The 51,681-nt window shown below is 36.2% G+C and overlaps 2 protein-coding genes across 2 annotated transcripts; both read left to right on the forward strand.

The window, feature by feature from the left end:
- Window positions 1-17,292: 17,292 nt before the first annotated feature.
- On the forward strand, window positions 17,293-31,022 carry LOC124305101 (protein hunchback). The gene is made up of 4 exons (XM_046764141.1): window positions 17,293-17,693; window positions 23,983-24,126; window positions 27,071-27,465; window positions 29,462-31,022. The coding sequence occupies exons 2-4, from the start codon at window positions 24,004-24,006 to the stop codon at window positions 30,858-30,860; spliced, it is 1,917 nt and encodes a 638-aa protein (XP_046620097.1). The 5' UTR covers window positions 17,293-17,693; window positions 23,983-24,003; the 3' UTR covers window positions 30,861-31,022.
- Window positions 31,023-34,319: 3,297 nt separating this feature from the next.
- Window positions 34,320-47,209, forward strand: LOC124305583 (adenylate cyclase type 10-like). Its single transcript, XM_046765162.1, has 17 exons — window positions 34,320-34,326; window positions 34,478-34,590; window positions 36,045-36,183; window positions 36,688-36,825; window positions 37,677-37,888; window positions 38,748-38,901; window positions 38,995-39,080; window positions 39,191-39,327; window positions 40,596-40,792; window positions 42,274-42,403; window positions 43,240-43,375; window positions 43,952-44,095; window positions 44,590-44,796; window positions 45,235-45,506; window positions 46,477-46,760; window positions 46,903-46,957; window positions 47,110-47,209. The coding sequence occupies exons 1-17, from the start codon at window positions 34,320-34,322 to the stop codon at window positions 47,207-47,209; spliced, it is 2,511 nt and encodes an 836-aa protein (XP_046621118.1).
- The last annotated feature ends 4,472 nt before the right edge of the window (window positions 47,210-51,681 follow it).

A 51,681-nucleotide genomic window follows, 5' to 3' on the forward strand; every position in this document is an offset into this window, starting at 1 on the left:
CAGCAGCGTCCATAGACTTATACAGGGACAATCTCGTGAAACTTGAAAATCAACTGCGCTTGCGCGAGTTTTATCGGCTGTTCGTGCAGGCTGGCCAACCCGAATTTCAGCTGCCAAACTGTTTCAGGCGGCGATGTAGTTGCTACGAATTTTCGAGGTTAGAATCTCAAATAATTGAGCTAGTGACTGGGAAAGGTTTGGGAAGCATTTGTTATTGGGTCGGAAAGTTGATTCTTCAAAGAACGGTCGTAATTTAATGCTTATGCTCTTTGAAAATTCAAACGTACACATTTTGCGTAGGTTGGCCCGCCTGCATCGCAGACCAGAATATCGCTGCGGGAAGATTTCGCCGACCAAAGAGATCAAATTATTTGGCACGCATGCGCGGTTGATTTTCAAGTTTCAAGGGATCGTCCCGGTAGAGACAGACCTCACGCTCTGTCCACGTAGCCGTAGCCGTGGCAAGACAGAGAGAACAACGGCTGCAGGCATTCCTTGTCACTCTGATCGGTGACTTGGGGGAACGATATAGGCTTGTACAAGTATATCTCGTCGCTTGCCTTATCGCTTTCCCCGCCTGGCGCCTGCTCTCCACTTTTTTTTATCGCGCGACAGCGAGAGGACTACCGCAGAACTAGCTTTGTCCTTTGGTCTCGGCTTCAGCAGTCTCGTAAGAGTGCGTCGCCTATCTCTGTAAGTCTATGACCTAACTTCAAGTTGTTTCACTTCATTGAGTACGCACGGTATGGATAATAAGTGTGCATTACACACAGTTATAAGAAATGTCGCATGGCTTGCTTATGTTATCAGTCAGACGCGCGTTTTAAAATCTGATAATAATAGGTACGGGTTTAATGAGTTTTTCAGAGGTTGGGCTGCAGTTATACATACACAGCTAATGAGTATCGTCGAACGGCATAATTCACTGTGCGTACTGAATAATTAAAATGGGTTCACTTAGTTTTATACCTCTTATCCGTAACCCGTTACTGCCGAAACCCAAAAGTGACCCGATTTGTTCTTTCCCACTTGTATGTGTATATTTTCTTTCAGGTTTCTAATCGTTTCTTCGTACATATGTTTATGCGTATGATGAGTTTAGTTTCTATTGAGAAAGAAAAATTTTATTATTTTCCAAATTTAGAGACAACTCAATTTTTGAAAAAGTGCGCTTTCTCGAAACTTTTTTTTTTCCATCAGGAAATCATCGAGTCCTACTTTATGTAAATTCAAACAAGTCCTGAAAATGGCTAAAAAAATGTACATTGTTTAACTTATTGCATCATGTGATTATGTAAAGTACAGTTTTTTCCATTTCGAAGGTTTCGCGAGTCAATTGACCACAAAAAAATAGAATTTTTACTCAGTCTCGTTGCGCAAGAAATAAACGCGCATAAAAATTCTAAATTTTTTCATTAAAAATCATCATTCTTACGACAAATGTTTACAGTATTTCTAAAAAACGGATTCTGTCGATTCAGTTTCGTTGAAAAAATATGTCATTATCACGGATCTGACCGTCGTTTCTTTTTTTTATTGAATTCGTTCAAGTTGGCGCGATCCAGAAACGAATTGACAATTCCAGATTTTCGCTTTTCAGACACTGGAAAGCATAACAAGTGCACTAAAATACCGTTTTCATTATTCGCGTTTTAGGTTAGTTTGAGTTGGTTTCGGATCAACGGCACGACTGAGTTGGGAAAAATTTCATTTGTACAACTACCAACATTAGTTATAAGAAAATTCTAGAAAAATATCGTTGTATTCGCAAGATAATTTCACACAAGTGACTATATTTATTTAATATGGTCATAGTTGTGAATAGAAAATTTTCTAGTTAATACAACGCTGTGAATCGATTTTTATACTCAAATAAAGCCTCAACGTTATTTTATTGTTACGCCAACAACGGCTCATCACAATAGAATTAGAACTGAATCAACAAGAAACGTTACACGTATTAGAATTTTTCTTTACAGCTGCAAATCCACCCGCGGTATCTTGTACCTACGGAACTGTATTCTGCCGTTACGATAAAAAATGAAAATAGTCAAGGGGGGTGTCCTAGTCGATTTTGACGTTGTCGTATACATCTCAAAACATCAAAATCCAAGTACTTCAAGTTTGAAAATCGGCTTAGCAGCCCCATTCTATTTACAATTCTAACCAAACACGCTCCCATAAACTTTCATTTGACGCAGAAATTAGGAAATGGCACGGATTCAACGAAATTGCGATAGTAAATTCGCAGAATTCACGCCATTCCTTGATGTCCGCGTCAAATGAAAATACGTTGAAGTGTTTTTGGTCAGAAATGCGTATATAATGGAACTGTTCAGCTTTTTATCGCGTTTGAGATACGTGGACTTCGATATTTGGAGACAAATACGTCAACGTCGAAATCGACCACGGTACCTGCTCGAGGACTCGGCAGTGATCGTGACTAAAAATATTTCTCGTTATGCTCGCTCAGCGCACGCAGAGACAGGCGCGTATTTTCAGTTCGCTTCTGCAGGCTGGGCAACGAGAGGAGCGAAAAGCGGCGCCCTTCGGACAAACAACTGCGACAGCTGACCCACGCGCGTGCCGGGTTGACCCACACTTATGGTTCATCTGCTAACTGCGTTGCGGCAGCTCAGCGCCCCTCTTTTCCTAGATTTTTCCACTTTTCAATCCGCCTTCCTGCCCTCCACCCTGACACGGACCTTTTTTTTATTGCATTGTGCTTCTTGGCACGTTCCAAGTTAGGTTAGGTTGGTTTGATTCAAGTTCATTTAGGTTAGGTTACCTGCCCTAGCGAATATCATTTTCATCGACCTTCGTAAATTTTTACAACGAATTTAATCGTGGCACATGGTTTCTGACAGTTGAAAAGATCTTACGAAATTTTTCTCACGTGTTCTCATTAAATTCGAAGGATTTTCTGGAAATGTCATCGCAATTTTTATATTTGCAGGAAATGATTTTCGGTAGATTTAGTCGAAAAACATGACGATTGAGTGAAAATTACTGTATCAAAATATTCATAATTATGTTGTACTTTTGTTGTTCATAAGAATTTTCTACAGACGTATCCGAATCTTTTTAACTACATTTTGGAAAATTTAGCCTCATTTGGTTTTTAAAAAGGATTGGAAAACTTTCAATGCAATTTCATGTGACGTCAGACGATAATGTCAGAAAAACGCAGGTACAACAAAATTCTGGTTTTTCCAGACTTACTAAACAACAGATTATAGGTTTTGAAAAAATACAAGTTATTCGTATAAATTGGTTTGATTTTTATTTTTAACTCGACTTGGTCAGAAATAATCAGAACTAAATATTCTTGGAAAATTATCCTGTCCTCTTTATCGTAGAGAAATCGGTTTGTATCTAATTGCATATTTTTCCAATAAAGTCTTCATGAGTTGTTGCAGTCGTGCAAAACGATATTTTCCGTATAACAATCCAATTTTATCGAAAAATTGTATTTTTTGATTCGTGATAAATATTGACTGATTTTTTGTGTTTGAAGAAAGTTGGAAAAGTGTGAAAGGTCGTTTCAATCAAGACAAGCTGTCTATTTCGCCTCATTTTTCTTATCTGACACATTTTTGTCCGTCGAAAATTAGCGAGCGGAGCAGATTCAGATAAAATTTGGTCCATCCATTTGCTTTCAATGAATTTGATATTTTCACAAGATTAGGACCCAAGTCCATTGAACCACTCCTGGGTTATTTGTAAAAACGAAAATCCTATTGCCTAAGATTTTCGTTTCTTTAAATAACAGGAAGTTTTGCACCTACATTTTTTGCCTCCTTGTTTTTATACATTACAATATTCGATATTCAGCGTTTTTAAGGTACCGTTTTCTATTTTTTTTTACTTCCTCTTTTCCCTCATTCTCTGCTAGACGGGAGCGGCTAATTTTTTTCCGAGACTCCGTAAGGATTACAAGACTTTTTAGTAACGCCTGGTACAGAAGGTGCAGATAATTATCAAAAAATCGAAAAAAAGAAGTGCAAAAAAAAAAACTGAAAAACATCGTAAGAGACCCTAAACCAACGCTTAGGAACCTTTATTCAAATCTGTTTTATTGGCCCACCCATAATATCTGACTGATTGCCGGAGACGATGAAGAAGAAATGGGTCGTAAAATTTTACCCACGGTACTCTTCTTTACATTTTTTGTTGCTTTTCGCTCATTCTTTTTTTGCGGTTTTTTGGGTTTTACAAACACTTAATATTACCTATAACCTTATGTTACTGCCTGTGTAATTTCCGAAATACTTTCGATACATTTTCGCTGATCCCTTCTTTCCCGAATTGTTCGTTCGTTTTTTGTATTTTTTCAATTTATTATATATTTCCTGTACAGCTTGAGGCACAAAGTAAAAATGTTGCTGTTTAATTGTAAATTCAAAAATTTCTCAGACCCGATTGTCTCAATTTTCTCCGTGACATTGGATGTGTGCGTAACAATTACATAATATTCGACTTTCTTCGTTTATACACACTTCAATACGTATGTAATTGTACCTATTATTCGAAAGTAAGGATATTTTCGCAACTAGAAAATTGTAGAGGTGATACTTCGGTGAAATTTTGTACAAAAATTGGTTTTTCAATTACTACACGATTAAAAAAAGTCGTATAATAAGACCTTCTACCAATTTTTAGATTATGACGTTATATGTATTGAAAAAAGTTGCAACCTCCCGCGATGAAAGTCTATTCGTAAGGAACCTTTCGAAAAAGATTCCACCCATCGCTGCGAAAAACTTCTTGCGTATATGTACTTTCATCGCGAGAGGTTGAAACTTTGTTTCACGGTCTATACTTCCAAAATTTGTAAATTGGTGAAAGGTTTTTTTTCCACACGACTTCTAGTAACGATTTTTAAAATTTCACCGAAGTCTCTCCTTAAGAATAAAAATGATGTAACTTGAGACAGAAAAAAGAAGAATGAATAACTGATTGTCAGCAATCGCCGACCAAACTGTGAGTGAAAAATTAAAGCGCAACAATGTCCGAAGTTGAGCTATAAAATTCTGTAACTAATTTTTTTCAATTCCCCAAGTTTTCACCCGAATTGTGACATAATTTCTTGCCCGTGTTCATTTTTCACAGTACCGTCTTTTTGTTCTTGCCAATTAACTTTCGATTTTTCGACTGCTTTTGTCGTACGTTGATATTTTTCTGGACTGAAAACATATGTAGTTATACTTATAAAAAGTGTAAAATTAACCGTATGAAAATACAGATAACACAAGTAAACTCGCGTCTTTCCAGTGTGTGGAATTAGGTGTGAGTCAGTATTTCGTCAAACGGTCAAACCACAGTTTCTTTATCACCGATAGCAATCGTATATTATCCCATCCGATACTAAAATATACTTACTTCTTTTTCCAAATCGTCAGCAGGCCAACGAATGTCTTGAGTGTGAACAGCGAGAGAGAAAGAGCGAGCCTTGTACTTTTATCTATAAGACCAGAGTCTAACCCGCGGCAATCGTATAGGTTTCTGTTTTTCCCTCTAGGCGAGGACAAAAAAATGGACAACAAAAGTAATGAACAAGGAAAAACGACGAGAGGAAGAATTAAGAGTAAACAATAGTTCAACAAGACTGTAATATCCAGATATAGAAATTTAATTGTAATTTTAGTGTGATGTAATTATCATTTTCCGGAAATAGTGAATATATCGAAATTATCTATGGGGACTATATTTTAAACTTTTTTTATTCTACTCAAGATTGTTATCGTTGGATAAATTTCGGTTCCCAGATGTTTCAGAATTTTTTCAGCTAATAGATGTTACTTTTTTTCCAAAGAAACCTGAGCATTCACCGAGTTTAAAAAATTAAGAAGACTAAACTGAAATTAGGCTGTGAATTCCAGTTGTGCCGAATTGTGAAAAGTAAAATTATCGCGCAAATAATGACGTGTCGCTTCTCGAATGGTTCAAAGAAGTTTCTCCGTAATACGCATTCTTTTATTTCAAGTTTCGATGTTTTTCTTTCCTGTATAGATCATGTGTAATACTAAACACACTTTCGACCGATGTATGCAACCGTGCATCTACGGAAGTCGAGTAAATTTGAACAAGGAATCTAAGAATAACTTAAAGATAACTTCTTTAAACCGAATGTAAATTTATATTTTATCGATTGTTTATTCCAGCATTGACTTCTCCGGAAACAAGATAAAGAAAAAGAACGGCGTGCACAGTTTGTGTCAATTTCATAAAAAAACAAAAAAAGCCCGTACACACAAAGATTCACTGCATTTCGATATTAAATCTAGATCTAGATCTTGAAGATCCGTTTCGCGATGAATGCGAAATCATTTCCTTCCTTTGTTTCTCTCTTTTACATTTTTTTCTCAACCTATGGGACTGAATGTCGATTTGGATTTGGTCGCAAACCGAGCTCCCTAAATTTCACGAGACTTTAACGTCAACTTGTTCCGGGTTAAAACTAATCAACGAGACTATCACTTTTTTCAGATCTGTAATCTTGGCATCATTTAGAGCGAAGGTGTGAAACTAGCCATTTAATTAGTCAAAACAAGGATATTTCGATACGTATCGATACTTATCGGCCATTTATACAAAGTGAGAAAGAGGGGGCGCGTTGGTCATCCAGTTTCCCCCCCTGAATTAGGGTGCGAGTAGTTTTCGAGGCTGCAGCAGCTCCGAGCGAGTGAACGTAACCCGATAAATAAGAATCGCAGGGGTCACCGCGAGGCGAAGGGTCAGTTTTCCGAACAATGAAAATGGCCGGCCTTTGCTCCCCAGGTTAATATGCGGGCAACTAAACATTGCCGGGGACAATGCAAGATTTATAGTTTTCGCCAATCGAGCTTTGTCAGTCCTCCATGGTCAAGCGTCCGGCGAGCCGGCAGGCCGGTCAAATTTTACAAATATCAATCCTCGAGGAAGCAGTTGGCCCATTACGATATTCCGAATGGGTATCAGATTTTATTGTGTGAAATCCAAAGTCCCGCGATTCATCCCTCGCTATTTCCTCTCCCTCTCCCCCTCGTTCGATCCCTCTTATGTGTCTAAATCCGTAACGAAACGAAACGGACGAAATCCAGTTGCAAGGATTTTTCTCACCCTGCTCGATCCGTCGATTTTTAAATCGGCATTAAAACGCGACGCGGCAAAGACTTCGCAAGTCGTTTATTATTCATACGGCGGGGTCAGAATAGTGTTTTTAACGAATCGACGCGATACGATCAAAATTTCGAAAGTCTCGATAACAAGGTTAGCCGTTGAGTCTTCGTGACTGCGTGAAAAGAGCAGTAAAAAAAAAAAAAAATAAAGTTTAAATACAGAATTTTAACTAGTATTACCAAAATCAGAAGAATTACGCTGCTCTACCATTTTTCCAAGGAAAAAACCATTTTGCTAAAGGCCGATTTCGGTGAGACATAGTTCGTCTGATTCGTTAATGAATTATTCAGAAATCTTGACCAAAACGAATTTGAGTGAGTAAGTTTTTTCTTGACTAATTTTCAAAGAATTCATCAGTTTTGCGCCACAAATTTTTTCAGAAAATATCCGCAATGCTTGAAAAGAAAAACACGCGAATTAATAATTGATTCGGATATACTTTCGAATTTCACAATGGTGTGTCAATTTCTCGCAGTTACAGTGGGACATTTTTTTTTGTAATTCATCACGATTACATTCACGTTATAATAACGTTCGGTCATTACTCACTCCGAAAATATTCAGAATTCACACTTGATATGAATATACGCGTGTTCCGTAACTCGAAAGTAATAATTACAAGAAATGTATGGAAACAGCTGTACGAGTGACGATTTTAATTCCTGTGGATTGAATAGATTGAAATCATTTTTTGTGGTCGAAATTATTCGAAGGCAATGAAGAAATCTGAACAGCAGGAGAAGAGAAAGAAAAATTTAAAGAATTAACTACACTCGAGCTGTTTCAACGTGAATACCGTTGAAAAAAATATCTGTTTCAATGATTTATAAATAATCTCTGAAAAAACCTCCATTTTGGAAACAAGCCTACACATCGGTCAAAAATGAAAATCTACGAATGCGTTTACAGTGGACTCTCTAAAGCATTCCTTCCCCGCTTTCGTCTCGGTTTTTGTCTCCCACTGCCCGGCCCAAGTTTATCTTCGAAATACAACTTTCTCAATATGGCCGCGCAGCAAAACGCAATGGCTCTGTAATTTCTATTACCACACAAAGAAACTTATTTCCATCGAAGCACGCAATCTTGCGGTATCTTTGAAGAGGTTACTCGCAAGTTTGGCCCAAACAAAATCCCACAAGAGTTCGTATTACAACGAATAATATTTATCAATGGATAATAGTCTTTTACATTTCTTCATATTCCGCGTCTCGTTACGAACTGACGCTGGTTGGCGTCGGTTAGGTATAGAAGATTGTTTATTTAGAGAGGACGTCCAACTTGTCCATCGAACCTTGGCCTGTGCACTTTTAATATTTCAATAATTCCGTTGTCGCTTTTTTTTGTTTTTTGTCACCGGTAGTCTAAATTCCAAATGGCAATCAAATCCGTCTTTCGCTTATGTCCGCCATTTTATATTTTATGAAAAACTGTTTTTCTTGAATAACTCGGCCGTTTTCAATTCAAGCTTCAACTTTAAATTCAATTTCGTACAATTTTAGTCTTTACGAATTTTCGTTAAGATTGAAAATGGCCGAGTTAGTCAAGAATAACGGTTCTTCATCAAATTCAAAATGGCGGACGTAAGGGAAAGCCGGATTAGGTCGCCATTTTAAATGTAGACTACCAGTGACCCCCCCTGCTCCCCCCTCTTCACTCAACGGTTAAAACAAGAAACAGCGACAACGAAATTATTGTTATTTCAGGTTGATTTTTTGGACATACTGACTGGGTTAAACTATTTTGGATTCAAACGTTTACATGAATGATTACGTATAAAAAAAAAAAAAAACCGGATGTGTTGATAAAATATCGATACACAAGTATTTCGTCAGGCTTAAATAAAAGGAAATGAGTGTCTAACCGACGTAAACTTCAAAGGCTCATTCTACCGAGAGAGTTTGCGACTCTTTCGTGACGCGACGTTCGCGGAAATGTGACTTTTTTGCCTTAAAATTTTTTTAGGTTAAATTCGCGGGGGCCTCGGATTCCTGTAAAATCGTTTCCCCTCCTGTACTGTTGCTGCCCTATTGAGAGAATGCACTGTATTCGTAAGTAAATCGTAGGAATTCGTACAGAATGTAATATCGCGTCCGTTCAAAAAAGAAAATCGGCTTTCACTGGACACGGCACGCTAATTATAAACTTTTACTTACCCCGTTACAATGTTAAAGAATGCAACGAATTGCAGGAAATTGAATGTAATGTACTGCGGTAATTAGTCTCGACTTTAGGAACGGCTTTCGAGCTAACAGCTATACGTATTAGTACCTATAATGAGTTGATTTTTGGTAGAAAATCACCTTGACGAGCTAGATTTTTGCCTACGATGAATTTTTCTTTTAATTATGTATACAAGTCCGTTAACCCATTTGCACGACACTTATAAAAGTTCGAGTATCGGCTTACCGTTATTACTTATTTTGAGAATTGTATTAGATGGACATTTTTCTTTCCTCGACCGAAGACGGAGAATTTTAGGAATGTTATATTTGAAACCGACATTCATATCATGCTGCTGGATCTTTGAAGAATCGAGAAAGCTTCTAACATACGCTTCAAAGTTTACTTACTAAAGTTTGTAATTCGAGGGATTACGTGGGTTTTGAACTTTCAAAAAATCCATTTTTCCTATAATTTAAAAAAATATGTAATAAAAGAATTCTTTCAATCAAACGTACGGTATATGAAAGAACAATATTTCAACTAAGTTTTGTAAAAATTTTTACCCAAAAATCTGGCTTTCGGAAACCCAGTATTTCCTCGGTGGAGACGATAACTCGTGATAGCTTCATGTGAAATCAAAAAACCAGATATTTTCTGTTGGTAGGTGAATCGATAGTTAGCGAATGAACGAAGGATTTTTTTTTCTTGGATCACAACTCATTTTACAAGGCAATATACATGGTGTAAAGTGCATCGAAAATTGTACTTTTTTGCAACAAGCTCCGCGAAAAATTCAAATTTCAGTTTTTCCAAAAATCCTTCTTTCCGTTACTAGCTATACTCACCTATTGACAGTAAATATTTAGTTTTTGGATTCAGAATCAGTAATCATTTGTAATCGGAACGTCTAAAATGCTCAAATTCTCCTGTCTTTTTATCCGATTCTGATATTTCACGGCTCATTATTGCGATTTTTCAGTCAGTTTATTCCTCTACTCCCAAGTTTAGATTCGTAGCAAAATTTGAGTTTGAGTTTAGAAAACCCCGTTCAGAAACTGCCAAAAATTCCCGGTATTGACAGCAGGCGCAATAACTGATCCTCGGTTCGCACGAAATGACTCATAATTCAAAGACGGTCACCTAAAGTCAGAGTGGTATAAAAACGGCACAGTTATTGAACAGAAGGTTTGATAAAAGGATCGTCGACCGGCTCTCGAGAATGGCAACGACGTTGTACCTTTGAACTGTCACTTGCCGGTAATTAAACGAAATATGAGATTCATTGTGCACAAAAACCCGCTCTGCTTAAGCAAAGCAATTCAGTAATCCGGTACCTCATTCGAATGGAGTTAATTTGCTGAACGTAGCCAGGCGTCTAGTTCTATCCCTTAAAAGTTGAAACGCCGTGTAACTTTCCTCACGAACGCACTATACAAGGTATAGCGTACTCTTACCGTGCTGAAATACCCTCCGACTCGCCATTGCTCTCCCGACATAATCGTCATGTAGCGTTTTGGAGAAAGTTGCATTATAGCAGTAGGTCTATTCGAGAACGTTATCAACGTGGTATTTATATGTAGATAATCGTAGATTGAGGATTACATTGTCGTTTGTTCGTATGGGGCTGAGAAGGTCTCGTCGTAATTTAGACACTGATACGTTATTTTAGATCGTTTGAAGATTGTCAATGATCCACTCAAATCGTTAGATTTCATGTCTTAGGATGTGTATGTTTGTGTGATAAATTTTTTTCGATTACTTTGACCTCAATCGACGCGGTTTTTTCAAATTTAGAACTGATTAGATTTTGGCTCTGATCGATTCGATACTTTTTCAATTATTTGAACAACAGAATACCAAAAAAAAAATAATAATAATAATGGCAATAGTCTGAGAATAGATAAACGAATTCGAATGAAAATTGGTACCCTCGAGTTTTTTTGGTGCTGATCACGGATCTAAAGTCAGATTTGCAAAATTTAGCGTATTCAATGTGCAGCAAAAGAAAAAAAAAAAAATTAAAACCATTTGGATTTTGATGAAAATTCGTAATCAGAGCTTTATTGGGTCGCTAATGTCGAATTTGAGATCGGATTTACGAGTCCCAAAATGGTGAATCCAGTATGGTAAAAAATCAAAAAAATTAAAAATATTCGGATTATGGTAGAAATTTCTAGACCGAAGTTTTTTTGGTCACCGATAAAAAATCGAAGGTCAGACTTCCAAGATTTGTAACGATAGATCCATCATGGTGGTTCAAACTGAAAAAAACATCGTATTGTCATGTAACATGGTACCCGAGTGCTTTTGAATCGTTAATCAAGAATCGGACAATGTAATTTGAAATTCAAATTGAACAGCCATATTGTTTTTATAGACTTGGAACCTGCAGCTTGGAAACCGGAAGTTTTTAGTCCTGAGCGGCTTGTTTCAGTTGAACAAGACCTTAAAATCATTTTATTCCTGCGTCATAATCGGTTCTGATGAGTAATGAAAATAGTTACGAGAAGCGTATCAACCGTAACTAGAAATTCGCAAATTCTTCGCAAATGGGCGTGTTCACTTCAAATTCGCACATCACATGGAGTTTTGGGATCCTCTGCAGACGTGCAGCAGGGATCTGCGTGTTTTTGTGTGTGTGTGTGTGTGTGTGAAGCGTGGGGAGTAGGAAAACATCCCTTGCAATCACCCTCCGTTAGGGATTCCTGGCAGATTTAAAGGGTTGCTTGCCGACCGACCGCCTGCTTCTGCTACGCGTAGGTGTATTGACACGTCAATCTTTTGACAGCCAACCACCTGGCTCGTACCTTTCTCTTATAGGCGACGCCTAGCATTGAGCCAGGCAGCTAGGTGGGGCCGAAACAGGCCCTGACTGTTTTTCGGCATCAAGTTTCTTTTTTTCCGAATTACTACCAGTTTTTCCGGATTAATCTCGCTTTCACGAGTTTTACTGCATTACGTAGAGTTTTTTCAAATCAATTTCCATGTTCCACGTCAATTCTTAGCTGGAACACGCTACCAGAATAACGTAACTGCCACACTGGGGCGTTAAAGACCCCAACCACTGAAATGCATATCAAGAGTAAGTTAGCGGTTATTTTAATTTGCAAAAATTACCAACGAAATCTTCGTCATATCTTTTAAAAGATCGTAGAGGTGAGTTTGAGAAAAAAATTAAAGACTCAAAAAAAAAAAATCAAAAAAATTACTATTTTTTTCTCCATCTTCGGCAAGGTCTCAAAAATTTCGAATGTCACAGGGAAATTAAGGTAAAAGTTTAATAAAAATCGAAGGTGGCCTACGCCGTGGAAATCGCGATCTTCTACTGCGTTTACAAAAAAATATACATTAATATATCAAATCTACGTGTATTAGGGAACGTGGTCTCATTTTGAAGAGTTAGTTAGTTTGTTACTTTGAGTCACGCATCATTATGCTGAGTCACCGCTTATAACAAGACAGTATTTTACGGTTATTGGGGTCGCTTACAAATCTGAAATCTAATTACAAAAATTCTAGTCGGCGGATCTAACGCGGTCGATCCAATATGGCGGAAAAAAATTTCAAATTTGATTGAATCCGGTCAAACAACTCTATGCAGAATTTTTCAGGGTCCTTGATTGGATTTGCCGTACTGAGTTTTCAAAATCTGATTTCAGATTTGTAGTCAGCGACGTCAAAAATCCCTGGACAGACTTTTTTCTCCGGATTCGTTAGAATTTGAACTTTTCGCCTGCTATATCGGGTCCGAAATGTTAAATTTCCTAAATCCGATTTCAGATTCGTCATCAGCGACTTCAAAAACTTAAAACATGTGTATTCGCAGGGAGGTAACTTTCTCGGAAACGAATGAATCCTTCAATTTTCACGGTGTTTCTAAATCGATTTGTTTCTAACAATAAGAATTTATATTACACCGCTACAATTACACTCGGGTGTTTACAACTATGACTCAAAAGGTTTCTACCCGTTTACCAAAAAGGGAACAATAACGAAACTCTCGAGCGAATCCCTAATTTAATGTAACTGTAAAAGTAATAAACAACGTGGACGCGGTGAGGCACGGAAGAATATTGGATTATTATGTGCAACGTAAAAGTCACGTCGGAACATTTTATTTTCTTTCCCTCGTTTTTTCCCCGTCTTTTTCCCGCTCGCCCGCTTTCGCCAGATTTTCAACGTCATTGCCGCACCATTCGAAGGAAAGGGTTGAGAGTTTTCATTTTTATTGTTATATGTTCTCCAATATTATCCGCAGAAGGTTTGTCCGCTGTCATCGGTCACTCAACTGGTCGGGTTCAACAGGCTTAAGCAGAATTCGTTGTTGCGGCGTCGAAGAGCCGAAACCAGAAATTTTCCCAAATTCACATGTTGCATAAACGACGTATCCAAAAATTGTACTGCGCTTGCCGTATTTTCGACGTTTTTGACGTACTTCAATGCGCAAAACTAGAATTTGCCTTGAGAAATTATACATCGAAAAATGTAAACAGTTCGCGATTGGGCCATATTTCGGAGAAAATTTCTGTTCCCCTTTTCTTTCAACAATAATAAAGTACACTCGTGCATGTAAAATATTTTTGGTTCAATAAAAGTGCAATTCATCCCTCATTACCTGCCAACATTTCTATAGAATCTGAAGCAATTTCAGAAAAGGGGTCCTGTAAAGTTATATTGGGTAATTAAATATAAATCCCTTGTTTTGTTCGTTCGTCTAGAAAAATCTAAAAACAATTCATTACTCACATCTCAGAGTTTCGTCGGTACGATTGAAATCGTCGATATTCCAAACTTGGTTTTACTTTCCGTTAGAATACGAACCTCATTTTTATTATTTAATAAAATTTGCCGTCCGCGTTATCTTTATAATCCTTCTTCTATTCTTCTCATTCAATAAACTAATAAGAAATAGAACGGAAAATTTGACAAAACCCGCATTCTATAGACTTGTTCACTCTGATATTGTGAAACGGTTAATTGAACCGAATGCGCGGCTTTATAACTATTTATATAATATGAGCACATAAACTGTCGCTTAGAAAATAGAACCAACGGTTTAAGAACGGCGTAAAAAACTTCGAAACAAAGGACAAGATATCTGGTACATTAATATAAATGTATATGACGTGTATGCGTACATTGAAATATTTATATAACTTTGGCATACTCTAACCTATTGGCTCGACCCTTATAGTATCGGACTGGGCGTATTTATAATCCTTTCGTTTCAGGACATCGCCGTTTCGATTTTATTGGGTAAAATGAATTCGCGGAAGGAAAAGAGTTAAGGTTGGCTTGGCAGACTTTTGCAGCTCTACGGTTAATTGCTGCTATATATATGTATATATACATATGGTGATGTATATTCTGTATATATATACATACATATATTTCGATATGTAGACATACCGCAGCCATGAAAAAATGAGAGCGATCCTAGGCATTCTTCGTTTTGATGCGAGGAATCCCGAAAAAAATCGATGCGACAGCCTTGCTCGAAAGACAAAACGATCGGGACGTTTGGAACCTATGAAAGACGGCACTGAGAAAAATTTCATGCGTTATAGTAACTAGAAAAATTCAGTAAAACAGGCATCGTGAACAAAAACGTTTTAATATTGTTGGAATTACGAAAAACGAGGTACGCGTAACCATTTTGCGGTATTATCGATCCTTTTTTCGTAATTGTAACGCAAAATCAGTTTTTTCGGTTTACTCTAATTTTTTACTTAAATGAGGCTTTAACGTCAATTTATTGTTGCAAAAGCATTAAATTTTCGCAACGGTTACAAGAAAGTATAGTAACAGTGATCGTAATGAGAAAGAATAGTAACGGATACCAGACTTTCCGGCAACAGCTACAAAACTAATTTTCATTTCGTACCTGGAACAATATTTTTCGACTGTGGTAGAAATGAAAATAGTTAAGAACTGAGCGATAACCGGAACTAAAAATTTCTATCAATGCGGAACACGCATTACAAAATATATTTTTTCGGTTTTGAGATGGTTGCTCGTGGTTTTTAAGGTCTAAAAACAAGCAGCCTGACGCGCGTTTAATTCTATCGAAAAATGCCGGACTTGGCAATTTCACCTTGTGTACTAGAAATTGTAGACAACGAATTGAGTAGTTGTGCAATTATTTTTTCCTGAGTACATTCTATAGGTTTTACCATTACCAATTGTTTCTCTTAAAATTTTATCAGGTTTCTTTAACCGTACGACAAACGAAAATATTGGAGTCGCAGTAAAATAAAACAAAAAAAATAAAAAAATAGTCACTGATGTTTCATTTGAAATCTCTTCAGATTTGTAAGAAAATAATATAGATTCGTTTTTTTTTTAAAGTCACTGAAAAGCATCTAATTTTTTTCATTAATCGGTTCAATATTGCCATTTGTTGATCAGAATCGGCAGTATCGGTGCACTGTTGTAAATTTGAATACTTGGCAGCGCCAGCAACTGAAGAAAGAAAAAAATTTATAGATTTCGGTGATTTTGCAGAAGATAGTCTTCTGAATGAAATTAGCTATCGTAGAGTGAAATAGAACGAATTTCCAAATTTTCTATCGTAATCAAGCGAATTGAAATGAAGCATTGGTATCGATGCATTTGTTTACAATAGCGGTAGTTTCTATGTTTGTATGTTTACTAAAATCTCTGCAGCTTAAAAATAGAATAATTCGATAAATATTCATCTGTTAATAAAATAAATAAAAAGTATCCATATTTCGCCAAATTAACAAATAACTTATTTATCATCAAAATCTGGTTAAAACTCTTTCTCAAGTTTTAACGATTCGTCATTCGGTCGGAAAAATTCGGATCAACATAAACCTCAACAAAAGCAAAAAAAAAAAAAAGGGAACAAGTTTGTACAATCAAGAATTCATTTCATAAAAATTCATAAAAAAAATATCGCCAACGTTGTTATAATTCAAATCGAGCCGATCTGCAGAACAACTGTGCATAATAAAACATCCGCCTATCACTGAGAGAAATTTTTAGTTCCGGTTGCCGCTCAGTCCTTAACTACTTTAATTTTTTACCACAATCGAAAAATATAGTTCTAGGTAGAAAATGAAAATTAGTTTTCTAGCCGTTACCGGAAAGTCTAGTATCCGTTACTATTATTTCTTATTACGACCACTGTAGCTATATTTTCTTATAACTGTTGCGAAAATTTAATGCTTGTGCAACAATAAATGGACGTTAAGGCCTTATTTAACTAAAAAAGTAGAGTAAACCGAATAAACTGATTTTGCGTTGCAATTACCAAAAAAGGATCGACAATACGTTTTTCGTAATTCCAACAATATTCAAACAGTTCTTTCAACGATACCTATTTTACCGAATTTTCCTAGCTACTGTAACAAATGAAATTTTTCTCACTATAGAAGAGAAACCTGTTCAAACTCGCCAATGTCTCGTTTCATCAACACGTAATGCTGTACAATATCGCGCGTACACGTGTGATAAGTTGAACTTGTAATATTATCGTAGACACTACAGAATTCCACGAAAACGTAGAAAAAAAAAAAATATATATATATATATATATATATATACCAAATAGATAAAGAGAAATAGAGAAAGAGGGAAATCGGAATACGTGTACATACGTAGAAAAATAAAAGGGCTCCGCTGTGCGCCGTCTGATGACTAAACGGAGTGTGTGCGTGTGAGAGAGAGAGAGAGAGAGAGATATGGAGGGGAGGAGAGTGAGAGAGACGGAGAGAGGGAAATAGCGGATCTCCCCCGCCATCGACGGGTCACCCTCTGCTAGTAGTGGGGCGAAGGGGCAGGGAGGGGGAGGGGAGAGATCCCGGTTGCCAAAAACATCTATGAATATACCGTCAATTGACGGGCGGCGATTGGGCAGTTTTTGAGGGAGAGGGAGAGGGTGAGAACGGCCGGCATTGCCCCTTGGAAAGCCCAAAGTAAACCGATGCGGTATTCCAGTCCGAGACTTGGTCAAGTGACAGTCGCGCTTCTACGCCTTGCAGTAATCTGAAGTATCGGCTGAGCTCGGAAAGTGCGCGACAAGTCAAAGGAGGAGAATCAAAATAAGGCATACGTTTGTCAAAGTTCGACAGCGGTGGCAGACAATTTTTCACCACCGTACATTTCTCATTTCTTATTATAATAAAATAACAATTAATTGTGGTCGAAATTGCGATAGTTGTTCCGCGTCGATGTGCGTGAAAACAATAACGAACTGAAAATAAACTGAGAACTGTTGTTGTGTTTTTCTTTTTTCTTTTTTTTTTCAAAATTTCCCAACTTTTCAACGAGGTTTCTTCGATCACGAAGTACTGCCGCTGGTGCTGCTGTTGCGCTGATCAAATCGATTGGACGGATCGAAACAGGTAAGATTTACAATTTTTTTTTTTTTAATATCCAATGTTGGGCATGCGGAACGTTTTGTTTTTTTTTTGAAACGCCGCGAAGCTTTCTTGATATTGCGTTTCACCGATTGGCACTTGTCACCTGATTCGATTGTATAGTTAGCCTTGTTTTTGCCGGTCGCAACTTTGTGTTTTGTTTCTGTGTTTAAAACCGTTGATGGAACATGATTGTCGCTCTTGGCGAATTTTAAAATTTCCACATTCGTATTATAGGTAGGTATAGTTGTTTTTGCTAATACGAGCAACTCTTCTTTTTCTTCTTCTTTTTCTCCTCATTCGCGTTTATCATTGTTTCTTCTCTAATTCTTGTCCGTTTGGTACAACATATATACAAATATTCCACATTATACCTGTTCATATCAAAATAAACATAATCTGTGTGTGTTGTGTACTTTGCGTCTAGAGAGAAAGTGAGAAAGAGAGATAGAGAAAGAGTTTTTCGAAATGTATCCTTTATGTCACTCGTCGCGACCGTTGTTTCTGGACGAATTTAATTTATTTATTTTCAGAGTTCGTCAGGCGATTGTCCGACTTTTCGTTTCACGGTCCGAATTTTTTTTTTTGGTTTGTTTCTTTATTGTTGTTGTTGTTTTTTTTTTTTTTTTTTTGTCTCTCTTTTTTTCTCCCCCGTCTCTGTAACCAAAATTTTCATCCTTGCAAATAAAAAAGTCGTTGGATACTTGTGCCGCGTTTAATGCCGTGTGAAAATTGTATAAATTATCGAGAAAACGAAGAGAGACGCGATCAAGTAATCGGATACTAGAGAACAGAGTAGGAGAAAGACGGAGAGGGAGAAAAAACTGATGGTGGGAAAAAAATACAAACTTGGATGTGTGATTGCTGGTTTGATAAACACTTTTTTTTGGTCCCATTCGCTATGGATACTGTGGTGCCGGGAATTCTTGTATTGTGTCTTTCCAATTTTCGAATCGGTATACATATATATATATGTGTGTGTGTCTATGTGTACACAGGTATGGAAGATGGTGTAATAATCATAATAACAATAATACAGCGGTTATAGTTAAAATAACATAAAGGATATAATGGTTTTTTTTTTTTTTTATCACTATGATCGTTGTAGTCACACTTTAATTAATTTTTTTATTGCAGTGTCAACTGTTGTCGATTATTTGAAAAAAGGCAGCGTTACTATCTGTATTCTTTTTTTTTTTTTTTTTTTTTTTTACGTTCCTTTTAGTTTTTACAAAAATATTCGTGTTCTTCGTATTAACATTTTTATCTCCGGTTTTCTATGTAGATTTGAACGCTGTACGAATTATTTTCCATTGAATTTTTGCGAATTTCTGGCAAAATATTAATAATTTTATTTCTACAAACTACTCCGTTACGTTTTTTCAAAGATAAAAAAACAAAAAAAAAAAAAACCTTTGTACCCAAAACTTGGCGCAATATTTCGCTGAAATATTTTGACCGATGTATTTTTTCTTCGGGAATCGTTAATTTTCCTTAAGATCTTGAAGCGGCTGCAGTGAGAAAAAATGCTCATTTTGATGTTTGGAAAAAAAAAAAAAATAAAAATAAATGTCTACGAAAACGAAGAATCAAATTCATAGAATCGTATTATCTAGCACCGGTAGAAGTATACAATATTTCATTACATTCAACCCGTAAAATCGGCAGCGGCAAGAGTTTGCTTTTCGGATACTAAAGATCTACCACACTTTCTAGAAAATCGAAAGCGAGGCGAAAGTTGAGTGTGAAAAATGACTTAATGATTGTTGGGAAAGTTTGGAAATACGACAGATCCTTGTAAAAATTATTCATTCGCAATGTGTTTCAATATCGTAGATATCGGCTCGTTTCGGGAAAGGTAAATTCTCATCGTTGAAGAGAATGAGCATAAAAAAATGGACGAATCGAAATAAAAATTTTGAAAAGAATCGATATCGAATTCGATTCCAATGAATCAGTATGTAATTGTTTTTTAGTAATTCGAGTAATTTCTCTCTGAATTCGCAATAATCACCGCAGTATTGAAAATTGAATAAAATGTTGAAATTTTGACTTGATACTTCAATTTTCGAGTAGTTATATATTTATGAGACTTAAAAAAATGATCGGACTTTCGTCAATTTTCATACACCTTGTGAATTGAATTCGAAGTTTTTTCTCACAATTCTCCGAGAATCTATTTCTATACACAAAGATTGGCGCTTTTTACAGATAGTTATTACACAATTTTCAAAGCGATAAAATTTCTCAACGCAGAACTCTCAACAAAATATCGATAGCATCGTATGTTATACAGAAATTTCACGACTATTCCTAACCGTTCAATCACAGTGCAACAGTAGCAGCGGTTCTTGGAAATTTTCACGTTCTCTCGTGCTTGACAAAAACAACCTTATATATAACATCTTGTTTTTATTGCCTTAATTGCCTTAATTGCCTAAAAATTGCTTAATCAAATATTCCAATTCTAACGATTTTCTCGCACCGACTATAAATATCAAACATTTTTTTATCTCTCAGTTTATCCCAAATTTTGAATAAGAATTATAATTTATATTTGCGCTAAGTTCGGTAGAAATGATTTTTATCAATTTTTCGTTTCATATATTGGACAAGAAAATTTCCTACTTGTGCATTTTTAACAAATATTCTCGGTAATAAGGATTTTCAGCAATTCTTGTTACGTATATTATCTAATTTTATATTCATTCGTCTATACAATTTTATTCCTTCTGAAGTTTTTTCCCATGAATTTATTTCACGAGCTATATTTGCACCAGTGAGAGGAATATTTATTTAATTTGTTTATAGATTGTATTTTTTAGAATCAGTGATAGGATTTCGGCACTCTGAATTTTTCGCTTTGAAAAGGCGAAGAGACTTTTTACGAAAAGAAACTTATTCCTCATTCTTTCCGGGATCGCGCGAAGTATCTTAGCTATGCATTTTTTGGCCCCTGAAATGCGGGAAATGTGGAAACACTAACACAAGTCAAAAAATCCGAAATGTCTTAACGATTTTCGGGATATGATTAGCTTTCTAAAATTCGCTACAAAAGAGCGACGCACCGTTGAAATTCGAACCCCTTCCGTTCATTTGTTCATTTAGTAAAGCAAGAAGCCGTGTGAGTTTGCTCGGTCGGTAAAGGTAGGAGTACCCCATGAATTTAAACGAAAATTTTCCATTCGCCGTTGGCAATACCGCGGACAATATTGCTCAGCTCTCATTGCAGTAAGATTGATTTTCGGGATACGATTAACTTTCTTGAATTTCGGTACAAAAGAGCGACGCACCGTCGAAATTCGAACCCCTTTCGTTCATTTGTTCATTTAACACAGGAAGGAAGCCGGGTGAGTTTTTTCGGTCGGTAAAGGCAGGGGTACTCCATGAATTTAAACGAAAATTTTCCAGTCGCCGTTGGCAATACTGCGGACCATGTTGCTCAGCTCCGATTGTAACGAGAATGATTTATTTCCACGAATACAGTACAGTACAGGGCTGTATAATATCTAGGTCGATAATCCGTTAAGTCAATTTCCGAAAAACACATGGTCGCAGGGCAGTTGCAGTTTCCTTAGTTATGTCGGGTCGTCGACTGGATTATATATTTGTAGGTACTTGCCCGCCCCGCGCGCCCTCCTCAAGTGCAAATTGCTCTGGTTCAGTAAATCAACGACAACCCTGCCAGTAGGAAGAGTTTTACCACCCTGCTGCCAGGATCGTAATTCAGTAATCCTACTCGAGGTCGCGACTCCTTCCGAGGACGAGGTACAAGAAGGTGAAGAGGTAAAGAGAAAACGAGAGAGGCGATAGGGTACCTAGAACCCGACCTGCAGACCCACGCACCCATTTCTCCGTACCGCATTGTTGGTAAGAGCCGCAGGCTTTGGGCCCATTTTGCCTCCCCCGTTACCCGCCCGCCCCCGTCTCAACCCTTTAGAAATTTGCCTGCGGGAGGCCCGTTTTTGCATACCGAACGGCCGCTGCTCAGGTATGCAAAGCGCCTTTCTTTCGACTTCCCCTTCTCCTTACTTTTGTAACCATGTATTAAAACTGGGTACGAAACATTGCTGGAAACAGTTCTCTTCTTGCAACATTCCAAGGTAGATAAGCTCCCAGTTGTCGTTGTTACCGTGTACGGATCCTAACTATTTTCATTTTTTATCGCGAACGAAAAACTTATCACGCGTATAGTTCCAGGTTGAGAATGTAAATTAATATTGTAGCTTTTTATTTCAATTATCGCGATAATCTTAAGTCGATGTTAGGCAACTAAACAACTGTTTTCAGATTTAACCCTGCGGTAATCAGAAAAATTAGTATTGAAAACCATAATCACACTAAATATTAGTTATTGATTACATATTTTCTGGTAATTCTCACGATGTTTGAACCGTCGAATCTCAGCAATACCCTTCTCGCGACAACATCTAATAGTCACTGCCACAAATGAAATTTCTTCTCTCGAAAACCGAAAAATGTCGGGTAATCTTAATGAACATTTTGCAATGTAGTCGTTTTTGAATGCGATGCGATTTCTAGATTTTTTTAACCATTACTAACAAATTGTACTACATATTCGTGTTTCCTCCTCGAAAATTCTTATTTCACGTGCTGCGCTCGCTCGATTATCGATAAGATCATTTACGAAGAAGGTAATGTTGTAACAAATAACAATGGGAATTAAATGTATCTAAATTTGAAATTTACCAGTACTTGACAAGATTTTTTTATTTTTTTTTGTTATCGAACTCTATTCAATTTCAACGTTTTTAAAAACAAACAGGAAAATTAGTGCGATATGATATGCTGAAGTGCAAGAAATCGGGAAAAAAAAATCGTTAATTCAGTCGTGGAAACTGGGAAAAGTCGGAAAATTTTCAAGGAATGAAATAAAAGTGCCCGCTCTGAGAATTTCTGCACTGCACACTTTCGTTTCGGCTCTATTTTTGTAGGCTTCTACGGCCGGTTAACGCATCAGCTGCAGTCTGCGTTTGCACCCTCTTGACTCGATCACGCTGCCGTAGCTCAGGAAAGTACATAGAAAATTGTCAGAATTTTTTCCACCCTTTTTCACTTCCTGTGTGTTTGAGAGACGAGCTCGTTCCTTTTTTTCTTATACTCACGAGTATAAGTTTTCAGTTATTGGTTTGATTTATAATTTGTTTTGTATACCTACGCTTTGAACTTCGTCTCGCGTCATTGAAAATGACGAAGCTGCAGGGTTGAAAGAAAGTAAATGAAAAACGGCTAGTTGAGCGGATCTGTATTTGGATTCTGCACAAATTTTTTGAAATTAGTAATTTTTCTGATTCTCCCATACCTATGTTTGAATTTTTTTATCGATCAAAGCTTGATAGAAAAGTATAAAATTTACTATACCAATAGTGCGATTTGACGATGAATTTATGAATAGTGAATAAATATTGAAGTTCATCTATTCATTTGTTATTTAAACTATTTTCGATTAATCTTGACCGATCGAAACTCCGGTACACATTTTCCGCACAACGAATTATTTAGACAAAGGCAAGTTTCATTCTAGATTATAAATTTCAGAATTTTGTAGAAATTCGTGATCGATTATACATTCAATGCGTATGAAAAATGTATAACTGATCGTACCTTAAAGACAACGAAGTATAGTACAATGGTATCGAAACTTGGAAATAAGATTGCCTTTTTTTAAACTGAAAATCGTAAATTTCTGTTTTTCTACTGCTAACCTAATTGGTACGATTTTTAGTAAGAAAAAAGCATTATGGCGGCTGTCCGGTGGCTGTAAAATAAATACTAACAAATGTGTTGTTTTATAATTGCTACAAATTTGAACATATTCTCATTTGACACAAAACAGTATCTTGCTTACTCTTCCTTGTTTCAAATAAATAGAGAACGGTTATTTGTTTTTGCAAAACGCATCCCATATTTAGTCGATTTCTTTTCTCAAAGAAAACAATCAAATTACTCTTTCCGCGACTAAAAATCAGTCAAGTCAACTAATTATATTTATCTACGGCGAATGAATTTCACATTCCTCAGTCTGTGTTCGTACAGATTTAGTTGACACAATCGCAGCTTTTTCCGCAACTGAACATCAGTTAACTCAACAAATGTTCGTTTGCTGTGACTAGATTTGTTATTCATCGGCCTGTGTTGGCGGATTAAGTTGAGATATCAATTATTATTTTTTTTCTTCTCACCACGGAAGTTGGGTTTCCTTTTTTCACAATTTTGAGCGAGTGTTTTTTGTTTTTTGTTTATCTTCACTTAGCGGTCTGCATAGGTGTGCAAGATGAAAGGTAAACGGATCGTGGAAGACCCGGTCACGGGTCCTCCAGTTCATCAGCAGCAGAGAAACGGCGAGTTCAACTATTCGCCAACCACGCCCGCTTGGAACATCACCGACACAATCGTGGTGAGTAACCCCCGAGACGCCCCTGCATCATCCCCCTAATCAAGCCCCGCGATGCGAAGGAGAGGCCAGCCTCTCTGTAGCGAAATTCGTCATTTGCCGAGCCCCGCCATCACTGAGTTCCCCCTTTTTCCCGAACGAAACTCGCGATCGGTGCAATCGATACGCCCGCGCTGTTTTTTTTATTTTTATGTTTTTTTTATTCTTTGTTTCATTTTTTTCCTTGTTACGTTAATCTTTATTGCAATTATACATATATATATATATATGTAGATAAATAGATAAGAAGATGGAACGTGCAGAGTTGTATTATGTTTATTAACCTGCGTTTTGTATAAACTGAGTACCTAACATTTTATTTGTTGTTTATACTTATTGCAGAGACTTTCCAATTAAATTGGTATTCTTACGATTCGACAGGTCTGCAAATATTGCTTTGAATTGCAGAAAAATTTGATGCAAGTAACTATTTAATATTATATATTTAGTATTAACAGTATGTTAGATTTTTTGATTATGGCATGGTGGAAAACGCAGATTTCTTACGAATGTATAGTAACTATAAGTGTAAGACTTTGTTTCGGTGGAGAGCATGAGTAGAAAATTAGACAAGATTGAAGTTACCGCACTGAGAAAAATTTCATGCGATACAGTAACGAGAAGAATTCAGTAAAACAGGTATCGTGAACAAAAACTGTTTGAATATTGTTGGAATTACGAAAAACGAGGTGCGCGTAACGATTTTGAGCTATTGTCAATCCTTTTTTGGTAACTGCAACGCAAAATCAGTTTGCTCGGTTTACTCTACTTTTTTAGCTAAACAAGGGTTTAACGTCAATTTATTATTGCACAAGCGTTAAATTTTCGCAACAGTTACAAGAAAATATAGCAACAGTGGTCGTAATGAGAAAGAATAGTAACGGATACTAGACTTTCTGGTAACAGCTTGAAAACTAATTTTCATTTTTTACCTAGAACTATATTTTTCGATTGTGGTAAAAAATGAAAATAGTTAAGGACTGAACGGCAACCGGAACTAAAAATTTCTCTCAGTGTACAGGTAATCTAAAGAAACGTGAAATCCAAAATATCTTTTTCCAATTTTTCACTTCGATATTAAATAACTTTGACAGAGTTGGATTTTCAAAACGTTAGTAACATATGGCATGCTTTATTGGTGTTTATCGAATTTTGGACAAGACTGAAGTGTGCGAATTGCCGATTTTTTTCAAAAATCACATCGTTACATTAACGTCATTATGAAAGTCAACCTTACGAAAATATATCTTTCTTTTATTGGTGAATGCTGAATGTTTTCTGCTACGATGTTCGCAATTTTTTCAGTTCGCGGAAATCGAAAGTATAGTTGCGAGTTTAAGATTCGATGATTTTTTTTCCATTCGTCAATCTCGCGGTCGTTTTGGAAATGTTAATTTTTATTTCTGCGATGAATCAATTCGGTATCAAATTGATTTACCTCTGATTTAAAAAATTTTCCTTTCACATGAAAAAATGTTTACGCACTGCAAAAAATCATTTTTTCTCCGTTCATGTAGCTGCTATAACCTTATCTTTGAGTTCTTTTGAAGAAACGAGATATTATTTCTTGAAATTAGTTTTCATAATTAAATTTCTTCGTATAAAATTATTAAATTAGTTTTTTTTTCCTCAACACGTTGTTGGCTACTAAACAACATCTGAATCGTCTTCGTTAAATCACGGCTAAAATGGATTTAGAAATTGCACGGAAATCTAACAACATTTGTGCATGGAAACAATAGTACCGTACAAAAAAATCTGAATATTTTCCAAGACACGAAAAATGTGCAAAAGATTGACGTGAATTTTTGAATTTTAATTTTGGAACATTTTAGTACGGTAGATAAAAGTCCAACGTTCGAATTCAAACAACACACACAATTGGCAATGGTGACTTTCCGTTTGACAAACCTCTTTTCTTAATCTTGCAGTCAGGTTTTTTCCATATCCTTACATATTGTGACGAAAGTAAAGGTATTGTGTTTGCATTGTGTATGCCTGTGTAAATAAATATCTATATTTTATGCCTGCGATTGGTATATATACATACATAGATGTATAGACAGATAGTATATACGTTAGGACAGGGGTGGTCTACATAAGCTTTGTTTCATAAAGTATAAAATGAAAAATATTTACATTTCAAATGACTCGTCGCCAGACTCGCTATCTTGGTAAATAAAAATTTTTCTACATTAACTGGCCTGGACATCCGAAGGTCGCCGGGTCCCTGATTAGCTGACAGCAAAAAATGGGAAAGAAGGATAATAATAAACGTTTCGAAAATTTCCATTTTACATAAGTTGAGTTAGCAAAATACGAGTCGAATACAATCGGTATTAAGTATAAACAAGGCTCGATAGGCCACATATTGCGTAAATACGTCGCGTCCTTCGCCATCTTTTCTGTCCTACCCGTGCGTTCGATTGTTTCTTTCCAGATCATCCACATTCCTACTCCGTTCCATTCGTTTCAATCCTGTTCTACTGCCTGCGGTTCCAAAAAAAAAATTAATCGAACTTTATTATAATTTACTAAATTTTGGACAATGCTAATGTTCCCGAACAAAGAAATTTTCTGTAAAAAAATGCATCGTTACGATGACGTCACAAACTTGAAACTCGTGATATAGTTAACAGAAATATTGAACCCCGGAAGAGAACAAATAATAACCTTGAATAACCGTAAACATAACCCCGAATTAGGATGAAAATAACCCTGGGTATCAATGAACATAACTCCGAATAAGAATAAAAATGATCCTTAACGAGGATGAAAATAACTTTGAAGAACAATAACGTAGCTCTGAATAGAGGTGAAAACAACCTTGAATAACGACGAACGTAACCTCAAATAAGGATGAGAACAACTCCAAGGACAATATTAACTGGATAACCTTGATTTTCAGAAATCGGAGTCGCCGGAGGATACAAACAATGACTCCGGGGTGTCTCCGGGTCACTACACGAGCAACTCGGTGTCACCAAGTAGTCGGAGTTCGTCTTCAATGGCGAACGGAAGTCTGTCACCCGCGAGCGCGACGTCACAGGATTCGAGCGCTACGCTGTACGAATACAGCCCCCGGAGTGTATCCAATTCGAGTTATTCCGCCGTTGGTTTTCCCCACGCCAAAGGCGCAAGGTCTTCCAAGTCGTCCGCCACCTACAAGCCCAAAACCAAGCAACGAAAGAAGAGCGCGCGGGCCAAGCAACCCGTTGACATGGTGTCCAGCACCATGAAACCCGAGAACGATCAGCCACGCGTCATGCAGTGCCCGATTTGCCCCTTCGTCACCGTTAACAGGTTAGTTTATGACGTCATTATTGACGAATGGACTTGTAAGACAAACTTCATTTTTCACAAACTCGGAGTATGGACAATTTTTATCCGTGCTGTAAGTATTAAGTAATTAAATAATTAAGTATGTCAAACTTGGAGTTGAAATGTGTTGGGTTTCGATTTCATTCTTTTTTTTTTTCGTCGTACCCGAAAAAAAAGCGCTTTGCCTTTATGAGGTACATTTTCTGCAGTTTAGCTTTGTAAAGACTGTTACTAAATTACGAACCTTTCTACTCTGTGGTGGTTAGATTACAATTTGTGGGTGGAACGACCTCTTCAAATATGACACAGCCTCAAAGCTTTAAACGCGTTTTATGACCAGTTTCTAGCCCGGTCAAGAGCAGACTTCACGAACCTTGTTCAATGTATTAATGCAGTAATTTTACATTGTAAACTAGCATTGTGAATTTGGTATGACCAATTCTTTGTAGACCTCAAAAATTCTGACCATTATACACAGAGGTAAAAATGTGCCGGATTCAAAGGACTATTCGACAGTCGCAATTTGTTAGAACCAAACATTTCACAGAGAAAAGTCATAATTTCGTCAATCCATCTGAAATTTTTTTTTCATTACCTAGTTACAGGCAAACGTTTATTTCGGTAAAATCAAATCGGGCTTTACAGTGGCTCATTTCATTCCAGAGAACAAATTTTTTCGCCTGGTAAGTGTGATACGCGGAAAATTGTCCACTTCGGGAATTGACGATTGTTTAAATTTCGAAGTAATTGAATGTTTAACTTCTTTATTTGTCGTTATCTAGTATGTCAAGTGCCGTACGGAACTTGACTTTTTCTTATCGAACACGAAGTATTCGTATCACAAATGAGTAAACACTACACAGAAGGATGTGAAGCTATTTTTGTGTGCCGATTAAAATGGTTTTCAGTAAAATTGTAGCAAAGTGTAAGACGAATATGAGGGATTCTCCGTCAACTCGGTCATTTTTTTTCGACCATCTCAGATCTGCCCCATAATTGGTTATATCAAAGTACTACTAAAATGTACTACTAAAATGTGAATTTTTTCAGATTTTGCATAAAAAAATATTTTTTCACAAATTCCTCTCGAAATCTAACAAAAAACTACAACTTTTATGCAGAGTAATTTTTTTTCAGTTACTTCAAGTTTCCGAGATATATTCATTTGAAAAAAAACGAGAATTTCTCAAATAATGAATTAAAAAACCTGAAAAAATTCACATAGAGTACCTTTTGGTAGTACTTTGATACAACCAATTATGGGGCAGATCTGAGATGGTTGAAAAAAAAATGGCCGAGTTGACGGAGAATCCCTCATATTCGTCTTACACTTTGCTACAATTTTAATACGTGTATTACATTACAATTTTATAATGGTTATATGAGAAAAGTGTCTGTTTCGGACAGAAATGATTTTATCTTTTTGCAAAATTATTCAAACTCTCAAACATTCTGTGAAGTATTTTTAAACTCTTCGAAATTTCTGAAATCTTCGAAGTCGCGTCAAATCTCTGAAATTCTGTAAAATTCTATAAAATCCTTTGAACCTTCAGCTTAAAAACGTATCTGAAATCACCTCACATCTCTAAAATTCTGTGAAATCTTTTAAAATCCTCTGGAATTTCTAAAATATTTGACATGTCACCAAACCCCAGAAACTTCTGGGACCCCATGCGATATTTCCAAGTCTTTTGAAATCCTTTAAAATCTTATGACAAGTTACCGAAGCCTGTTAAATCATCCGAAACATTTGAAATCTTTGAAACCAAAAATAAAAGCTCTGAAATTCATTGAAATCCTTGGATTATTTTATATCACGATGAAACCAATCTCGAAATTCGGTGTTGGTACAGGAAAAGTAAATAGTCGTTAACCCCTGACACGATCTTTCTTTAGCGATTGGATCGATTGTATACAACAAGGTGACTCAAAGTACCCCAAAAAACATGGCTCTCACGACCTGTCAAATTCCTTCCAGATTGCACTTCACCGAACACCTGACAACCCACTCTTCATCGAAATCCAGCACGCCGGAGGTTCCCAACACTTCGTCTTACGCACCCACGAGTTCAGTATCCGAGAACGGTGCGCGAGCTTCTCCAAGTCAGGGCGAACGGTCCGAGCAAGAGTCTGATGAGGTTGAAGAGCCAGGCATGCGAGTGCCGCGAATAAACTGCCAAGGCAAGGTGAAGACTTTCAGATGCAAGCAGTGTAACTACGTGGCGATAACGAAGCTCGAATTTTGGGATCACAGCAGGGGCCACATTAAGGCCGAGAAGTTGCTGACCTGCCCGAAGTGTCCCTTCGTAACGGAGTACAAACACCACCTCGAGTATCACCTCAGGAACCATTTTGGCTCAAAGCCGTTCAAGTGCGACAAGTGCCCGTATTCCTGTGTCAACAAGTCGATGCTCAACAGCCATCTCAAGTCCCACTCAAACATCTATCAGTACCGATGCGCCGAGTGTTCATACGCCAGTAAGTACTGCCACTCGCTGAAGCTCCACCTGCGAAAGTATGCCCACCAACCGGCAATGGTTCTGAACCCTGACGGTTCTCCGAATCCGCTGCCCATAATCGATATCTACGGAACTAGACGTGGACCGAAGCAGAAGGCTTCGAAAACGGCGGGCAGCTCTGGGAAGAAAATGGCCGGCGTAAGCTCAGCACAGATTCAGGTAAATCCGTTCGTCGTTGAGCAACATCGTCATCAGCAGGTGCAGATGGGACTGCAGCAATTGAATTACGGGCAGTTGCTCTCGGCTGTTAATCTGCCGGTCAACTTCCTCCAGCAGTTCCACGGCAACAAAAACGAGATGCTGAAATCGGAGGGGTTAAAAACCTTCGAATTTTTCGCCCGGGACAACCAGCAAAATTTCGGAGCTCAGAGGGACGCGATGGTGATCTCACCGAGCAGTTCTTCCGCCGGGAGTTCTACTAGCCCCGAGCCTCCGGCGGAAGAGGCTCCTCTGGATCTCAGCAAACCGGAAGTGGCACAGAGTTCAAAGACAAAGCCTGCCAAAAACGGACGCACCAGCAGGCGCAAGGGGAAGGCCTTTAAATTGGACAAATTGATGGTCGCTGACGAGTCGGACGGAGAGTCTTCCGACTCCGTTTCAAATCCTGCGATCGAATCGCCAGTAGATCCGATTCTCAACGCTCAGCAGCCGATGGTCAGTCAGGAAAACACTTTAGGTGGCGCTGCTTTGGAATGCTATTGCCCGTATTGCGAACTCGGCTTTGGCAATGTCGTTATGTACACGGTGCACATGAGATATCATGGTTACAAGAATCCCTACGAGTGCAACATGTGCGGATACGAATGCTTCGACAAGGTGTCGTTCTTTTTGCACATCGCGAAGTCTTCCCACTTATAAATGTCGCTCGAAATCATTGCCTTCTCTTCTCGAATGTTCCTTTTTTTTTTTTTTTTTATTCCGTTCCATTTTCATTTGAATTTTTTTTTCTTTCTTCTTCCATTTGTTTATTTACTGTCGCGTGTATCTAATCAGAGCAAGTTTCGTGTGTGAATGTTAATTGGAAAAGCGATCGTCGGCTCAAAATACCTGCCTTGAAGAAAAACATGTGTTCCCAAATTTAAATCGACCGAAACGTCATCTGAAAATAATGGCGAAGAAAACTTCTTAAACGATCATTGTGTCCGAGTGAATAACGATTGGTTTACACTCAACTTTTGCATTGTCCAAAACTAGCTTGACTTTGACTATTTAAAATTTCAAATTGTCTTCAAAGTACAGAACCACAAGAATTTTTGGTAACGGTATATCATTTCGTATAAAAATAAAATTGACACAAATTGTATTTGAAAATTTGTGTACCTGAGATGATTTGTTTTAAAAATCGGAAGCCGTTTATTGAATTAACTTACAGTTAGAGTTTGGCTAAGAATAGAAAAAACGAAAAGAAATTCGGCTAGAGCGACACTTGAATTTATGGCTGAGCTGTTCTTCAGGGTGGGAATTTGAGCTTCGATCTGAGTTAGCGGTGAATCATAAGAATGTTCTTCGTGTCAGAACCACAAAGCGAACATCTTATGAACTCTAGTCAAAAAAGGGAAATAAGCAAACGAACAGATACATATACGACAAACATATAAAATTAAATTTAAAAAAACGTCCTGCGAAGGCGGTAAGCTCTTTTTCGTAACTTGAGGTGCAATTATTATTATTATTTTCATTGTTATCAGATTAGATCAGAGTAAAGAAGTACGTGTACACTGTATTTGCAGTTCTTGATATTCATGTTATTAATGTTATTGTCATTGAGTGAGTCACGTTGTTACGTTACAAGCGAACAATAAGTCAAAGAAAATAAAGTACAGCGAAGGAGAGAACAGTCAAGATAATTAGAGCTCAATGTTTTTCGAGAAATTATGATTTAAATTTTGCAATTTGGTGAAATCATAAAATAATAACAGAGTTCAATGCGTGGGACCTGTGAGAAAAATTCATACCTAAGAGCTGAGAGATTGGGTTGACAATTTAGACACGCATTATAAGTTGGGTGAGAAAATAATTTGGAAACCTAAAACGAAGAGCAAGAAACAAACAGCGAATGAATGAATAAATGATTGATAATATTGTTCTACATGATTATGTGTGTAGAACTTTGATAAAATCATAAAATAATAACAGAGTTCAATGCGTGTGGTTTGTGAGAAACATTCACACCTTAGAGCTGAGAGATTGGGTTGATAATTTAGACATGCATTATAAGTTGGGTGAGAAAATAATTTGGAAACCTAACACGAAGAGCAAGAAACAAACAGCGAATGAATGAATAAATGATTGATAATATTGTTCTACATGATTATGTGTGTAGAACTTTGATAAAATCATCAAATAATAACAGAGTTCAATGCGTGTGATCTGTGAGAAACATTCACACCTTAGAGCTGAGAGATTGGGTTGGTTTTTAAATTATTTTCTCACACAGTTTATGCATGTCTAAATTTGATAATTTAGACATGCATAAACTGTGTGAGAAAATAATTTAAAAACCTACAACAAAGAGCAAGAAACAAACAGCGGATGAATGAATGATTGATGATATAGTTCTACATGATGATGTGTGTATACATGTTTAATTGTTCTACATGATTATTTCTGTATACATGTTTAAATGATGAATGAAAAACGTGAGTATGAACACTTATAATGAGTTCATAACATTGCAAGAGATATTTAAATGTTGAGAGTAAGTTTAATTATCTGAGATCAAATATCTCAAAATGAAAATCTCTATAGTTTTGTACTCTTATATATAATAATCTTAATATATACGATCAGTGAAAAAAATTTAACATAAAAAGGAGAACCACTTACAGAAAATGCCTTGCACAATAGTAATGATCAAAATTAAGGTATCCAATGATTCCTTTCTTATCAGTTCGCGTTCATTTTTTTTTTCTCTTATCCAAAGACTATTCGGAATTATATTACATAAAAGAAATATATTATATCATATCTATCATACAGGTACTATAAGAAGACTGACAAAACGTGATAACTATCATCCTACCTATGCGAATTGAAAAAATAAAGTCCATAATTCGCGGCGTCGTTTCAAAAACGTTATGTATCGACAATCTGGATAACAAGTTACAATATAATTATTGTAAACGCGGGATTGACAAATCCATAAAACATGTTTAATAATATTTATTCACTTGATTATGCGCGTTTATTACTTTGCTTTATCAACGTAAAACATTTACACACATAACTTAAAGTTTATTTACTTTTCCCTCTTTTTTTTCATTTTCTAGTTTTTAATTTCATCGACTTGGATTTGAAGTCATAATGATATTTTATTTATTATCTCGCAATATTAGTTTTTTTTTTTTTGTTTTTGTTCGCATCTTAAATAAAACGTGACTGACATGTTTCGTTAACGGTAAACAGACGGTTTTGAATAGACGCATTTGGACTAAAGTATAAATACAACTATATTTTATAATATTCTTATAATAGTAACATTTGATTACAATTCCGTCTATATATAATAGTATTATTTATCATTCGAAAAAATCAATGTGGATCAATGTGATTTTTTTTTCTAATTTTTCCTTGTATTTCCAAGATGTGTACATTATAAATATTTGTGTTATCAACATGGACATGATGATATATATAAAAAATTCTTTTGCTACAATTTAATTATGGTAATGATAACTGACATTCCATTCTGTATGGAGCATTCCACGTCAAATTAGTAGCCCATGTACCTCACCCACTATAATTTTAATCATTTTTTAGTATGATGTTCTTACCGACTCAAGTGAATCTCAGAAATTTTATCAGATATTTTTAGCCACCGGTGAAATTTGAAAAAATGAAAAAACAATTCCGAACACACTATTTTTGAAAATCATCAGCTGCTAATTTGATGTGAAATGCCCCATATACATATTATATGTATAATCTTGAAAATATATAAGTTATTTATGTACAAATATTCAATCTTTGAATTATTCTTCGATCAATTTTTCGCATGTTTTCTTCCATTCAAGCAACCTGGTGTAAAAAACGTTTTTTCCAGTCATTTTTTCCCCTACATAACCATTAGTACCTTGATTAAAGATTTAAAAAAGGCATGTTATTTTTAAGAAAAGAGCCTTCAGGTGTCTGAAAATTTTTAACCCCGCGATGCCAAAATCTTGGTGAATTTTTTTGATAAATATCAGACACTCGTTATAAGTATGACAATTGAAGCGATGTTATTGAAGTAAGATCATTAATGAAAATTACTCGCAAGCTTCTCGCCTGTTGTTAAAGGTAATACGAAAGGTTTTAACCTTCACAATCAGTTAAAAAATGCAAGGTAAGTTGACATCGCAATAAAACAAAGCATATTTAACGTATCGACGCGAGTATTGAGTGTCTGGTTTCAAAAACAGAGCAAACAAATATATACACAGCAATAAGAATAATCGTATAGTGATTATTAAAACGAAAAAAACTCGTGCTTCCAGGAGAACGTTGGAGAAATCCTAGCAAAGTTAGTTATCAGGAAGAAAACAGCCCCAGATGGAGGGCTGAATTTTTCGCCCCAGTTTTCAAAGAGATAACGCAAAGCTTACCAGAGGCAAGATTTTTCATTTATCCACGTTCGGTAACAGATTGCAAATCGAGCACCCATTGAGAAATCAATGCAATATTTTTGACAGAAGATACAAATTTCTGAAACAGCGACGAACTCGCGTTGATTCGAAGATTAAGGTACTCGGAGTGTATCGTAATAATACCAATATACTTACTTAAAAACTGTCGAATGGATTGCATAGTTACGAATTGAAATTATTTCGGAACGTGAACTATCCTTTAAAGCATTTCAAACCTTGGACATTTTTTTAAAAAATCTTGCTATTTGCCAGATAATTTTAAGCTTGACAAATATTTTGGATTCACGTCAAAGTTTTAACAGAAAACGTGAAACTATTGAGATACTTAGAAGGTATTACCTAAAATTTTTGCGATTCCTGCAATTTCATTAAATCTATCGACATCGTATGGGAACCTCCTGAACGCTTTTAAGATTTTTCGAGATAGGTAAAATTTTCTGAAAATATTCGGTTTGAAATATCTGAGATTGTGTAAAAGATTTGGCGACATCTAAATTCTATCAAATTGGCTGTTTTTTAATGAAATGTTTGTAACTCTTTTCAAGCCAGGAACAAGAACTTTCAGGAAAATACGTTAAAATTATTGAAAATTTGGAAACGATATGAAATCCTTAAAAATTTAGAAATCCGGTTTGACTACAAATAGAGCAGTACGTACGGGTTGACTGTAAAATAACTCTTAAGGGAATACTATACATGATTTTTACATGGACCGAGTTATCTCTTAATATCCGGTGCACGGATCAGGAACACAAAATAATTATTATCAACCGGATTTTATATGCAATTCGGAATAATAACACACCAAAAATGATGATTTTGCGCAAAAATAAAGATATGACATGAAAAATACGTAACCATGATCGAAATTTCTTATTGTTTCATACTGGGGTAAAAATAAAATGAATAGGTGTGTTTTTGTTCAGAATTGCATTTAGAATACGGTTTTTATACCCCTTTTACGTTGCGATACGTAGCCTTTGATAATTATAATCGGACACAATATAAGACGTTTGACGCCGTCGTGTTAGGACTAATTACAGCAAAGGTGATATTTTGCTTCAATAATGAGTTCTAAAAATCTAAAAAAGTATCCAGGTATTGTTTAAGGATCGCAGAAGAAGCTCGCACTTTTTCCAACCTAAATTGATTATTTAAATATTGTAAAACATCGGTAAAGCTAAAGAAAGTGCCAAATGTGTCAAAACAAAGACTTTATTTCACATGAAGAATGGTGCCCAGAGGCCCATTTCCACGATCAAAGGACTCTACGAGCAGTTTGAAAAATGTTCAAGGTGAAATTCGAGCTCAGTGACTCATTAGCGTTAAAGGCAATTTCTTCTTCCGAATCGAGTGTTAATTTTTAGTTCTGGGTTATTTATTAGCAGCGAACTAATTTTCAAGTAACCATTCACAGGTAATGGAGATTCAGTCGCAAAACAGACGGATTAGACTCCTGGCAACAATGGTGCCTGATGAATTGGTGAATAGAGCCAATCTTCTTAAAAAGGATCCCAGGACATTTATCGGGATAGTTTTGTTGGCTGATGTTTCCGGTTAGTTTAAAGAGGTTGGTTCGCCAAACATCCGTACTTTTTATCAATTTTATCATAAGACACTTTTACATTACATATTTATTAAACTAATGTATTCGTTATTTGCGGAGATATCTTTGTAAATCAAGAAACGAAAGTATTGGAATTATAAACAAAGGCTTAGATATCGATAATATGTTTCAAATCGCTTCAAAATTGCTTGAAAAAAAAAACTAGCAGATTCGTTTGATTTCAGTTTTTGAACAATTTTGAAGCACTTGGAAATGAAGCATCGATATCAAAGCCTTTGTTCAGAATTTCAGGATTTTCTATGACTCTATTTTGGAAGAGATCTCTGTAGATCACGAATATGACATTAATTTGATGAATTACATTCAATGTACGACTATCTTATAATAAAATTCATAAAAATTATTGATGTTTAACCAATCAATCTATCGAAAATCCGACCCTTGTTGTTTTCATCGATTTGTATGATACGGTACTGATTTTTTAATTATTCAGGATTGACGATGCTTTGTGAAATGTATAAACACGCTGGCCAAGGTGGCTCCATCAGTCTAAACGCAACTCTAAATGCCTACTTCGGTTACATTGTCCAAGCTGTTTATTCCTACGGCGGTGATGTCATCAAAATTACAGGTAAATTGTGGAAAATGAGTTTGACGTACAGATGTTAGTAAATCTACCGAACTTGTTCATATTCTCAAAGAAAGTGAGTTACGGAAATTGTCCAAACGCATATAGACACGTACAGAAACTGTGCTAAAAACCGTTAGAAAACAGGCAGAATCGGTTTTCTGTCTGTTTTTTCACTGTTTCGATATATTTTTTGTGCGTATCTATTCGCGTCGAACGGAATTCTTGTCAGGGATAATATTAGCGAAATATTACGACCTTTTAGTCTTTGTATTCTAAGGTGATTTAAACCTATGTCATAACATTTTCGCTGTTGCACTACATTTTACGACATTCCCGATCCTATATCCTTCGATTTGAAAAATGATAAGTAAATATCGCTTAGTTTACCGTGAAGTTATAAGCGAATAATCCAAGCGTGAAATACTACCATCAACCATTATTTCAAAACTATTCAGTCCTGGCACTTTTTCAATTGGCCTGTGGACTTGAAAATCTACTGAAAGTCGACGTCAAGATTAGAGTTTCCACTTGATTTATCTTTAATTTCATTTTTGTATCAATCTGCGTGAAAGTCCGCACCCTTTTATTCTATGAACTCAGAGCCTTCCTTGAACAGGAACCGGACTATTGGCAATCTGGAGTGTACGAAAGGATCAATTGATATTCAACATCCTGCACGAGGTTATAACCTGCGGTTTGAGGATCCAGGAAGCAGTCGGGAATTTCCAGACAGTCGTAAACGTTACTCTGAAACGTCAGTGTTTCTCGTCTTATTCGATCTAAATCATTTCTTTAATTATCGATGTCAATTCCTCTTTGTTGTATTTCTTTTACTTTCATTGGTATACCAGTGAGGTTTACTGTCTCCGCTGGAAACCTGACTTTCATGGTAATCGGCGGGAATGGCAGTTATCACTATCTTTTGGCTGGTCCACCGCTGGAAGAAGTCAAACTGGCTAAAAAGGTTTGCCTACCTGGCGATCTGGTGCTGGCTGGAAGTGCCTGGGGACATTGCAATCCTTCAACCTACGAATACGTGATTAAGGACACTTACAACGTGAAGGTAACGTTCAAATTCTCCAATGGAAAGCGTTGAAACTTACCAGATTGAGTCACCTACTGCGCATGGGCAAAATGAATGGGTTCTATTGAAACGTGAGATCGTGGCGCGGTAACATTTTCATCTCTATCGCAGGGGAGCCAACTTACTCGAAACGAGACATGAGATGTCAACTTACCATCACTTATTAGTCAGTTCACAATACAAAATTGCCAAGCATTCGCGAATAAATAAATCTACTATTCCAGGTCTGTTTAACCTGAAAACAATAGCATCGCCCATATAACCTCTGCAAGCTGCGTTTGACGACTAAAGTTTAAGGTGGCCAGCCTGCATAAAAATCTGACATAGCTTGCGCATGCGGAGTTGAATGTTGAATTTGTCAAATTTTACCATTTCATTTAGACATCTGTAATATAGCTGCAAAACGCATACTTCCGAATCCTGCCGATCGGGAGATATGCTGCGGTTACTAATGATTAAAATTTCAGTAGTTGTGCTTATTAAAAAGTTCGCAAAAACTTGATGTAACTATGAAACTTGCAGTTTGACGCTGAATCGAAGTAAAATGACGTTCTTGCAAGTTCAAAGATTCTAATAAATCAGCTGAATGTTTACTTCATTGAAGTAAAAGCACGGACTGATTGTAAGAAAAAATGCGTGAATACTACGTTAATACATTTTTAGATACTCAAACTAAAATATTTTAAACTTGACATATCTCTTGATATATAAATAAATTTCAGTCAAATTCGAGTTCTTTTTATCACTGACCGTAGAATTAAATTTTTAAAGTTGTGAGAATGCATTCACGTCTGTCTCGTAATTACATACAATAGTTGTTTTTTGGGCCTACTTCTAGATACAGAGTTTAAAAACGTCTGCCAGGCAAGCTGCGAAAAGAACAACCATACTTGGGAAATCGGACAGCTCAAGGAGGACGAAATTGTTTACAGTTGACGAGAATTTTTCGGTATATTGGGAGAGAATCGATCCTTACGACGATTTGATCATTGGTGAGATTTTTACAATTAATAGCAATTACTAGATTAAATAACAACAGAAAAATATATTACTAAATCCTACAAATTATTGTCTAATAATTTCAGCTGCTCGGCCAGCGATCACCGAGGCCGTACTTCGTCAAATTGGTAAACAGCTAAGGACATTCGTCGTCGAATCAGTACTTCGTCTGGTGAGATTGAATAAACCAGTGCACTGTGAATAATACATAACACCGTGTCACAAAACCGTAAATCATTATTGTAATAGGATATTTTAATCTGTTTACGTCAATTATTTCAGACAGATACTGATCAGCCCTTGGAATATTTGACAGAATTTCGCCAAGTAACAGCGATGTACGTAAATGTTATACCGATGAAATGTTCTGTTCAAGATCTACTTATATTGGTCGATGACATCTTTGTACACTTAGTTGGGTGAGAATACGGTTTTTCCATTCTGGACAATTTGCCTTGTTGATGCTTAAAAGCGCTGTACGTCCTTGCATGCTGAATAGAGATTCCAGGGCGACCAACCGTCATCAATTTAGACAGCATTTCGCCGCGATGTATGTACCGGGACAATCTCTTGAAACTTGAAAATCAACTGCGCATGCGCGAGTTTTATCGGCTGTTCGTGCAGGCTGACCATCCCGAGTTTTCAGCTGTCAAACTGTTTCTGCCGGCGATGTAGTTGATACGAAATTTCGAGGTTAGAATCTCAAATAATTGACGTAGTGACTCGGAAAGGTTTGGGAAGCATTTGGTATTGGGTCGAAAAGTTGATTCTTCAAAGAACGGTCGGAATTTAATGCTTACGCTCTTTGAAAATTCAAGCGTACACATGTCGCGTACGTTGGCTCGCCTGCATCGCAGACAAAAATATCGCTGCGGGAAGATTTCGCCGACCAATGAGATTGAATTATTTGGCGCATGCGAAGTTGATTTTCAAGTTTCAAGAGATTGTTCCGGTATGTAACCTCAAAAATTTTAACCTCTGTCGGTGTTCAATACAACTACCAGCGACAACTGTCAAATTTTTGAGGTTACGTTCATGACGGTTGGTCCCCCTGGCAAATAATTGCTGTTCGATAGTAGCGCATGCGCATTATTCTGTAGTACACAACGGATCACTCTATCGTTAGGATCGTTAGCACGGTCATCAACACAGGTCCGAACACTCCGTCTCTAAAACCGTGACCTGAAAATGTGGCAGATGTCGCTAGTGACGGGGAGGCTTTTATATATTCCTCTTTCTCGCACGCCCCGCACACCCCAGCCTCCGGGATTGCAGCGTTTTCAGTATAATACGGTCACAACCGTGATTCTTAGGAATTCACCATGTATAATAAGGCTGTATATCTGTCGATAACGTAGCGCTCAAGGTCGGCTTGATCATTCAATAAGTTCACTTACTGTTTATTGATATTTGATGCCGACAGTGCAAAGCTGTTGTGAAATTATTCTAATTAAGCTGAAAATTGATTTGGCATAATTTTAATCAATTTCAAAACTTTGAAAAGTGTTACTTACAAGACTGGCACTTATTCTATATTCGTTTTTCTTTTTCGTCTTTGCATACGTAAATAAAATTTTGCTGCTGTTTTTGTTTCAAATTCTCTAGCTGACTCAGAATTTGAATAAGAGAAAATATACACTCGATATTTAGAGTTGCTGAAGACGATGCTGTTGCTTAATATTTGTAGCATGATCAAGGATCGGGGAGGATGCGTAATCAGAGTGTGGTTATTTCACAAGGACATCAGTTTTCTCACTGTGTTCGGGCTCGAGAAAAATTCAAATGAATCCGTTAGCAAGACTGCTTTGCAAACTGGTGTCGAAGTGCGAAATTTAATGAAAAATTTCTACGGTGTGCAAAAAGTTTCCGTCAGCATTACAACCGGTAAGATGACACAGTGGAAACCAAATTGTCTATAAGTATAACCATGATTTATCCTTTTAAAGGACCCCGCAGAATCCTTGTAGAAATTGGCTTTCGATTGAATTTGCTTGAATTTCAGTATATTTATGGTACATGTCCTCTCGATTAAAAATTCTCCCGGACACAAGTCCAAAAAATCAGTAGTTTCCGAGATATAGGCTTTGGAAGAGGGGTGTATGGATTTTTTTAATATCTGTGGATTACGTGATTTTTACGAATTACGAAGCTTTAAGGGGGATTTAAAATTAAATATATCATTCAAAAACTACACAGCCGATTCGCAGAGGCTCCGCACAAGGACAAGTCGATTATTGCAAGAGTCCCAGGGTCTCGTTCTTCACGCGAAATCTGACGTGCACCTTTTTCCAGTAAACCAGCGAGTTCATGGATCGAATCAATGTGTTGATCAAATTAATCACAGCTTCCTGCCTATATTTGAGAATCAATCGTGCGATTCCTTGAGTGATTTGTTAGATTTCAAGCCTCCTTGAAGCTTTGTAGTTCATGAAAATCACAAAATCCATAAATATCAAAAAATCTTTCTTCCGAAGTCTGTATCTCGGAAACTACTGATTTTTGGGACTTGCGTCCATGAGAACTTTTGATTGGGAGGATATATTTTATAACATACTGAAAATCCAGCCGATTTCACCGGAAGCCAGATTCTATTAGGATTCTGCGGGGTCCATTACTGAATTTATTTTTGATAACTCATGTATGTCATGTTTAATTTTAATGATTTTTGATCCTGTTATCGAAATACTTTGCGACGTATGATATTGTGATACAGGAATGGCGCACTGCGGAATCGTTGGACACACCTTACGGCGCGAATATATCGTGATCGGTTCACCTTTGCAGAAAGCGATGGAGCTGGGAACCACGTGCATAGAAAAGGTGAAAGATATTCCTACTTTTTGCCGTATTGTTTCATGAAAATTTTTGACACCATTTTGCATAATTCTCTTTCATTGTCTTGAATTCATTTTGAGATTAAGTTTCAGATCTCGATTTCCTACCTTTTCTCCATATTAGGATAAAACGATAATATTCTTATAAACAAACAGGTCCTCAAGTGAAAAGCCAAACTGTAAAACATTATCAATTTTCCCAATGAAGTTAAAGTTGAACAAAAATCGGCCTGCAAACTTCAGAAGTGAAAAGTTCTGTTAAATTTTATGTCTCCCAGGAAAGATGAATTTCGACGCACTTTTAAGAAACTACGATAGTTAATACAAGCGTTGAAAAACTTGTGACAAACCCCAATGCTTGTAATTTCTTAGGAAAATTACACCTAGAAACGAAATGAATTTGGAGAAAAAATCCTAGACCATCGAAAAGATTTCGATCAATTCGTTTCCGACCCATGCTTGTCTCATTAGAATCGATTATTCAACGAGTGTTACAGATTCTGGATTTTTTTCATTTTTTCTTATTGACAGCACAGGTCACCTGTGATCTGACAACATTACTGCGCAGCGACTTGCCGTGGGACAGATTCATTCAACAAGACAGCAAGATGCTTAAGGGTGTCGGATTTAGCGTAATCTACGAATATATCGATGATGTCGCGTAAGAATGCATAAATATGTAACACTTTAATAACGTACGAATAACATTAATAATAATAATAATAATCTCAGTTCAAATCTATCTTAGAAATTTCTCGAAGTTTGCGCGTTTCAGAAGTTCAATTTTCTGTATAATATAACCCAACATTAATTTCATGATGAGAATCGAAGATGAATTACTGATTACATGACGTTTTGAAGAATTCAGATGTTCAGGTTTTCGGAAAATTTGGTACTGTTGTTCAGTTTCAGATCCAAAATCAATTTTTATCAACAATTTTCGCATGTTGATTTATTTTTGCAGATAATTGTTAGTATAATATATAGTCAAATAAAAAATTTGTTTGGTTATGAAATTCAAAATGGCAGAGGCAACATAGTGAATTTGTATATGTATTAGGAAGGAATTAAGAAATCCTTCGATCTTCTTGATACAGATTGTTAAGTATACTGAGAAAAATTTCATTTGTTCTAGAATTCATTTGTAACTAGAAAAATTCAGTAAAACCGGTATTGTTAAAAAAACTGTTTGAATGTTATTGGGATTACACAAAACGAGGTACACGTAACCATTTTGCGATATTGTCGATCCTTTTTTGGTAATTGCAACGCAAAATCAGTTTGTTCGGTTTACTCTACTTTTATACTTAAATTATTTTACTAAAAATTACCCGTATCCTGACCATAACAGTTATGGATACTCTAACTGACTCCTTTAGCGAAATGTATTGAGACCCCGAGTTCCATAAACCCACGTTTCGCAATAAGCAAATATTCGGAAAAACTTTAATATAGTCAACTGTGAGACCATTACTGGGTAATGTGAAATTGGTACAGGAATTTCGGGAAAACGGACCCCGAGTTGCTTACCGGATACCCGATTTTAGGCCGGAAAGTCGAGATGAATATTCTGAGTCTCTCATTGGACGACATTGGGCTAGCAAACCGGGAACATGCTGGAATTTTGGTGAAAGTATAAACGGTTATATTTAAAGTTTTAGTAGCACAGTAATATTCGGGTTAAGTCAGGCGACAAAGAAATAATTATGAAGTGATAAGATCCTTTTATGAGAGCTCTGAGTTCATTCTCTATTCTTTAAGTTGTTTGAATCGATGTGGAACGGATTTATTTTTTTTCACACTTTGTAAATTACGATTTTTTCGGTAACACCAATTTGAAAAGCCACTTTTTCAAGTGATTCAGGCTAACACAAAATCTTCCAAGTATTTTAGACGATTTTTGGAAAAGTGATCATTCCTTATAATTTTCATAATAAACACATAAGTCAGCGAGTTTTCTGCAATGAATACAAATTTTTTGGAAAAGCTCAAAAAATCGAATAGCGGGTCTGGTTCTCGATGCGACAATCGATGTCTTTACGGAATTGATCTAGAATCCAAAAACTGATTTGGCCTGCATCTAATTTACGTGTCACATTATAGTTACAATTTTATTTATCTGGGAGATGAATTTTGGAGACAATTTTAGGATCCCATTCGAAAATTTTTAAACAAACAGATAATAAACGCTGGGTAACGCTATTCGCAGGGTCAAAGTGGCAGCGGAAAATCAAGGCTCCTCGACGGATTCGTGACCCTGATCAAATCCAGAGATATAGCCACGGTCACACTAACTCTGACTCCAGAGTTCGCGATCGAACCTTATTCCGTGATCTATCCCATACTTACCGAGGTAAGTGATCTGTCTCTGATGAACATGTTATTTTATTTATTTTTTTTTTTCAAATCTTCATATCAACCTTTGAACTCTAAGAAATTTCAAGTAACATGCCGTTTATTCCAAAGATTGTTCCAAAAAGTGCAGCTGTACCATTTCCAAATGTGACAAAATCTTTTTACAATTTAATATTGATTTCTTTATGAGTTTTATCCCACAATTTAGTACTTTATCGTTTTTTTTCTAATCATCTCTAATGACCACCAATAATTCCCAAATTTTCTGTGCTTTTCGTAAAAAATTTCGGTCTTAAATTAAAAAGATCTTAACAATCTTTTCTCTTAATTCAATCAGATTGTGAAATGTAATATTAACCACAACTCCAGTACCTGAATTAGAATCTGTTGAACCTGATAATAAAATTTCGACATTTATAAGAATACATAACTCGATCTTCCAAGTTAAAATTTAAATATCCGCACACCTTGATGATCTTATTTGTCATACAGATCCTCGATATCGATGAATACTGTTCGGTTGAAGTGAGAGAGCAAAAGATGGTGAAACAATTAGGTAATGTAGTTTCACTAGAGGAATTTTGTTACCTAAACGAAATCATGAGGGTGAGATTCCCTATTTCGAAGCGATGTACTTCAGAACCCGAATTTGAGCGACAGGCACAGACTGTCAAGATCTTGAAGGGGATTTTTGCTATGGTAAATAATCGATAACTTTGAAATTAAAATCGATTGTCTCTATAGTGAAAAAAAAAAAAAGAAATGGAATGGATTGTCTCGGATGAAAACTAGTTTCTAAAACACTAAACTTATAATTCTCGTTAGCATTTTTGTAATTCGGAAAATAAATGTGATCAATAGTAAAAATTTTACTTGTAAGTAAACTCATTCAAAATCCGTAATTCATCACAATATTTTTTTTGCTTCCAAATGAAATAATTTTGTTAATTGTGACTCATATTTCCATCGGTCTTATTACAATTCACAAATATCGATGTCAAATTCAAAATTGGACCCGATTTTCAAGCTTTGAACGAAATTATTTTCGTGAAAAAATGCTAAGGTTTTGAAATTTGTATTAACTCGGGAATGTTTCAGGATTACGATCGTTTCTTTTTACCAATCTCGTTTTTTTAGCCAAAAGTGAGGCGGTGCATACTGATCGACAATGTACAAAACATGGATCTCGAGTCTTGGCAGCTGCTCTCCCTTATCCTGGACGTGAAGCATATACTACTTATCGCATCGATTGAAATACCGCTTGATGATCTCGTGCCTAAAGCGGTTTCCGCAATTTACGCGGATAAAAGAATAGCGCATCTGACTCTTGAGAGAATAAATCCACAGTGCTTAACTGCTCTCGCCTGCCAAATACTCAACGTACAAGCCATACCGGAATTCCTTGAAAGGTGATCTGAATCTCATATTTTTTACTTTTTCGACGTTAACTCAAACGTGGTATTAATATCAGGATATTTATTGCCATTTGGAGTCGTATCTTAGCAGATCACGTTTCGTAGATAATAGTCAAAATTATCTGTGAGATATTCGTAAAACAAATCAGTATTACAGATATTATTCATAACCTTTTTTGTTTCATGAGATATGAATAGAATGAGGAAAGTTTACAATAGAATATAACGATGATGATCTATGTAAATATGAGATGAAAAATTTTGTCTTTCGTACCAAATTAGATGGTTACATTTTTCATGAACTGAGGAAGCCCTCATTTCAAGATATAGACAAAACAATGTTTCACATCGGATTCAACTGTTTCAAGCTTATTATCAAATGTTAGTCACCAACAATTTTTACTAACAAAACTGATTTCAAATTTTGTACTCTTTCGAAAAAAGACTATCTTCATATTGCCGTTCATTACAAAGACCTAATTTTAAAACACAACGAAATTGTACCAAAAATTATATGTTCTCAGGTAGATGTATGGATTTTTTCAATAGCACATATATCTAGCTATAAAGCTTACTGCAGTTTTATTTATGATCATACATGATTTGACAGATCGAATTTTAAAATGGCCAGAAACGAAATGAAAAATAATAGGCATAATTTTTGCTGTACATTTATAACTTTGTTGGAATTAGTGTGTCGTTGGTTTTTATTGTAACACTAAGTTTGCACATGAGAATTTATTGAAAATTATTTCACTTCTTCAAAATAAGTACTGATTTGAAAAAAATGTATTTCTCCTATACGCGTCAGAAAAATGTTCTGAAACACTATTTTCCCGATTGAAATCAAAGAATCGCACGTATATTAATTCGATTCGGCTGATCGCCGTCACGAATGAATTCAGATGTTCAGACATTTTGAAAGTCGAAGAGTGGAATTAACGACGAATATTCGTGTGTTCAGGCAACTGCATTCGAAACCGAATAAAAATCCGAGCTACTGTCAGGCGCTTCTCACTGCAGCCCTGAGCCACGGAGGCCTTCAACGTGTCGAAATGACCCCCAAGAAGGCCACCGAGTACAAGCTTATGTTCTCACCGGTCCATATGCTAACCAAAATACCGTTGTGCGCTCTTCCCGAGGATGTGGCACCCGCTCTTCCTTGGGAACGTCGGCTCAAGATCCACGCTTGCCTCATCAGCAACTATCATCAATTTGAATCCAGTTGTCAAAGCCTTGAAACCAACGGTAAGTAGACTTTTGAATTGATTCCTCTGGGTAATAAATTTCAAGGATCCAGGAGAAATTTTTTCCAATATTTTCTTACAATTAGACTGAACCGTTTACATAACTGATGTAGACAGGCTCTGTAACTATCGATACATTATAGCATATAAAATAGACTCGGTTATCCAGCGAGCTGCGAGACTGCTTATGAGTCATTGGTAATGATTACAAACACAATCAAGTTATAAACTGAATAGGAAAACGAAACCGATTAACTGTAGGATTTCGACTTCCAACAACGCGTAGAATATTTTCAGACTTCCTAAAATCTTTGTGTAACTTATCGAATAAATTTTTCGAATTACCGTAGGAATATTTCCGTTCAACCTAATGCTCAACCTAATCAGGTTTGTTCTCCTATTAAACCAACCAAAGTGTACAGTAGTTCATCCAGCGGCTATGATCCATAGAAAGTGGCTTAAGTGGGGAGCCTGCTTTAGAGGCTTCACAAAATCGATTTTTTCAAGGATTTTTTTGGGAAGGAAAGAAATATCCGATTGAAACGAAACTGCCAGGTTTTATTGTTATATATTTCAGCAGTCTTCTTAAATTTTTTCATTAAGATATATGTCATATTATGCCTGGTACAAGCATTTCACCGAGGCGTCTCGAGTGTGCATTTGTCGTGGGGCGGGAAAGGTGCAGGTCGCAATTTCCATCTGAAACAAAGAACCCAAAAAAATTTTTACTTCTCAATAGTATAGCTTCTAGTTAAACCAAGAAAATTCAACAAAAAGTGAAAAATTCAACAATTTTTCGCAAATTAAAAAAAAAACTCACTTTAGATTGTTTAAAAAGTGGATTAATCTTAACTTTCTTAAGGTTTTTTAGGTTCAACTAGAAGAGAATTTAATCCCGAGTACAATGCAGTTTGTTTCGTTTCGATAGGACGTTTAGTTTTTTCCCTATCTTTCCCGCCAATTAGGAAAAATCGTAAAAATGAAAAACCGAGAAATCGTGCGTCAAAGTTTTCGTATATAAAAAATCGTAATTTTCTTGAACTCACCGCATTAATATGCTAATCAGCGATTCCTGGTCCATAGAGTTGCCCTTCAGAGTTTTCAAAAAACTGGTTCAAAACTTCAAAAAACTGGTTCAGACTCTTCAAAAAACTGGTTGAAAACTTCAAAAAACCGCTCGTATACCTGATCGACCCTTGCTCACTATTTCTTCTGTAACTCCGAAAATATTTCGAATTTGCGTCTGAAATTTTGGGGACACATTCTTAGATAGTTTGGGAAGACATTTATGCAAAAAAAAAAAATAGATTTTTTGAAGCCTCTAAAGCAGGCTCCCTCCTTAAGCCCGGATTAGGCTGACATTACGGTTGCGGAGACGCAATAAAATGAACGTTTACTCGTAATATGCATGAGTTATTACTCTGTAAAAATTAATTGACATACAGTGTCAAATATTTTCTCGAAATTGTACAACAAGGGTTTAAGAGAGTGTCCTGGTCCATTTCAACGTATACGTATGTCCCCAAATATCGATATCTACGTGTCTTCAAACCAAAAAAGGCTCCATAGCCCCATTCTATACGCAATTCTGAACAGAAACATTTCAAAACGGTTTCATTTAACGCAAAAATGAAGAAATGGCATAAATTCTAGGGATTTACCATTGCGATTTCGTAGAATCAATACCATTTCTTTATTTTTGTGCATAACGAAAATTCTTTGGAGTGTTTCTGTTCAGAATTGCATATGGAAAGCGGCTATTAAGCGCTTTTTGCGTATGAAGTACATGGATTTCGATATTCGGAGATTTATACGCAAACGCTGAAATGGACTAGAGCACCCCCTTAAGGGGTTAGGTGGGTTTCAAAAGCTCAAAATAGGTACATTTTTATGATTTTTTTTTTATTTAATCAACAGAATATTTCGTTCCATCAATTTAACACATAAAAGATACATACTTTATAAGTAGTTTGTGAAATTTTCATTGAAAAATATTGAAAATTAAGGCGTGGACACGTCGTCTGCTATGACCCCTCAAAAAAAAGTTCTCTCGGCGTAGTCAGGATAACTCATGACAGATTCATCTGAAATGCAAAAACCAAAAATTTTCTGTTAGTAGATGTTTAAAACTCGTGCTTGGACGAAGGAAAAAAAAAAAACAAAAATTACATTTTTGGCCGCGTTGAAAAAAAAACCCTTATTTTGAGTAAAATTTGCACCCTTCATGGCCTTAAAAAATTACTTGGAATAGAAAAAAAAAAATTCCTTCGTTCAAGTACGAGATAATGTTATTTTGAAGAAGTGTGCAAAATTTGAAAGAGATCGGTTCATAAGTTTTCGAGAAATCGTGACTACCGATTTCAAAAATGTAGTTTCGAGAAAAACGCGATTGAAGATTTCCAGAATAGTAGCCAATAATCGTACTTACACCGTATAATGATGCAAACCCACGTTTTTTCCACGTGCCATCACCTGACACGGTAACATCTGTCGTATCTTCAACATTATTTTCATCACACGTTAATTTTTTTTCTTGATTTGCAGCAGACAACCTCCATATACCTGCGTCACGCTTGGTTATAGCCTGATGGGTGAAACATCCAAAGGCTATATCTCTTAGAATATGACTCGGATCGTTTTAAAATTTTAAAGGAATATTCTCAACATATTCAATTATAAGATAAGCAAAAAAAAAAAAAAAAATTCGATTTTTTGAAATTTTGAAACCCACCTAACCCCTTAACCTTAGGCGATTTGCTGGGATGGATAAATTCCTCAGCGCGTTACAGCAAACAATATCTCCAAAGAATATGATAATAGTAGCACAATTCTGCACTTAAACCGATTATATGATCGTGCAGGTACTTCTCTCAAATTTTCGTTCCAGTTTTTGCTTTTTTATTTTATTGAAAAAGAAAGAATTTTTCGCATCGCAAAAAATCTAGTGCTTAGCAAGTAACTTCTATTTTGGTCTTTAGGTGGTTATCTTAAGTACAGCTGCAATATACGAATAAACCAAAAGTACTATTTATTTATAGCATTTTTTCTGATTTTTGTTTCGTAATGAATTAGTCCGAATTAATTACATTTATTTCTTGTTGGCACATTTCTTAAAATCTGATTGTGACGTTATTCATTATTTATACTCATTTCGTTAAAGATTAGTTGAGATTACAATTTCATCCAAATTTGATTACAACTATTATTGTGCAGTTTAACGGGCTAATTTTTTTATTTTCCAAATTTGCGCTATCTTTGTACAAACGAATGAAAACAATTGCAAATGTTTTTACAGCATTTTAAATTCGACGATAAAACACAGTGAGTCCATGAGCTCTCAATAAAAAAAGATGCAAATAAAATGTTGTACCATTAGCTACTTCTGTATTGACAACATTTGTTTGTGTGTACAATAGCACAATTGTTAAATTTTGCGCAGCTGATTTTCAACACCAGCGAGGCCATGTATATTATTTGTAACTGCATAGCTCACCAACAAGGATTTTTCGCAAGTTTTGCACCACAATTCATGTACCAGTGTTGAAAGTTCAACGATTTTGCATCCTTCGAGGTTAGGGTTATCGGGAGTATATTTGTTTGACCAAGTTTTGTTTTATTATCTGTAAGCTGGAAATGGTACATTATGTAGAAGGGAATAATGAGCTTTGTTCCTGTGTTGCATATCAAATGTTATTCCCGTCTTGACTGTGACCACTTTATTGACTTGAAAAGTAGTTACCTCATTATCTGGAGAAAGTACTAATTTTTTCATTGTCAGTACAATGTTAACAATATTGCAAAGCGGCTACGTTCAGCTCGGCGGCTCGCTTCACAAGATTCAAAACGCGTATTTTGAACATGTGTTGTGGAAAATAACGTGTGCGCCATCTAAGGGAAGCGTTTTTATCTCAAACGCTGTTTGCAGCAGTGTTGCCGAAGTGAGCTATCGTTTTTATTTCCTATTTCAAATTAAATAGAGTATATTAAAATCTCCTGTTTGTAGCGCGTACGTATGAGTCACAGCTTTGATTTATAAAACTGTATAGTAAAACAATACTTTTTATATTCTCTTATATATTTTTAACTCGATTTACGGAAAATTCGTCGAAAACAATTAATCGAAAAACAATTTGTCGAATAACAGTTCGTCTAACCCAACACAACACAAACTAACAAACGCGAATCCAGAACAACCCAACACAACTCAACCCACTAAATTGTCATTCAATGAATTGGTTTGTTTGACTTTGTTATTAAATGCATTATTTTTTTTCCACAAAATCAACGCAACAATCTTCAGACTTCAGGTGACGTGAGAGTCGGGAGTTCATTTTTCCGATTGAGGATCATGAATTAGGGGTTTCACTCGTTTTTTGGGTCGTTTTTGTATTCGGCTACTGAAATGAGAAGACGTACTAGATTGAAGAAAGGGGTACTGACGTACTGAATATACTTATAAAGGTACTATATTTAGTACGATTCTAGGGGCTACTAAACTGGCAACGCTGGTTTGCAGTCTTCGGGCTCGCACGCCTTTGACGCGCTCGATCTATAACTCATTCTGGAAACATCGCGATCAACTAAAAGCACCTACTTCTCTCCCTAGATGCACAATATACTATTTTCCCACATACGTGGGAAGCAAGTTTTTGGGGAAACAAGTAGAAGAGGTTATCACATGCTACTTTTGTTCCGCTTTTCAGTTCAATAAAGTGGTCATTACAGCTGAATTGGGAATAAAATATCATACATCATACATTATATCATATATAGTATTGAAGTTCGGAACCAAAGTTTGGATGTTCGGATGTTCAGAAAGTGACGTCACCCAAAATTTTGTTTCTCTTGACGTCATCGATCTATTGTAATCGTCGACGACCAAAATCAGCTAGCCGAATTCCTCAGTCTGGAAACAACCGCGC

The sequence above is a fragment of the Neodiprion virginianus genome, chromosome 5 (genome assembly GCF_021901495.1).
Source record: "Neodiprion virginianus isolate iyNeoVirg1 chromosome 5, iyNeoVirg1.1, whole genome shotgun sequence".
NCBI classification, from domain to species: domain Eukaryota; kingdom Metazoa; phylum Arthropoda; class Insecta; order Hymenoptera; family Diprionidae; genus Neodiprion; species Neodiprion virginianus.

What these genes read in the sequence shown, in the direction of transcription:
- LOC124305101 (XM_046764141.1), top strand. Translation starts at nt 24,004, where the DNA reads ATGAAAGGTAAACGGATCGTGGAAGACCCGGTCACGGGTCCTCCAGTT. An exon ending in ACATCACCGACACAATCGTG is followed by an intron (nt 24,127 to 27,070) that starts GTGAGTAACCCC and finishes CTTGATTTTCAG; the next exon opens with AAATCGGAGTCGCCGGAGGA. An exon ending in CCCTTCGTCACCGTTAACAG is followed by an intron (nt 27,466 to 29,461) that starts GTTAGTTTATGA and finishes AATTCCTTCCAG; the next exon opens with ATTGCACTTCACCGAACACC.
- LOC124305583 (XM_046765162.1), top strand. An exon ending in ATCTTTGTACACTTAGTTGG is followed by an intron (nt 39,328 to 40,595) that starts GTGAGAATACGG and finishes TAATATTTGTAG; the next exon opens with CATGATCAAGGATCGGGGAG. An exon ending in ATACCGGAATTCCTTGAAAG is followed by an intron (nt 45,507 to 46,476) that starts GTGATCTGAATC and finishes TCGTGTGTTCAG; the next exon opens with GCAACTGCATTCGAAACCGA.